The sequence below is a fragment of the Pholis gunnellus genome, assembly GCF_910591455.1.
Source record: "Pholis gunnellus genome assembly, chromosome: 23".
Classification (NCBI taxonomy): domain Eukaryota; kingdom Metazoa; phylum Chordata; class Actinopteri; order Perciformes; family Pholidae; genus Pholis; species Pholis gunnellus.
Window position 1 is genome coordinate 792528 of NC_136550.1, and position 72089 is coordinate 864616.

Below are 72089 nucleotides of genomic sequence, written 5' to 3' on the forward strand. Positions count from 1 at the left end.
ACATCATCAAACAACCAACAGAGACAAACAACAAGCCCCCAGAATTCCTTCAAGTTAGAAGAAAACCAGTTCTCACACTGCTCATTAATGAAGGCGTCGGCGGCAAAATGAGTCGTTAAAAACATCTACCAGAACAGAAACACACATTTTCATTCATACAATTAAACTTTTCAACTTAACAGCTGTTTTCAGGCATCACTTCCTCTCGCTAGCTGCCAGACTCTCAGTGAACCGTGTGCTTTTGTTCCTTCGATGTGGAATTGTGTCTGAATGACAGAACGTTACCAGACGAGACGAATCAACGTTTCATTTTTCAGTCACTACGAGTCTGAACGCGACCGTTTTTATGGACATTTAAACTCTCGTTTCTCTTCATGTGCTTTTCATTTTATTCACTACTTTAGTTTTAACGTCTCACTTATTTTCTCTCTTCTTTTTGGAAAACGTCTCTCAAGCTTGAAACCACAGATGATTCAGAATGTAAATTATTAGGAACTGTAACAAGCGGTGGAGACAAAATAACTCACTTCTGTTTTTAGTTATAGGAGTTAGATTTTTATGCTTAGATTTTTAAATCATCACTAAATGCCTTTAAAGAGTCGACTTTGTATGATTCTGTAGATAATCAACTGAAGAGATTAATTAAAGATATTTTTATGAGCAACCCTTCTGTTTCAAGTTAATGTTATTGTGTGTGTGTGTGTGTGTGTGTGTGTGTGTGTGTGTGTGTGTGTGTGTGTGTGTGGGTGTGTGTGTGTGTGTGTGTCTTGTTAACCAGTGAAATCACACAGGAAGCTGAGGAGCAAAAGGTGTTGACGACAATAAGACAGAAACCTCAGTGTGTGTGTGTGTGTGTGTGTTTTACCTGTCTTGTGGGGACATGAATTTGATTATAGTCACATTGTGGGGACTATATGTTTTGGGGGGACAAAATGCACGTCTATATATATATATATATATATATATAAACTGTTGCATACACAATTAAATATATGCAAATAATGCACATAACTACTACTTCTTCCTCCACTGTACACCAGCTGAATATTGCTATTTATACAATTAGTTGAGGTTTTCTGTGTTTGACCTCAAACTTTGCATTGTGGTCTTTACGGCTCTTGTTGTGTTTTGCATTCTTTCCTCTGCAGCTTCTCCAACTGTTTGTGGTCACTTCAGTCTGTATTCATGGTTATTTTATAAAGCATTTCAATGAAACCATCTCTATTATTTGTAGTTTAATGGAACAATTCTCAAGACATGGTTTAAAATCAGCTTGTATCAGTTTGTATGTTTGTTTGTTAGAATCTCTGAATCAGTGGATTTATTTCTAAAACAGAAAGTACAGAAAGCTGATGACAAAGCTGGGAGACGAAAAAAACTGAATTCAAACTAAATTTCAGTCATCTTTTGTTGTCTTTGTGTGGAGACGAATAAAAAAATAAATAATAATTTGAGTGAACTGATCCTTTAATGAAACACAAACTTTGTTTTTCCCACAAACACTGAACGGTTCGGCGTCAGACAGACAACAAGCTGAGGATGAAAGATTGTGATTAACATTCATCACATGCAGACAGCATGGGAACAAGTGTGTGTGTGTGTGTGTGTGTGTGTGTGTGTGTGTGTGTGTGTGTGTTCATTAATCAGTGTGAGAGCTGCAGGTCGGGCGCTGAACTGTTTGTCGTCTTTGTGCGACACGTTCAAACCCTTTTGTCTCTCTGTCACGGAGGATAAAGGGAGATAAATGACACCTCATCACTCATTATTCTTTATTCTTTATTCTTTTTATTCCTTCTTTCGGTGTCTCTCACACAAACGAGGACGACCCAAAAGTCGTTAGCGTCCCTCGTTAAGACAAACGATTAATTATCTCATCTTTAGATTTCTTGTGACTTTATGACTTTTTTCCACTTTGTTTATCCAGATAGATCAATAAAGATAAACTTTATTTACAGAGCTCTTTTCATACAAGAGATGTAGTTCTTGCTACTTAGCTAGCTTGCTAATTCCACCATGCTTCCATGCTAATGTAACACTGGTTACAGAAAACAAGCTATTTATAGCTATTCAACTAGCTTGCTCTGGAGATGGACCACCTACCTGCTAATTAGCTAAACTGGGCAATCCCCTTTGTTTATGTTGCTTTGAGTCGTGTTGAAACAGTTTAAATCTGACAACCTGTCGACACAAACTCAGAAGAACGATATTAGATCGTGTTTTGGTTCAAAAGATTGTTAGTTAATGTTTAACTGAAACCACAAACTTTTCCAAACCTCAACTAAAGTTCTTTTGTTGACTGAACACAACCAGACGCAGATGTGGTGCTTCAAAGAAAAACAACTTAGTAAAATAAATAAGTACTTTGTGTGGAGTTTGATGTGGTAAATACATTTATTACAGAATACAGGAACCTCCACAACATTTCTAGCGCTTCTTTTGTGTTTAATGTTTTAAATCCAGAGGATAGATTAGTTTATCGTGACATCATGTTCAGGAAATAACACATTAACTCTCCTCATGAACATTAACGATGACTAATCACTAATTTGAGACCAATCAGGCGACTTGTTTCTCTTTTTAGTTGCTGCAGAATCACCTGTGAGCAGGATGCTAATTTAGCTTTTCTTTGTAAGAAGCTGTGGGTTTTATTCACTAAATGTCTCCGCCCCAGGACTGCTGGAGAGCATTAACACACACACACACACACACACACACATGCACACACACACACACATGCACACACACACACACACACACACACACACACACACACACACACACACACACACACACACCTCGTCCTCTCACGCTGTCACTCAGCTTCCTTCTTCACTTCGGCTCAGTCGGGGTCACATCAACACACATCTCATCCTCCTAAAGTCATTCAACACCAGTCAGGCTGCCTCAGCAGGGGGGGGGGGGGGGGGGGGGCTCAGTGTGTGTGTGTGTGTGTGTGTGTTTCCATAATCCAAACCCTTAATCCCCCCAAATCCTCTTCTTCTGTTTAAAGGAAAAAGAAAGAGCAGCAGGAGAACGAATGAATGAATGAATGAATGGATGAGTGAGTGAGTGACAGAAAATCATTGAATTACCCATAATGCTCGGCGTGTGGCGTCCCTCCAGCAGCATTCAGATGCTTGGACGAGAGTTTTCAGTCATTGAGTTCTTTTAGTGATGAAGGACTTTAGTTTAACCATTTTTCCACCAACATTAACGTGAAGACGCGCTAAAATAAAAAAGTGATAAAACACCGGTTTCTCATCGTAATATATCGATCCGATGTCAATGTCGTGGTACTCGACGAGATATCGTCTCAGATTTTGGATATTGTAATATTGTAAATTGTTGTGCAGGTGAAGAAGATCCGAAATAAATCCTAAAGGCTGAAATCTAAAACTACGTTTTTACAGAAAACCAGAAAATCTGATTTGTATCTTTAAAAAAACAGCTCACAAATATATAGTTTATATTAATCCATGAAGATAAATCAGACTTTAGGCCTCTGACAGCCGGCGGGGAGCTCGTCTCTGTTTAACCAACAGGAGCTGAGTCTGCAGTTCACACACCGCTCTGTGTGTGTGTGTGTGTGTGTGTGTGTGTGTGTGTGTGTGTGTGTGTGTGTGTGTGTGTGTGTGTGTGTGTGTGTGTGTGTATGTGAGAAGCCATTTGGTGGTTCTAGGGAAGATAAACCGCTGTGACCTCAGCATTGCTCCGTTTGAGTGTCAACCACTCGCTGCAGAGTTCCCATGATGCTCCACACTCACGTGTGTGTGTGTGAGTGTGTGAGTGTGTGTGAGTGAGAGCAACATTTTGCTGTGGTGGAAATTCTGAGTGCATTTGGTTGGCTGTGGTTAGGTGAGTGTGTGTGTGTTCTTGTACTTCTAGCTTTGTGAGGACCAGGCTGAAGTTCTGCACAGTGAGGACTTGTTTTTCTGGTCCTTTCATCTCCTTCCTCTCCAGGTAAAACCTCGTATCTCCAGATGTGTTGATGTTGAATGTTTGTGATGAACTGAAGGATGAAGTGTTGAGAAAATCCTCTACTTCTTCAGATAAATAAACTCTTTAAAGCTGGAAAAGCATCGTCACAAAGCTGTTTGTTCTCTTCAGAGAGACGATGATGATCTTATAGAATATGATGCATTAAAGCAGATTAAACTATTATAAAAGATGCAACATACACATTACTTTCACTTTTATTTACTTTTACTTCAGTAACGTTTTGAATGAAGGACTTTTACTTGTAAAAGTATTTTCACAGTGTTTTTAGTACTTTTACTGCAGTAAATGATCGGAATACTTCTACAATATGTATTTAAACTCGTATCAAGGTGTTTTAATGCACCGCAGTGGACTGACTTTTTAAAAAGTCACATGAAATGGGCAGCGCTGCCGTAAAAGAGCAGAGGGAATCATCAGAGACTCACTCCACCCAGCTCAGTCTCTGCTCAGACACAAACACTGCACCTATAACTTGAGGCACAGCAGAGCGGACAGCATCATCACACACACAACACGTTTTTTCAACAGCTTCTTCCCTGCCACAGTCAGAATGATGGCAAAATAAAAAGGCTGAAACATGTGTAAAACAATAATCCACTTTACTTCACCTCACCTAACATGTGCAATATCATTATCCATGAAAAGGTGCAATATTCTTATTCTTATCTGTGCAATATCCCCACCATAACCTTCTTCCACCTCTCAAAATGTGCAATATTCCCATAAACAGGTACTCATTCTCCATATTATGTTATTTATTATAGTGTTTTTATACTTGTATATCCTTCTTCTATTTATAAAGTGTTTTTATCCTTACTTTTATCTTCACTATCTTCTAATGTTGACCCAGAGAGCTCTGCACAAATAATTCCAATGTACCTGGACTGTTGGTCCATGTACAAATGGCAAATAAAGAACCTTGAACCTTGAACCTTGAAAGAGAATCTTTTTTTTGTTCTTTTCCATTCGTTCTATTCGGTGCTCCTTGATGCTGATTGCTTTTATTGTAAAACAAATGGAGTTTACTCGTAGTAGAATGTGTTTTATTCACACAACAGAACCAACTCACTGAGAGTGTGGACGAGGAAGTGAAAGTACAAGACGTTACTGTAATATTTCACAATGAATTTAGTGTGAAATGAATCACAAGTCAAACTGACAACTTGATTTAATCTTTAACAGTTGCATCTATTTTGTGAGATGATGTTTGATGTAAAAATGTGAGTTGAGTCAAAGTGTCTTCAACAAATAACTTCAGTTCACGTCACAACATCCAGAAATACATGAAACTCCACAACTCGGTTCCTTTGTGTCCTTCCTCCTCCTCCTCCCCTCTCTCTCCTCATCTTCCAGTCTGTCGTGACGTCACGCGGTCCTCCTCCTGTCTCCGTCTCCAAATGTCCCTGAAGGAGCAGAGACCTCCTGAGAGGAGCGAGGGAGGACCGAGAGAAGACGGACCCGACATTCTTCTTCTTCTTCGCTCCTTCGTGCTGTCGTCGTCATGCTGGACACGCTCACCTTCCTCCTGGAGAAGCTCTTCCTCCTCGCGCACATCAAGCTGTCCAGCCTGCTGCCTCCTCTGCGCCGCCGAGAGCCGCCGCTCACCAGGCGCTGCGACCGGGACGAGGCTCCCGTGCAGCCCGCGGGAGCCCCGCACAAGTTCCGCCGGGGGGACCTGCTGGAGGTCCCGCGGACTCTCTTCACCCACTTCGGCATCTACCTGGGCGACGACCGGGTGGCGCACCTCATCCCGGACATCCTCCCAGCGCTGACCGCCGACAGCCGGCAGATCCAGGAGATGGTGACCAACGCGCGGCTGCTGCTCGGGGTGCTCTCCAAGCGCGCCACCGTCCGCGTGGACTCCGTGGAGGACTTCGCTTACGGAGGCGGAATCCTGCTCAACGCCATGGACCGGGCGGTGCTCCGGAGCCCGCTGTCCGAGGAGGAGGTGGCCCGGCGGGCGGAGCGGCTGGTGGGCTCCGTGTCCTACAGCCTGATGTGGAACAACTGCGAGCACTTCGTCACCTACTGCCGCTACGGCACCGCGCAGAGCCTGCAGACCGACAAGGTGAGAATCCGGCTCCGGGGTGGCGCTTTTGACGCGTGCGGTAACACGTTCCTTTGACTTCTACGCGCGTGATTGGAGGCGGGTGCTTTGATGTTTTTGTTGTTTCCGCTGCTTTTCACACCAGAGATCCAGTAGTTTGTTCAGAGATGGAGAAGTTTAAGAGTTCACACTGAAGCCTCACGAGCTGTTAGTGGAACATTCAGGAACATTCTGCTTTTAAACTCCCGGCAGATTCTTCTATGAAGCGGCTCTTTCAGGGGATCCATGTGCGCTCTTTACGCACAGAGGGGGGTCTCCGCAGAGAGCTTGTTCTGTTCTTTAGGTCGTAACTTCAGTGGGTTCACTGGCTGCTGGTCAGATCTATGAGTGTGTGTGTGTGTGTGTGTGTGTGTGTGTGTGTGTGTGTGTGTGTGGGGGGGGGGGGGGGGGGGGGGGGGGGGGGGGGCTGTTTGTGCAAAAAGAACACCAAAACATCAGATAATAAAGAAATAAAAACAGGCTAAACGAGTGCACGTCTGTAAAATGTGCAGAACAACATGAGACAAAGTGTCTCATGTCTGTCCTCCTCAGTCCTGTGAGGTACAAATATGATGAAATATCCCTAAAAGTCAACAGCTGTTTATGTGTTTTCACATGAAGATTGAAGTTCTCAGGTGTAGAAGCTAAACTTCCTCCGTCAGCTTGAAGGTGTTTCAGCTTGTGAGTCTGTTTTTTTCTTCTTTTTAAACGAGAGGAAAATGTGGGTCGCTCTTTGGAAAAAGTCCTGAGAACAAGAGCTGCATTCAGACCGGAGCCGCCTGGAGAAACCAGAGTCAGACTGATGATGATGATGATGAAGGAGGAGGCCTCATACATCCAGGTCTCTTTAGGCTGCTCTGGTTTATAGAATCCTCACTAAGAGGAAGAAATATTCTGTTGGCTGCACGATTAAAAAAGAAAAGAAAAGATTTTTAAACGGTTTTCCAATTCGCTGCCATCTTTGTTTTCATTTTGGAAAAACGTTAAAATATTTCTTATCGTTCAGAGAACAAAATCTATTTTCATGCAGATGATTAAAAGAGGGTTCGAGGATTCTGAAAATGATCAATAATATCAACTAAATCAGCTTAAACATCCCACTGATGGATACATTGTGTTTCCTGTGTGTTCCCTTCACAATAAAAGCCCACCCCATGTTTGTCCGGACCTTTTTTTATTGGACTTTATCTCTGATGTCTTGTTTAGGCCGGTAGGAGCGGGAGTGGCGGACTCCGCCACCTCCAGTTATACAGGAAGTAAATTCATCCTTTAATATGCTGAGTAATCAAGCAGTTCTTTGTCTTATTGACTGTGCTGCCGTGATGTTTTAAAAGCAGAACATGGCATTAAAACACTAACAGTTAGATGTTTGATTCAAGTCACGTTTGGTGTATTTTGGTGTAAAAACGTGTGTGTGTGTGTGGAGGGGGGGGGGCGTGGCCTGTTTGTCCATTCAGACTCTGCTCCACCGTCCTGCAGCAGAGAGAGTTTTCCCCGATCGAGTTTCACTTCCTGTAATTGCTAACCTAAACATCTCAACCTGCCTGCAGTCTGGCAGTCTGCTTCTTAATGGGGGGCCAACAGGAGCTCTACCGGGGGCCTCAGGGGGCCCCCACAGTAAAATAAACAACAGGTCATTTATATTCCTGTTTCTTTTACTGGAGAGAGAAGTGGCTGTTTGAGACTCTAAATACCGTCTTTAAACACAATGAATAGACATGAAAGAAACAACAGCAGCTCTGCAGCGTTCACATGTGAACTACAATCCAACTGTCAACGTTATCAATGAAGCTTCGTAGCTTTCCAATTATTCCTCACATCCCTACAAATATGTCCTTCATCACATTACGCCTGATGCCAAACAGCAGTTTTGTCCATAGTATCGATGATCAGAATAAGTGTTCAAGTTGTTTAAATGAGTCCGTCCACGTTTCTCTAATTTGAGGATTTGTTTTGTTTGACAGTGAACTGAATCTCATCTCTCGTTCTGCTTCTTCTGCTAAAGATTTCCTTCTATTCACACTTTAAAATATTGCTTTCTATATATTCATGTTATTCCCCCCTTCTTCCAGTTCTGTGAGTGGCTGAAGTCTCTGATCCGGGATCAGCGCAGCGTGGTCCTGACGGCGCTGCTGGGTCTCCTGTCCGTGGCGTGTTTGGGGATGTCGTTCAGCACCGCCCTGCCGACCCTCCTCGTCCCCTTCACCCTGTGGATGGCCAGCTAAGAGCTCCAGGAACCGCGTCCGTGTTTGAGCCGCCATGTTGGAACACTGACGGACAGGAAGTAGTCGTCTGCAAAGAAGTTGACCGTCACACTTTGTGCTCATAACGTTAACGAGGACTCTCGTAGGTGCTGCAACCAGAAGTGATGCATTTTTAAAATATTTTCTTGACAGAAGAAGAACATGGAAGTTAGCATTAGCAACATTAGCAAGCGATAAAGACATTTAAATGGCATGAAAGACTAAAACTGTTTGATTGACAGACGTTGTTTTGAGCAACAAAGAGACCAAAGATCATTTAAGAACTCATCTGTTTTACTGAAGCTGTAGCTTTTATTTTGAAGGTGTCATTGAGGAAATAACGTTTTATTGTCTTCCAATATGGCGCCGTGTCACAGCATCACAGAACATCACAGAGTTAGAGTGAACATATTGTTTCTCTATTTGAACACATGATGTCAGCAGTAAACTGTCCAATCAGGTCAGTTTAAATCATTTAACACCAATAATTAAGTTACAATTGGTTTAAATTAGACGAGCTGATGCTGTCAGTCAATTAGACGACAGTTCAAGCTCCATGCCCATTGGTTCCCACTGAAGATGTAAATATTATAAATATTTTAAAATAGCTTTGACAAAATAATATTTTTACTTGCGGGTATAATGAAGAACTTCATAGCAACATGTCATTTTCTGCCAGTTAGGAGTCTCTCAATCAAAAGAGTTTTGGTGACGTGGTGAAGCAGCCGGGGATCATGGGAGTTGTAGTCTTCATTGCTGTCAGCCTCTCCCGTAACAAGGTCTTAAAGGAGGTTACAAATCTGTGTTTCTCCGAACGTTACCTTGAAATAATAATCAAAATAATAAGATTTCTCTGGTTTGAAAATTGTTGGAAACATTTGGGATGATGTAAGTACACAACTGAACAACATATATCACATAAATCTAGTTGTTTTGGGACATTTTAATGTGGAAAAGGAGGAAAACTGGTTGTTTTTCCAGCTCGGCTACAAAATATTTTTGAGTTTAACTCAAAGTCAATTTACCAGCTTTGTAACTGCTTTTTGTTGTTTTTTGGACTACTTCCAAATCAGGAACGATCTCAAAACACTTGTTACACATTCACAGTGAAACTGTAACTCTGCGGCAGCCATCTTGACTGTAGTTCCATGTCGGCCATCTTGACTGTAGTTCCATGTCGGCCCCTCTGCTGAAGCTCTTCTTGTAAATATCTGTACATATTCTTCACAACCTGATTGTTTCTCTAACAGTCAAAATGTTTTGAACAGAATTTATTTTTTACGACGCTGTAACACTTTATATGTGTTTTCTATGTAAATAAAGTTTGTGGACTCTTTGAATTCTTCAAGTTTCTGGTGATTTATTTTCTGGTCGACTGAATTGAATTCGTCATCGGTGCATAAAAGCATCGGCATGAATATTATTAAACTGTGGAGCTTGTTTTGAATTTCTTCTTTTTTGTCTACTTTCATATTTTCTCTGGAAATCAAACTAATAATTCTTCAAAAATGTTCCTTCGTTTTGATGAAATTATGAGCTTGTTTGTGTTGAAAAGTGAAAATCTATTTGATCTACTCAGAGAAACGTTCAGGGCAGACGTCCAGTGATCTTTGACCTTTATCGCCCTCTGCTGGCCGACTGGAGGAACTACAACAACATCAACATCTCCAGTAGAAGTCAGTGACACTCAGTTTGGCCTCCTACGCCCTAGCTCCCTACTCCCTAGCTCCCTCCTCCCACTTCAATCCTCCAGCTACATCCTCCCCCCTCCCAGCTCTCAGCTCACGGCCCCCAGCTATTGCTTCAGAGTGGAACCAGTGTGTTTCCCTCTCTGTGTTGCTGCTGTTGGGAAACAATTGAGAAATGGTCACATAATGTTGCTTAATGACAATAATCCGAATGCTCAACCAGCTCTATTGTTCTGAGGGTTTATGTGATTTCACTGAAATTCTTTCAGTGAGAAAACGAGTCCAACGCGTTGTGACTGCTTCCTGTGTGTCTTCTGCTTCTTCCTGCTGTTAGAAAATAACACAGTTATTGTTTTATTACTGATTATTGATGAGCAGGATTAAAGTACAACAAGAAGCGTCGGAGGCATTTTATACATGTTCTTCCTTTTTCTTTGTGAAGCTTTTGATTGTTTGTGTTTCTTTTTTTAACAATACCTCATTTTTTTTACTTTGTCAAAACCTGACGCCTTTATTACCCACAATGCAACTCGACCGCTTCTGATTTTGATATAATACATTTTTATATTTCATAAATTGTGCATGAAAAGTGAAAGTAACTAAAGCAGTGAAGTAAAAACTACAATATTTTCCTTTTAAATGTAGTAGTATAAGAGAGAATACTGCAGTATAGTACATCTACTTCAAAATTATACTCAAGTACTGTACTTGACTAAATGTACTTAGTTACATTTCATTACACTCATAAAATTAACATCTTTATACTCCGTTTAAACTCTTTATAATAAAAAACTGAGTTAAATCACAAACAGCTGAGACCATGACATCATCAATAATCATCAATACGAGATATTAAGATTAAATATAAATACACATCTTCAGGTACATTGAATATAATAGAAACCTGAAAATAGAAAATACTGGATGAGCGACTCAAAGTCACTTTTATTCAGTCAAGAGAAACCAAACGAGTGTTTGAGACTCGATACGAGTATACATATATATACACTGGTACTTTACTGAAGTACAGTATTTAAGTACAATTTTGAGGTAGTTGTACTTCAGTATTTCCACTTTATACTTCTACTCCACATCTCAGAGGGAAATATTGTACTTTTTATTCCAACACATTTATTTAAACTTATATTCTGATATTTATTAGTAACACAAACTAGAATCTAGATTTTATTATTGATCCAACAGAATTCACAAGTAACACAGAAGTTTATAGTAAAACAATAAGCTCCGCCTCTACCAATAATTATCAATATTTATGATTCACTTGTATCATTTATTACCATTTATGACGTAGCGCTCACTAATCCCCCCCCCCCCCCCCCCCGCAGAACAGAACCACCTATAAGGAGTCGGCTTCCTTCTTCTTCTCCTTCGTCTTCCTCTCACCATGTTCCCTCTGCAGCTGCTCGCTCTGCTCTTCATCTCCACGCAGAGACCCGACCTGAGAGACGGGAAGAGGCCGAGGGAGGAGGAGGAGGAGGGACGGTCGAAGGAAAGGAAGGAAAGGAAGGAAAGGAAGTCGTCTCTCAGGAGGGGAGACCTGCTGCAGGTTCCCAGGACTCTGTTCACACACTTTGGGATTTACTTGGGGGGAGACAGGTGAGAGCTTTCCTGTTTCTTTTCCTTTCCTCTCCTCTTTCTTTGTCCTTTATTACCTCTTTCCTTTCCTCCCCTCTGCCGTGTGCTAATCACATATTTTCTTTTCGTCCTTCCTTTGTGACCTCTTTCCTTCCCTTTCCTTTTCTTTCCTTTCCTCCCCTCTCTCCTATGTCACCTCTTTCCTTCCTTTTCCTTTCCCTTCCCTTCTCCTATGTCTCCTTTTCTTTCCTTTCCTTTTCTATACTCTCGCCAATGTTCTTTCCTTTCCTTTCCTCTCTCCTTTCATTTCTTCTCCTTTCCTTTCCTTTCCTACTTTCTTTCTTTCCTTCACTGTCTCCTATGTCGTCTCCTTTCCTCTGCTCTCTCCAGAGTCGCTCACTTCATCCCAGACATCCTGCCCGTCGTCTCCAGTGATCAGTGCAGAATCGGTCGGATGGTGACCAACAGCAGGCTGCTGCTGGGAGTCCTGACCAAGGTACCAGAGTCCACCGAGTCTCACTGAGGCGTCAGAGTGAAGAAACATTCATTAATATTTACATAGAAACACTTACGTTAGCATAAAAGAGCAGAACAAATACCTTGTAAAGTTGCATCCTTGCCTCTCTGGGTTCAGCTCATTTATTCAAACTCCAGGTTTTAGGATGTTTTCTGCTTTAAAATAACAAACACAAGTACGTCAACAGTGCGGAGGAAGAACTCAGATCCTCTGAAGAAGACACATTAGAGGAGAAACGTTATCTTAAAGGAGTAAATCTGAAGGTGGTCATTGATAACAAAAATATATCTTTTCATTGTTTCAGATGTTTCATGAAGGAAATAAAAAAAGAAAGAAAGAAAGAAATAAGAATGTTTGTTAGAAATATGAAATGCTGTTTCCTGACCTGTTCACAACAGAACCACGAATGAACAAACTAATAAACTAAAAGAACGTGAATGAAGGAGTAGAATCAGGTCTAAGTGTGATCTCTGACTGGCTCTGTGGTCCTCAGAGGGGCTCTGTGAGGGTGGACTCGGTGGAGGACTTCGCTTTCGGAGCTCAGATCTTCGTGAACACTTTGGACGAGGTGAGAGAGGAAACGCTCGCTGCTCATGTCGGGTTTCACTCAAAGGTTATGGATGTAAAAAAGAAATCAAATCAAACAAACTAAGTGACTTATAAACTCACGAACTTACGTACTTAAGAACTTAAGAACTTACGTACTTACAAACTTACAAACTTAAGAACTTACAAACTTACGAACTTACGAACTTAAGAACTTAAGAACTTACGTACTTACAAACTTACAAACTTATGAACTTACAAACTTACGTACTTACGAACTTACGAACTTAAGAACTTACGAACTTACGAACTAATGAGCTAAACAAACTTAGGAACAAACAAATTAGCGGACTTATTAACTTACAAACTAACTAACTTACGAACTAACGAGCTTAACAAATTTACGAACCTTTGGACTAAGGTTCTAACGAACGTACAAACTTACAAACTTAAGAACTTACAAACTTACGAACTTACGAACTTAAGAACTTAAGAACTTACGTACTTACAAACTTACAAACTTATGAACTTACAAACTTACGTACTTACAAACTTACAAACTTATGAACTTACAAACTTACGTACTTACGAACTTACGAACTTAAGAACTTACGAACTTAAGAACTAATGAGCTAAACAAACTAAGGAACAAACAAATTAGCGGACTTATTAACTTACAAACTAACTAACTTACGAACTAACGAGCTTAACAAATTTACGAACCTTTGGACTAAGGTTCTAACGAACGTACAAACTTACGAACTAACGAATGTAAAAAGTGTCAAATAAATGTAGCGATGTAAAAAGTATAATATTTGTGCCTGAGATGTTATGAAGTAGAAGTATAGAGTGTCAGAAAGTGGACCAAAGTACTTTGTTCTCCGGTACAGTACTTGAGTATATATAGTAGTGCCAGCAGTAGTACTAGTGCTCGTACAGTAATCCAGTCACCTGTCCTCTGCAGGTGTGTAGCCGCCCGGCGCTGCAGGCGGAGGAGGTGGCGAGGAGGGCGGAGAAGCTTCAGGGTCACGTGACCTACAGCCTGCTGTGGTACAACTGTGAACACTACGTCATGTACTGTCGCTACGGCACCGCCGTGAGCTACCAGAGCTTTCAGGTAGAAAACATCTTCTATGGTCAGATCAGTGGGAGAGGTGTATATACAGTATATACTCTGTGTACTGTGTATACTCTGTGTACTGTGTGGTGTATACACTGTCCTTTAAATGCTCTATAAACTCTATACTGTACATAACATACTGTTTGTTGTACAGTATAGTATACCGTTTATAGTGTATTTACTGTATTATATGTACAGTATTTACAGTATTTCCAGTATATTGTGAGTCTCTAGCAGTGAGCTGCAGATTAAAGCTGATCTGTGATCTGTGATCAGCTTTAATCTTTAATTGGGTTAAACCTTCATGTTGCAACAGTGACGTTTAATAAAAGCTCTTTTGTTTTGTGGATTTTACAGCTTTCGATTAAAAGTGAGACGGAATAAAACTGTGAAAGGAGAGACTCTTATTGTGAAACTCTTTTTAAAGCTGAAACTGTCACTAAACACTAGAAAAGATCTAAAAACACAAAGAAATACTGTGACTACGGACAAAAGCAGCACATTAGTACATCAGTACGACAGAGAATATATGATATAAATATATGAGCTCCGTCCATGTACCCTGCAGACGGTAAACAATAATAATAATAATAAATAATAAGATGAGTACCGGCTCCATCTAGTGTTTATTAATAACCTTCAGTTATTGTTAGAAATACTAAAAGAAACATTTATCAATAAAGACGTTCAGACATTCATGTGACTCAAAAAGAAAATCAAACAAAAAGTATGTTTTTCTGCCTCTTATAAACCCTCTACATCTCTCCTCTTCTTCATCTTCTTCATCTTCTTCTTCAGTTCTGTAAGACGGCGAGGAAGCTGTTGCTGAGTCGGCGCGTTGCAAAGGTGACGGTGTTGTTGGGTCTGAGTCTGCTCCTCCACCTCGAGGCTCTGACCTCCTGCTCCGTCACCATCGCCGTCCTGCTGCCCTTCCTCATCTGGATGGCCGCATGAAGTACACATGAAGTACACATGAAGTACACATGAAGTACACATGAAGAACACATGAAGTACACATGAAGTACACATGAAGTACACATGAAGAACACATGAAGTACACATGAAGAACACATCAAGAACACATGAAGAACACATCAAGAACACATCAAGTACACATGAAGTACACATGAAGTACACATGAAGTACACATGAAGTACACATGAAGAACACATGAAGTACACATGAAGAACACATGAAGTACACATGAAGTACACATGAGAATAACCTGTAAAAAATGACATGATAATAAATATTAAAGATTGTATTTTTGTGGTATTTGCTGTGCTACTATCATCAAAAATAATTATGTATATTTGTGTTTTGCCTGAAATAATAAGGGCAACATATACGACCAAGAAGGGAAATTTATATTTATTAAAAATGTAATTTCTATTTTATTTTATCTAGGATTATTTACGATTTTGACTTTTTTTTAAATTATATTTTATTTTATATTTGCTGTGATTTATATTAATTGTATTTTTTATTTTATTACGTTATTTCCGTTCAGTTTTTTATTGTATTATTATTTATAATAACAACAATATTAATGTCTTTAAAAGACATAACTGCCATAAAGTCATGCTGTTACACCCTCCGGCCAGCAGGCGGCGGTATAACCCTTAAACGTTAGTTTGTAGTCCTTCAATAAATTGAAGAAGAAGAAATAACAACACAGAAACAACATGGCGGCCGAGGCTCCCTTCGATGTCAGCATCATGTCTAAAGCCGAGATTCTGAGAGGAATCGTGGCCGATAAACTGACAACAGCCGCGCAGGAGATCTTCGCGGTCGTCCAGAGAACCGTGGCCGGATACGAGGAGGAGGCGGCGGGTCTGAGGCAGGAGATCGACCGGCAGAAGAGGCTGCTGGAGCTCCTCGCGCAGCCGGAGATCAAGCTGGAGACGACAGGTCTGCATCTTCTTCGTTGGTTTTTATAAGACAACTAAAGCCCTCTACTACATGTACTGCACTGTATACTACTAACAGTAACAACATCCGGGTATTTCTGACATCCTGTGGATTTTAAGCTCGTCCGGAATGAGCCGGACATGCGCAGTAACGATCACTGGTGTAACGGGTTATCAAGCGACCGTGTTAACTGGTGTTACGGTTCATCAAGCGACCGTGTTAACTGGTGTTAATAACTCTGTAGTGGTTTATCTATTATATATATATATAATATATTTATATATTCTGTCTCTGATCCAGATGACCAGTTTCCTGTCTGCCAGCCGGCAGGAGGAGGAGGAGGAGGAGGAGGAGGAGAACCTCCTGAGGAGGAGGAGCAGTACACATATGAGTTCAGTACGTCTTTAAGTCCTCTTTATTATCATTAACGAGCGCCTCTTAGCTGTTTGTTAGAACAGTTTGTTTGTTATTTGTGAAGAGGTTTTTATTAATCTGCTCTTTTTATTTGACAGAATATGATTTTACAGACTAAGAATTGCCAGAAAAATTAAATAATTAATAATGAAAAATAAATAAAATAAGTGTTTAACGAGCCGGCAGTACGTTTTGTAAATTCAAGGTTTATATTTAATCGTAACAATTGTTCAAAATGACGTGAAATTGCTCCGTTTTATGTGAAAAACCTTCAGATTCTTCAGTCGCGCTGAACTTCTTTCTACTACCGTGCTCTCACTGAAGGAATACTTTCTGTGTGTTTTACAGTGTAGTATTAGATCTTCTACTTCAGTAAAGGATCTGAATACTGAACTCTCTCAACTCTCTAACACACAACGTGAACCACGTTTAGCTGTCGACTCGTTTAATTGATCTATGCTTCTGTTCAGATATGGACTCTGGAGACTTCTTCGGCCACGCTGAGGAAGAGGAGGAAGAGGAGGAGGAGGAGGAGGAGGATGAGGATGAGGAGCCAGGACAGAGCACCAGTCTGGATCAGGAGGATCTGAGGGACCCGGGTCATCAGAGACCGTCTGTGGAGAGGAAGGGGGCTCCTCTGAACCTCCGAGTCGTTCTGCTGCAGGACTCTCAGAGCGACTCGCTCACAGACGACGGTGAGAGTCCAACAGGAAGAGAAAATCCATTAATATGAATAATTAAAGCCACATGTACAATATATTCTTTAATGAGTCAATTCTGCAAAATCTCCCAAATTCTTGAGCTCAACTTTCTGTGGAAACGATGGAACTTCACCGACTCTTTTAAACTCCAGTCGTCCCGAATAAACCTGCAGCTGAGTCTGTAGTTTAGCAAACAAAGATAATAATATACGTTAAAGAAGTGACGGGAATCTAAAGAGAAGTAGAAATATTGCTCAATGTTTTGTCCATGAAGGAGGCGACGGCTTCTTCTGCGTTTGTTCTGGAAGTTTGGTTTAGATTTCTGCGTTCTTTATCAGAAGAAATAGTTGAATCTGTTTGTGGTTTAGAGTTGAAGGCCCCGGTGCAGGAGGTGAGGTGTCCCCGAGGCCTGCGGGAACCAGACTTCCTGGACCTGCTGAGGTCCACCTTCCCTCAGCTGACCGGAGCGTTCGACGCCTTCACGACCGACGCGGGCGAGAAACTGAGGCCACTGAACCTCCGGACGCTGACGCCAGAGGAGATCCAGAGGTCCATCGGATCCACGGGGAGAGGAGGAGGAGGAGGAGGAGGAGGAGGAGGAGGAGGAGGAGGAGGAGGAGGAGGAGCGCTGTACATCAGAGTGAAGGTACATTTATTCTGGCTCTGAGCTCACTGCTGCCAAAAGTCCAGAGGGAACCTTCAATGTAGTGAACTGTTGATCTTCTTCAGGCTCCTCCGCAGATAAAAGACGAAGACGTCGAAGACGCTGGAAGTGATGAAAACTGTCCGCGTGCGAGGTGAGTGGAAGCAATGATTTATTTATCCTTTAAAGACCTGCAGCTTTGCTATTTCTTTGCTTTTCAAGGGGATTTTGTTATTTAATTGAACCTACCATTTTTTATATATTTTTTCTTTTGTTATTATTTCAGATTTGTTTTGTTTTTTGTTTTTATTTTCAATTTTAGATTTCAGGGCGAAATCAGAGCGTTGAACAAACTAAGACATGTCAATAATGTATAAATAATATAAAAGGGTGAGACTGTGGCTTGATGATTCATTATTTATTAGCATGAGAATTCACGGGACCTCTACAGAAGAGACCAGGAGGAACCGGAGACCCAGAAGAACCTCCACGGCCTTGCGAAGGTCTCGGGCTTCTGTGGCCGCTTCTCTCACAAGCGCAGGAAACGTCCGAATCAAGAGCGACGGACTCTCCTCTCCAGAACCGGACGCAGTGCCGCCGCGCAAAAAAAGGCAGAACTCTCGCGTGCCTCCTGACGTGAGGAAGGACGGCGTTGATCACTTCCCAACGTGGGCAACCAGACAGAGATGCAAACACTGCACAGGAAACCACTTCTCCTACGTCTGCTGTGGGAAATGTAAAGTCCATCTTTGCCTGAACAAGGACAGAAACTGTTTCTTTGCCCACCACGAGGCGAAGCAATAAGAACCAACTGGAATCTTCCAAAAGATTATTGTTTCTAAAATAAACACTGTTGTGATCAATAATGGATAAATATGCCCGATGTATCAAATCTGATACAAAACTATTTCATATGTAAATAACAATATTTTTTGACTAAAGGTCCAATAAACACTTCAATATCAAATAATCTGAATTTTCTGAATATTATTGATCAAATAATTATTGATTATTGATCAAATATATTGATTGTCAGGCTTCACAGGGTTAAGTTATAGAAATATACCGAAATAGAAAACTAGCTTAATGATGTTCACAGATGTTCACAGATGTTCATTACACCTGAAGGAGGTAAAGCACATGTCAAAGGCACTCTTCCTGTTACTGGAGACATTCCAGCTAAACATAACATGTCAATTACAAACCTGAGTTTCCTGAAGTCTTGTATTCACAATTGGATCCGTCTCTGAAGCTTTTTTGGCTCCTCGGGAATGTAGAAGCTCAAAGAGTCGTCCAGGTTTTATGTTCTTAAGGCTGCTCAGAGTTTACTGGTCGGTTTCGTCTCACTTGATCAATGGATACAACTGAGTATCGTCTGCATAAGAATGAATGTGTTTCCTGATAATATTTCCTAAAGGAAGCACATATAACATGTATGAAATTGGTCCAAGCACAGAAACTTGTGGAACTCTGTTTTTTAAAACGGGGATTTTGTTTGACAGTTTTGTGCTTCGCCTTTTTTCCCGTAGTGACGATATTTCGGGGGAGTCTCTCGGTTCCATAGAAGACGCTCACTCTCTCTCTGCGACGGCTTCAACGTCGGCGGATCGCCACGAGAGAGAAGGTTTGGTGGTGCATTCAATGCCCAAGGTAAAGTATTCTGCTCTCTGATGATAATAATGATGATGTCGTCATTATCATAAATGAGAGTCTGTGCTCAAAGTCATCATTAAAGTTGATGCGCTCATTTGAAATATCTGTGAATTACTGTTTTAGCATTTTTGGAATATCCATAAAGATTACATAAAAGAAAAGAAGAAATTGGATTTTTGCCCTAAAATCTAGAATGTAAAAAAAACTCAATTTAAAAAATAGAAAATAAAATAACGAATTTGAATTAAAAACAAGGAAATAAATGTAATAAATCTTAAATTAAATAAAAAATAAATTCCCCCTTTTGTTCTAATACGTTTCCATATTTATATTTATTATTTTCTCTATTTAATGATCCATTTTATGATGAAAACAGGAAAAATGCATTGATTTTTCATCTTTAGAGAAACATGTACATTTCAGAAGAAATCATTTGTTGGTTGAAGTGCTAACATCACTCCTGAAATTACAGAAATTGTGAAGAAGACAATAAATTATCACTGTTTAGATTGAGTTTATTTTCTATCCAGCTTCATCAGAACCAATAGAAATACTGATCTTAAAACTATTCCAAGAAATTAAGAGAAATTGTGTAACAATACCCAATAATAATTTGTTCAGCTGAGGTGGAGACGACTTTCAACAACACTGGATCTTGCAATTCCCATATTGAATTATGAGCCCAAATCATGGGAAATGTGATATTAATCAAGTCTCAGTTTTAGGTTTGCTACGGAGTTGTTGTTGTGTACAGTGACTTTTTATTTCTTTTCATTACAAACAACTCGATAATGGAATGTCGATCTGTGGTGATCAGACAAATATCTACAAAGGCGAGTGTCGATGTTATTTATGGTTTCAGATAACTGTCTCTCTGTATGTCTCTCTGTTGCTATAGAAACTGAAAGGAGCGGTGGGACTCAAAAATCACAGCTGTGAGCACTGTGACAAGTCCTTCACAACATCGAGATATTTAAAGATCCACGAGAGAGGTCACTTTGAAGAGAAACCGTACGGTTGTGACCTGTGTACCAAAGCCTTCACCACTCCGTTTGACCTGAAGAGACACTATCGTGTTCACACTGGAGAGAAACTACACGGCTGTGATCAATGTGGGAAAACTTTTTTTCACGTTAGTAGCCTTAAAGCCCACCAGCGCACTCACACCGGAGAGAAACCATACGGGTGTGAACAATGTGGGAAAATGTTCACTCAGCTACCGCAATTAAAAGTCCATCAACGCAGCCACACGGGAGAGAAACCATACAGCTGTGACCAGTGTGAGAAAGTGTTCGCAACTCCAGGTGTTCGGAAAATCCACATGCGCGTTCACTCTGGAGAGAAACTGCATAGCTGTGAGTTTTGTGGGAAAACTTGCAAAACATCAAGTGACCTTAAGATCCACCGACGTATTCACACCGGAGAGAAACCGTACAGCTGTGATCTGTGTGATAGAACATTCACCACTCCGGGTCACCTGAAAATCCACAGACGTGTTCACACGGGAGAAAAACCGTACAGCTGTGATCAATGCGGGAAAGCTTTCGCTACTCCGAGTAATCTGAAATGCCACCGACGTAGTCACACCGGAGAGAGACCGTACAGCTGTGATCAATGCGAGAAGTCTTTCACCATTCCAGGTCACCTGAAAACCCACAGACTTATTCACACTGGAGAGAAACCGTACAGCTGTGATCAATGCGGGAAAGCCTTCGCCACTCAAGGTAATCTGAAAATCCACGGACGTGTTCACGCCGGGGAGGAACCATGCAGCGTCGATCAATGAGGAAAACCAGTTTTTTAAGGTAAAAACAACACCTGCGCATTTATGCTGGAGAGAAACCATACAGCTGTGATTAACGTTCTAGAACTTTCCCTACTTCAGTAGTGGTGCCCTTCTTCATCTGGACGACCGCATAAACACGTAAAAGACTGAGCAGAGTAAATCATTTAAAAAGGAAGTATCTTGGAGGTTTGCTGTGGAACATTGTGGAAATTTCAAGTACACGTGAAAATAATTGGACAAAAATAACAAAAGTGTAATAATTGTATTCTTAAGTTTGTGGTATTTGCTGTGCTACTAAAATCATAAATGTACTGCAATAGTGTATAGTTGTGTTTAAGTGATCAAAGAGAAACATTTTGACGACTCATTTAATATATCGTATGTTTTTAAGCTTCCCATTTATTTGGATCACGAAAACTACAGTTCTGAACTACATTTCCCATGAGCACAGGTCTGCTTGATGTATTTGTAAACTCTTTGCCATTTGAAGGCCCACAGACTGAGAGCTTGGCTTTATCAATAAAAATGTACACCTTTTACAATTTATTGATATATATTAGTGCTGGGCAACTAATTGTAATCGTGATTAATCGCATTGTTATGCGCACAATTCAACAATGAATTCAAAAGTATGGTATTACACACTTTTATTTTAAAGTACTGCTATATGAACAAAAGTGTAATAACGTTTGGTTTGCAAACACTTTAAAGAAATCAGGTTATTGTTAACAGCAGTATTCTCTTTACACAGTAGCAGTTATAATACAGTTATAATGATTCTGATAATAGATATTCAGCCGGTGTTCATAACTTTATCTTCATGTGTGTAGGAGATGCAATTTTAAATATACATCTTGAAACCTGCAAACCTATCTACGTCATGTTTTTATTTGTTGTAAAATGTATTATTTTACTTTATTGTATTTCCCCCTCAATGTAAATATTGCAGAGTTAGCTAGAGAGCTCATTTTAGTTTGTAGTCCCTGAGCAGGTTATTACAATTTATTGGCCTAATATTATTATTCAATAGAATTCTACTTTACGTCCATTCTGGTCCATTCTCGTCCATTCTGGTCCATTCACGTCCATTCTCGTCCATTTGCTTCCATTCTGGTCCATTCGCCATTCTGGTCCATTCTCGTCCATTTTCCATTCTGGTCCATTCTCGTCCGTCCATTCTTGTCCATTCTTGTCCATTCTCGTCCATTTGCGTCCATTTGCGTCCATTCTCGTCCATTTGCGAACACAGCTCAGGTCAGCCGGTCTGGTTTGAACCCAGTACGTCACCTGTAGACCAGGTAGAAGAGACATACTAACCTGTGAGTGAAGATGTGGTTTGTTACATAGAGGGTGATAAGAAGCTGTACATGGAGAGACTTAGGACCCAGGGGAATGTAGGTGAAGCATGGAACCTGTACTGTGGCAGTAACGTGTAGCATGAGGAAGTTAAGCTAATACAAAGAGCTGCAGTTAAGAGCAGTTTGTTCTCTCGTGCTTATATGTTTATTTAAAAACACGACACTATGTATTTTGATTTTGTCACGATCCTGTAACGAGACGATCGTGTGTGTGTGTGTGTGTGTGTGTGTGTGTGTGTGTGTGTGTGTGTGTGTGTGTGTGTGTGTGTGTGTGTGTGTGTGTGTGTGTGTGTGTGTGTGTGTGTGAGAGACAGGAGGGAACGATGCTTCCGGACCGGGCGTGTCACGATAGTCAGTGGGCCACACACACAGCTTCCATCCACTTAATAGTTATCCAATGAAGCACTCTATTGGTATCAGTATTTCTTTAAAGCTTCTAGGATTGATATTTTTTCACAAAAGCTTAAAGAAGTAGGTAACATAAGTCACGGTGTGAGACGGGAAGTGTGATAAATGCTTGTCGCATCCGTGAGGGTCGCAAGTGTCCGCAAAGTTGGTTGGTTCTCAAATATGGTTCTCATAGGAAAGCGTCGCTACAAACTGTGGTGTCTCTCCCCATCACTGTTGCCTAACCTCTAGCAGAGGGGGCCAGAGAACAGGGCGACGCCAGCTGGGAAGAGTTATCAATCAGCATCACTTCTTACACCGTCCGCAGTGGCTGAATTGATGCACCTCACTTAGGACTGTTTGGCCGAAGGCGCCACAACAACCGGAAGTGTTTAGAAACGCTAACGAAAGCCGGTAAGTTAGCTCGTAGTGTGGACGGACGGCTTCACTGATTCTTCACGCCACCGGAAGACAACAACCAACCACAGCCTTGATGATCGATCTACTTCCAGGTTGATTCAACGTGTGTAACGGACACCAGCCGTAGCTGACCTTGTTGTCTTTACTAGCAGCTGTTGTGCAGTTAAATTCAGCATTTTATAATTCTTTCCACCATTGGGTGATTTTGTGATTGAAAGTTTCCCACAAACAGACTGGAACTTGTGTTAGTCATTTATGGGCGTTGATCACTTATCATGAACGTGCACCTCCTCCTGAACAGGAGACCTTCATCAGGTTAAAACAATCCCTTTAAGACTAAAATGTTCCTGCATGAGTTGTGTGAAATGTGTGAAGTAACGAGATGTGTTTGATAAACCGCTGACAGGATGTTGTAAATGAAACCCTTGATGCCGATGAATGGGATGTCGTTCTGTTTGTTTTTTCCAGGCTGGAGATTCTGGAACAAACTGCTCAGAGGAGAAGAGCTTTGTGGTCGTCACCAGCTTCTTCTTAATCGGCGTCGACATCGACAGCTGATCAGCTGAGCTGCAGGTGGACCAGTCTGGTTCATGATGACCTGCAAACACCAGCTCTGACCGTTACTGCAGTAAACGCTTCAGCATTCGTGCTCCAGCGTCTCCTTTCATTTGTTCATAGGAGTGAAGTATTGTTCTGATATTGTTTTAAACATAACTGTGGGAAACAACAACAGCTGTTCTGCAACAGATTTCATGGTGACGGCGTTCTGTGTGCACTCGGTCTGATCAATATTCTCTTTTAATGAATAAATCCCATGAAAACAAAAGTTATTGAACAAGAAAGATCTTCATGAACGATTACAAAGACAAAAACAGAAGCTTTAAACCTGTTGAAGCTTTATATAGTTTTAGAGTATTTAAGCAACTAATGTCCAAGTCAATAATCAGCAATAGTAATAACAATAATCATAAAGTGACCAATAGTCACAAAATGCACCATATTTATAGTTATTCTATAGACAGAGAGCCGGACCAAACAGCTGGACTGTTTGTTCTTTGCTCCAGCGACACAAAGAAGAAAAGTAACAAAAAAACAGGAAGTCAGACCGTTTAAGTAAAATGATTGGATTCATATTAATCGTTTCGTGCAATTAATTCGTGCAATATAGATAACATGACGATGTCTGCTCCTCTACCTCCTTCATAGCTTTTTATATTTTATTTTATATATTTGGACCACTGGAACCACACGTATGAACTGAATTACTCACATGTACCTGCAAGACAAAGCAAAGATGTATTTTTAAACTTTTTTCCATTAAAAACCTTTAATTATGGTAACATATAAGAACAAGAAGAGGTATTCTTTACTTTTAATTTAATTCAGAATTTTTATTTATTTATTTTATTTTAATTTTTACATTTGTAATGTTTTATTATAAGTTTGATCTCATTTTAAATATATTTATTTTATGTTTTATTTTATTTTATTTGATCTACATGTAGCCCCGCCCTCCGTGCCTCACAACCACCCGCTGATTGGCTCACAGGGCCTGGCCTTCGTGTCAATCAAAACCTCCGCCAGTTTGTGTCCAGGTACGTTTTTTTTTTCCTCCGCTACAGTATTAATTGAAGTACGTCAGTGACGTCACGTTGTCGTTGAACTGTTAATACTTTATTCATATTTTAATTCTCTAAAAAAAAACGTGAGAAGAAATGGCGGCAGAAAAAAACCCCGGTGAGAGTTTATTTATTTTGTTATAACTTTAATTAACGTAAATTAAACAAGCTAACCGTTAGCTAGAAAAACGGCTGTTTAACATTAGCCGCTAGCATAAATGTTGCTAACTCAATGGCGGCCGGTGTGCTAGTTTTTTAGCTTGCGATGTTGTATTTGTGGACGTTTTTTACTACTTTCATGTACTTTTATGAGCTAACGTTATAAGCTAACGTGCTCTCTTCACTGTTGCTCAATGGATGGCACCGGGGAGCTTTCAGGGGTCGTTGAACCGGTTCATAGGGGTCCACAGGAAATGGAGTCAGCTAGCTAAGTCACCTAGCTGTTGAGTCAGCTAACTGTTAGCTATTAAGTCAGCTAACTGTTAGCTATTAAGTCAGCTAACTGTTAGCTATTAAGCCAGCTAACTGTTAGCTATTAAGCCAGCTAACTGTTAGCTATTAAGTCACCTAACGTTAACTGTTAGCTATTAAGTCATCTAGCTAGCTGACTTGAAGAGTATATATATATATATATATATATATATTATGTTATATTATATATTATATTTCCCAGCAGCAGTACCTGAAAAACAAACACCTGTTACAGTAAAAATAAATCTTCAACTGTCAGAAGGACTCTGAGGCACATTTTAAGTGTTTCTTTCTCGCAGCTCTTGTCATATGTTTGACGGTTAACTTGTTGTTTTTTGTTTTTCCTCGTTGGACAGACTGGGACTGTGACTCGGACGGAGACATGGACGGAGACTCCGGTAAAGTCAGCCCGCTGGTGGGCGAGGACGAGTTCAAGGCGTCCTGCGCCAAAGAGATGGCTCTGCTGGCTCTGATGGAGAAGACGGGATACAACATGGTGCAGGAGAACGGCCAGAGGAAGTACGGAGGACCGCCGCCAGGTGTGTGTCCTTGTGTCCGTGTGTGTGTGTCCATTGTCTGTTTGAATGAAGTTCGGTGCGGATAATTCCTGAATCCAGCTCTAAATATTCACTCAAACAGCATGGTTATCTCTGACAATTTGTTCAATCAATCAATATTTTAATAAATAACAATTCAGTACATTTATATCTATGTATTTATGTGTTGCATTCTGTTTTACAAAGATCACTCTTGCGTGTTTGACGCCCTGTGTTTTGCGCTGCAGGCTGGGAGGGCCCGGCTCCCCCCCGGGGCTGCGAGGTGTTTGTGGGGAAGATCCCCAGAGACCTGTACGAGGACGAGCTGGTCCCGCTGTTCGAGAGAGCCGGCCGGATCTACGAGTTCAGACTGATGATGGAGTTCAGCGGAGAGAACCGCGGCTACGCCTTCGTCATGTACACCAACAGGTAGCATAAAAGCTTAAGCTATATATATATATATATATATATATATATATGTAGTTTAATTTCTACAAGTGCTCCTGAACTCTTTATTCTGTAGTTGTGTGTTTATGTTGAGAAAGTGGAACTGAAAGAGAGGAGCTTTACACGTTTAATACCAAAGTGAAATCATCCTGATTGGTGGCGTGTTGGCGTTTTTCTCCGGTTTGCGCTCCAGAGAGGCGGCGCAGAGAGCCATCCAGACGCTGGACAACTACGAGATCCGTCCGGGGAAGTTTGTGGGCGTGTGCGTGAGTCTGGACAACTGCCGCCTCTTCATCGGCTCCATCCCCAAAGACAAGAGGAAGGAGGACATCATGGAGGAGATGACCAAGGTGTGCAACGATCACCACAGAAGAAGAAGCAGCTTCTCTTTCGTGTGACGGTTTAGAGTGGAAGGAGATCATCTTTGTGAACCCTCTGTGTCTCCCTCAGGTGACGGACGGCGTGGTGGACGTGATCGTGTATCCGAGCTCCACGGACAAGAGCAAGAACCGAGGCTTCGCCTTCGTGGAGTACGAGTCCCACAAAGCGGCGGCCATGGCCCGGAGGAAGCTCATACCAGGTAACGCACTGAGAGCAGCCTCTGAGGCTGAATCTGGGTCAGTTCCTGTCTGTGTCCAGCAGAGGACGGCAGAACACAGACCACTGCAGCAAAGAGTCTGAGGTCCAGTTTATCAGGTACAACCAGCTGAAACCACAACAGTGCTGCAGGAGGTTTGTGGGGTCAACGCTCATCGGTAGAAACGTGGGGAAGGAGATTATAGAAACCTTTAATGCATCGACAGAAAGTTCATCATCATTAAAGTAGAAATAAACAAACTTGTCTTCGCTACAGCGTCTTCATTTCCAAGGATTTGCTGTTTTTCTTTGACTTATGTGATAGCAAATCAAGAATTTGGGGGATTCAGACGCTGTTTTCTGACATTTTATCAGCCAAATATTGAATCCATTAATCTAGAAAACAGTGTGCGGTTGAATCGATAATTAAAATAACATCTCTGGACAAAAACAGCAGCATCAACCTCTACATCCTCCACAATGTCAACACAAACTGAACATCATCGACTGCAGGACACACATCGCAGCACCTTTCACCACTTCACCAGTCCAACGGCTCGATGAACTCCTCCGTTTGTACCTGTGGTCTACTAGTGGGCTGAACATATGATCACTGGCTCAATAATAATGTTTTATGATTATAACGTCTTCTTTTGAAACAGGAACCTTCCAGCTGTGGGGTCACTCCATCCAGGTGGACTGGGCCGAGCCGGAGAAAGACGTGGACCAGGAGGTGATGCAGCGCGTCAGAGTCCTTTACGTGAGTTTGATTTTACACTTTAAAACGTCAGAAACCTCAGAAATAATGAGAGTTTATTTATGGACTCACACCGAGCGGCTCGCCCTCCAGGGGATCAATTACTGAGGAGGGCTGAGACGTGATCTGAGGGCAGCACATAGAAACTCTGAAGCACTTTACAGAGGAGGGGGGGAGGGAGGGAGGGAGGGAGGGAGGGAGGGAGGGAGGGAGGGTTATGTTTAGGCCCAGAGGTAAACAAAGCCCTGTGTGTGTGTGTGTGCTACTGCTAACAGAATTCCTGTTCCTAAATGATTTTATAAACCGTTCTGTAGTGTTTCAGTCACTTCACTTCCTGTTAATTAAGGGAGACGGGGCGCCGTTCCTCCAATCAGAATAACACACACACACTGATGGAGGTCAGGTGAATGGAGTCTGGCGGCTCTCCTGTGTGTTTCTGCTGCAGGTGCGTAACCTGATGCTGACCACCGGCGAGGACACCCTCCGCCAGGAGTTCTCCCGCTTCAAGCCGGGCTGCGTGGAGCGCGTCAAGAAGCTCACCGACTACGCCTTCGTCCACTACCGCTACCGCGAGGACGCCGTGGCGGCGCTCGGCCTCATGAACGGGGCCCAGATCGACGGGGCCACCGTGGAGGTGACGCTGGCCAAACCGGCGGGGATCAAAGACGGGAGCGTGGCCGGAGGGAGGAGGTACAACAACCGGGGATACCTGGGGAACAACGTAGGAGGAGCAGGAGGAGGAGCAGGAGGAGGAGCAGCAGGAGGAGGAGCAGGAGGAGGAGCAGGAGGAGGAGCAGGAGGAGGAGCAGGAGGAGGGGGGGACGGGACGTTTGTCCTGCACAGGAGCGATGGAGGGATGATGGGAGGAGCTGGGAGAGGAGGGTCCCTGCAGCCGCGCCCGGGAAACCCCTTCTACACCGGAGCAGGTGAGGATGAATCATCGTTTATCAGCATGAACACCGTCTCAAATGTCCCGATTCTTCTTCTACTACACACATTCGGCTCAGAGTTCATTTAGACTTTGCTGAAACTTTGTTTTTGAGAGCGTGAGAAGAGGATTAATCTTCCTCATCTTCAGAATGAGGATTTCCATTTGAGATAGAACTGCTCAGCCTGAAGCCGTTCTCCTCATGAGGAACTTTTTAATACTTGTCCTCTTCTGACTGCTCAGCGTTTGGGACCTCATGTCTCCATAGAGTGGAGCTGACGTTCATCACGGATATAGAAGTTGATGTGGAATGAGTCTGATTATCGATTGAAGAGCGTTAAGCTGTGCTCACTCTACACTAACCTCCTGTTTCTACTGTGAAGCCTGAAGAAGAGCTTTGATGAAGTTAACTCCAGCTTGTTCTAGGATGCTTTTGTTGTGAAACTCTCGACACTGAAACAGGAAGTTGTTCCTGTTTTAAATCTAAACGTATTCAGCTGTTGCTCAGAGGATCTTTGTCTCCTTCAGTTGAACCATTGACCAGCGTTTGTTTCTCCTCTACTAAACTAAATAACATCTTATTAGTGAAGAGAATTACTACAAAATAAAAGCCTCCCATAGAGCCGTCTGTACTGGACACAATCGAGCTCTAATAATCTGGTGATGGAGCAAAAACTCTGGTTTCCTGTTGCCCGAGGACGTTTCTGAAAATGAGAAAAGTTTTTAACAGTTAACTCGTGTGGACCGTGAAAGAGAGCTGTCACAGCAGTAATCTGCTACTTATATATTTATATGAGATTTAAGATGGCGGAGGACTTTATCGATGGTTTAAAGGGAACGAGAGGGAGAGATGGAGGTGACTGAGAATGAGAATTTAAAGCTGCTTTATATTCACTCGTTCATAAATCATTCACCACGATGATAGCAGGAGATAAAGCGATTTAGAATCCTCCATCATAACGTCAGCTGCTGTGGTTGTTATGGATTCATCTTCCTGTTGTGTTCTTGATTCATTAATAATCATTTAGTCATCAATAACTTTAATCCGTGAGTTCTCTTTTCTTCTAACATAAACGCACAATCTTGAGACGGACCTCTCTGACTTTCTTATTTATGTTTATTTCTATAAATTGTGACTAAGATCCACACTAAGTGGAACATTTATATTGTTTTAAAGTGTCTCCGGTACATTTTATATGATAAAATGAATAAATAATAAAACTAAATGATAAATACAACATGTAACAGCTGTCGTATACACAAAGCTTATTACAGATATATTGGTAATATTACCGATGTATCAATCCAGCTCTACTTAAAACTGCTTGTGTTCTCCAAAACCCCCAAATATGAAGATTTAATGACTTCAAAAACAAAGAGAAGCAGCAAATGTGGACATTTGAGGAGCTGGAACCTTTGCTCTCAGAAGCGTGAGGAGCTAATTGATGAACGGACTCCTTGTTGGAGCTCATCAGCTGTTCATCAGCACAGGAAGTCATGTGGTGGAGAGGAACGGATAATAAACGCAGTCAGCTCTATTATTATACATCATTAAAAATAATAATCTTTAATTCTCTAATCATTTAAATTGTGTGTTTTTATTCTAGTAAATGAATAATACATATTTGATTATCTTTCGGCCTATTAGAAGTGAAGTGAGTGTAAACTTTGTGTTATTAGATAAAACGGATGTTTTCAAACTGAGTAAAGAGGTAATAAATCACAATGTTAGATTTGGTAACACACTAATAATATCTTACCGTGGGTGAGTCCCACCAGATTTATTATAGAACACAGTTAGCCTTCGTTGTCTTGTTGTCTTTCTGCGGAACATAAATGAACGTATTCATCGTCGTCAGAGTGCGAGTCGTCTCAGCTCGTTACTCATCATTAAAATGTGAATTATGAGAGTCTGACAGCTCCGCTGATGTTAAAAGTGCTTTCTCATGCAAACTAAAACAATAACGAGACGATAACTAAATGATTTTTATTCATTGAAGCAAATCAAAAATACGTTTTCATTTAATGACTGAAGCCAGAGTTAGTTGGAGCCACTTCAGGCTTTATTATCGTTCTGTGTTTAAGACGAGGAACCTGCTAATAAATGCATGACTCATGACACAATTAGCATTAATGGATGTTTCATATATCATGAAGATTGTTCTGTTTACTGACGGCTAATGTCTGAGGAGTTAGTACTTCTTTTAATGATAGTTATCCGTTAAATCAACTAAAGCTCGTGTTCACTGACGTGAATCTGAAGAAACTAAAAGAAGAGAAAGCCGTACATGTCACATTTAATACAGAGATATCTGGTGATAGTTTGTTCAATCTACTCAGTTTAATGAGCTGAGGAGCAATCACACATTCTGCTTATTAGACTCAATTACAGCAACGTCTTCACAGAACGTACAGAAGAATAAAAGTGACGCTCCACTAGAGAGCAGCCGTGAACTTTCCTTCACTTTACATTTATCCGCCGGAGAAGTTTGAAAATGCTAATGCTAATGCTTCGAGTGTGTTTGTTTGTCTGTGTATCCTCAGAGGACCCCGACCAGTGTGTGTTCCCCCTGTTTCCCGGCACCCCGCTGTCCCCCACCAACCTGCTGTCCCTGAAACAGGGTCAGATCTGCTCCGCCATCAGTCTGCTCGACTTCTACTGCTGCAAAAACTACTGGTCGCTGCCCGAGTACCACCTGTACTCCACACCCGGACAGGACGGAAAGCTGCTGCTCCTCTACAAGGTCTTTACCGTAATACACGATGACACTCGCTACACTTCGTCTCACTTTACTTTTTTGTAAGTTAGCGTCACATTGGTTCCCTCCACAAACAGCCAATCAGATTCTTCCATTTTATTTTTAATTATTACAGAAAATAATCTCTGTGGCAAACAAGCATTAATGATTCTTACACGTTTTCTTCATCAAGATAATCTTTACTAATGAACTCCACTTTAATGATCGTTTGAAGTGTGAAGTAAAAAGCTAACGTGAGGCTATAAAGGAACTCCACCACGGTCACATGACTTCACGTCTCCACCACTAAACTAAAGGAGGACGAGTGTTCTAGTGAGGACGTTTAGTCGTCTGATAGCTAATAACAACGGCAACGATTAACGATCGAATACGACAGCTAAAGACAGCGGACGATTAACGACAGCAACTGATAGCTAACGATTAATGACAGAATATGACAGCTAACGACAGCGAACGATTAACGACAGAATCTGACAGCTAACGACAGCGAACGATTAACGACGGAATATGACAGCTACTGATAGCTGACAATTAACGACAGCAAATGGTAGATAACGACATCTACTGATAGCTAACGATTAACGACAGCTAACGACAGCTAACGATTAACGACAGTATATGGTAGATAACGACAGCTACTGATAGCTAACGATAGTTGATGATTAACGACAGAATCTGACAGCTACTGATAACCAACAATTAACGACAGTATATGGTAGATAACGACAGCAACTGATAGCTAACGATTAACAACAGCCTACGGTAGCGAACGATAACCAATGAAAGCTAACGATAGCTAACGACAGCATTCAGCAAGTAAATGCACCGTCTGTTTGCCGGTGCTCATGGAAAACTGCCTTACTAATTAACTTAATAGTTAACATTAGAAATAAATAGCAGAAGTAAATAAATACATACATGTGTATTTGTATGAATATATATATATATATATATATATATATATATATATATGTATGTGTGTGTTTGCAGGTGGTGATCCCGTCAACACGGAGCACCTACATCCCAGACAAGCTGTGTGTGATGCTGGATGACGCCAAAGAGCTGGCTGCACAGACGACCCTGTGGAACCTGGGTACTGTCCAACACACACACACACACACACACACACACACACACACACACACACACACACACACACACACACACACACACACACACACACACACACACACACACACACACACCACCCTGTTTACACATTCCATATGAGTAAACAAGGCGGAGGTGAGGCAGTCTGTGCTGCCTGGCTTCACATGGACAGAGGAGCTTCAAGGGCAGCCCGCAGGTTAGATTCCCTCATGAATCAATGACCAAATGATCACTCTGGACCTTCATAAAAATATACATCAACTACACTGCAGGGGTATCTGAGAGGGGGGAGAGGGGGGAGACAGGGAGGCGACTCCTCTGGTTGTATAGAAGTCTATGAGAAAATGACTCTACTTCTCTCTTGATTTATTACCTCAGTAAACATTGTAAACATGAGTTTATGGTCTCAATCTCTAGTTTCAAGTCTTCTTCAATACAGCATGATGTTCATTTAGTAAATGATGGTCCATTTAGAGTCACACAGACCATAAAGCAGGGGATGCTTTAGGGGCGGGGCTACACAGTGATTGACAGGTCTCTACCAGAGACACGAGAGAGAGAGAGAGAGAGAGAGAGAGAGAGAGAGAGAGAGACCCGGTTCAGGGTCTGAACTGGATCCATGTGGAGTCTGGAAAGACATCAAGACCCCTTCATTACTACTGAAGTGGTTTAATTTGACTGAAGGATGAAAAGATGATCAGTTAAGATAATAAATAAAAACTTGTTTTGGTCATTTTGAGTTTGTAATTGATTCTTCATGTTGTTAATATAATAAAATAACTCATTTTAAATCATTATTTGAGTCATCACATCTCCCTCACTTCTCTCCCTTCTTTTCTTCTCTCCCTCTCTTGCCTCTCTCTCCCTCTCATCTCTCCCTCCCTCTCTCTCTCTCGTCTCTCCCTCCCTCTCTCGTCTCTCTCTCTCTCGTCTCTCCCTCCCTCTCTCTCTCTCGTCTCTCTCTCTCGTCTCTCTCTCTCTCGTCTCTCCCTCCCTCTCTCTCTCTCGTCTCTCTCTCTCGTCTCTCTCTCTCTCGTCTCTCCCTCCCTCTCTCTCTCTCGTCTCTCTCTCTCGTCTCTCCCTCTCTCTCTCGTCTCTCCCTCCCTCTCTCTCTCTCGTCTCTCCCTCCCTCTCTCTCTCTCTCGTCTCTCCCTCCCTCTCTCTCTCTCGTCTCTCCCTCTCTCTCTCGTCTCTCCCTCCCTCTCTCTCTCTCGTCTCTCCCTCCCTCTCTCTCTCTCGTCTCTCCCTCCCTCTCTCTCTCTCGTCTCTCCCTCCCTCTCTCTCTCTCGTCTCTCCCTCCCCCTCTCTCTTGTCTCCCCTCTCCTGCAGACTCGTCCTTCCTGAGCTCTGCGTCCTGTGACTCCCCCAGAAGCCCCTCTCCCCCTCTCTCCGGCCCCCCCTCCTCCACCAGTCCCGGCTTGCTGACCTGCGGAGGCAGACCCTTCGCCTCCTGCCTCCCCTCTCCCCCCCCTCCCCCTCCCCCCTCCCCCTTCACCCTCTCCTCCCTGTCCACGCTGTCCCCCCCCACCTCCCAAACACAGAGGCTGTACATCAGCTCCCAGTCTCCTTTCTACTGACGGTGAGACGCTCACACACGCTTTCATTCTGTTTATTGTTTCTACATGAGACAAACACATGAATACATTAATCACATCATGAATATTCATGTCACTTATTGATACGCCAACACATTTAGAAACACTGTCGAAACAACATTTATGCTACGCAATAGTTCACCCCAAAACAACACATATATATATATATATATATATATATATATATTCTATATTTAATACTCATAATCTCCCAGAAACACGTTTCTATCGACGGGCCTTAAAGGGACAGTCCCGTTCCCTTAAAGGGACAGTCCCGCTCTCCTTAAAGGGACAGTCGCGCTCCCTTAAAGGGACAGTCCCGCTCTCCTTAAAGGGACAGTCCCGCTCTCCTTAAAGGGACAGTCCCGTTCTCTTAAAGGGACAGTCGCGCTCCCTTAAAGGGACAGTCCCGTTCTCCTTAAAGGGACAGTCGCGCTCCCTTAAAGGGACAGTCTCCCTTTAAGGAGAGCGGATCCATCCGTGGATTTAACTATGTTGGCTGAACTAAGCTCTTTTCAGCCCGTTGAAGAATTTGTTGCACATGCATTTTATGTAGTTTATTTGTTAATAAATTCTACATTTGTTCAGGGAACTCTTCCTCCAACACAAACCTGCATGAAGTGATTGTTTTGGCCACTTGTGGGCGACAGAAACGAGCTGCAAAGACAGTTTAAATAGAGAAAACATGGTTTCTGTTTCCATACATGTGGAGTGAACGTTCTCATGTCGTCCGGTGAAGTAAAGACGTGAACGTGTCGTTGCAGGAGGCCGTGGGCTCGGCAGCGAGGACGAGACGGAGAGATGGAAGACAGGACGAGTGTTTACTGCAGGAACGTCCTCGCGGTGTTTATTTGAAATGTAATCTGAGACGAGGGAGAGACGGCTCCTTCTCGCCATCGCGTCTGGTTTAGAACAAACATGGCCGCCGTTTAGATTCCACATCAGACTGATAACATGTCTCTCCTCCACCTCCTGTTAAATGTCAGCCTCCTCTTCATCATCCTCCTCTCTGGTTTCATTTTCCTGCAGCCAAAGTTCACCTTAAAGTACCCATAATGCCTCAGCAGCTCACTTTTTATAGTTCTTTCTATTTGTTTTTCAGGTCAAAGATATTTACAATCTAACAGATCTTTAGTTCTTCTTCTTCTGTTTTTACTTCTTTTCCTTTTAGTTTTTCTTCTTGCTGGTCTCTCTTTCTTCTTTTAGTTCTTTTTTAATTTAATTTCCTTCTTTTTGTTGTTCTTCATGTTCTTCTTCATGTTCTTTGTCATGAACATTTTTTACTCTTCTTCTTCTTCTTGGTATTTGTCTTGTGTATCTTGTGTTTATGCTCTTTCTTTATCTTCTGGTTCTTCTTCATGTCCCTTTCCTGCTTATTGTCGTGCTTCTCTTTCTTCTTCTTGAGGAATGTCTTCTGCTCCCTTTCATGTTGGAGATAACCCGACTTATCTGAGGGGAGGAATCGAGCCCTCAAAGGCAGATTTAAAGCTTCTATCAATCCGTCTGATTCTAACAAACACACTCATCCTTCTTGTGATTGTGCTTTGTTGAAAGCCTCCCGGACACAAATCCTAAAGTCGTGAAAGAGAGAGTTTCTTCCGTGCGTCCTAATTTGGCCGACCCACTTTAGTAACTTCATCTGAAGGAGGAAGAAACGTGTGAGGATGAAGAGGGAAGATGTTTTTACTGCAGGCTTTTCTTCCTCGTTGGTGTTTTAGTCCAATTTAAACCACATTCACTGATGAAAGAGTTCCAAGGAGCCAGAGCACCATTAGAGCTTTTATTTAGAGTTTTACACTGTAAGAAATGACAACAAAGCGTCACAGCGGAGTTAATGAGAACATTAAAATCCTTTATTTGTTTCTGGGGAACTGAATATTTCTGATATTTATGTTCTACAATTAAAAATAATCAGGTGGTTATTTTTAAATGCTGATTAAATAAAGTATTTTTACCTGCCATTAATTCACATTTATATACTTTAACAAACAAAATAACGTGTAAAACAAATATTCATTTCTTTTTCTACATTAAATAAACTGCATTTAAAGCTTTTATTTTGAAAAACATCTCCAGGAAATGAAAATACTTTTTCCTTTTGGTCTGTGAGGAGGAGGAGGAGGAGGATGATGACTTCTTCATCAGAGGAACAGAAGAACGTGTTTTTATTGATCGGTTTCGTCGTGTTCGTGTCTTCGTGCTCATCGATTTGTTCGAGCAGCTGATTGGACGTTCAGGTTCAGGCTCGGTGGAGCTTTTGTGATTCAAATGTTCGTGTGTTTCTACACCGATACTGTGAATGTTTTCCTGTTTTAAAGTTTCTGAAGTTGTGTTCAGAGTGTTTTCAGGCGGATGGATTGAGTGTAGAAAGTTGTGACGTGACTTTAAAATGACGTCCAGGTTGTAATATCTGTCCCAACGCTAATCTGTTTTTAAACATTCAGAATTCTAATCAGTTTACTGATGCAAATTAACCCCAAAAGGGCCTATTTATTAACACAACCTAATCAAAAGCAACAGAAAATCAGGAGCTCTGTAACTGTGACTCTATTTATTCTAATTATAACATTTAAAATATGTCAAACCCGCTTTGAAACAATGAAGAGTTTGATTCCACCGTGAGATTAAATGGAAACGTGTTGAAGTCATTTAGGAAACACTGAGGGATGAAATGTTTGCTATTTAAGGACAAATACATTTATATTGTTCAGTCTTTGTTGTAATGCGTATCTCTTCCTACCTGATAAAGTCTTTGTTGTTAAAAACACGCCTGATGTTCTCTGTGTCCCAGAGGAAGAACCACAGGGTTCTACTGCAGAACAACGGAGCGTTTCTACTCTCTGATAACGTTACATCACAAACAACCAGTCAGTGTTTAAACCAACAGGAACTCAGAGACGTCTCATTCAGAGGGACGTGTGATTTAGGACGAGGCAGCGAGTCAGCGAGTCTACGTTCAGCGTCAAAGACCAGATTCACAAGATGTGTGAACGTCTCCTTCATCTTCAGTTACAGCATCAACATCCAATCATTCAAGTCAACACTTCAACTGTGAAATCAGTCTTTAACCCCGCCCTCTTTAATGAGCGAGAGAGAGAGAGAGAGAGAAGTGAGTGAATGAGTGAATGAGTGAAGGACAGTGAGTGAATGAACAAGTGAGCTAAGGAGTGAGGTGAGTCAGATAAAGAGCTGCTGCTTTGATTCAGTAACAGGTTTGTGTTTACTGAGATAGACAGAGTGTGTGTGTGTGTGTTTGTTAGTGTTTTAGTGTGTGTGTTAGCGTGTTTCTAGTGTGTGTGTGTGTGTGTGTGTGTGTGTGATCAGACTAATCTCTTCCTGTCTGAAGTGTTTCTGTATCAGTTGGGTTCAGATGAAGACTCTTCAACACGAGTAAGTGGAATCACTAAAACATCACGTCGTGTTTTCTTTCTCTCGTAAACGTCGTCCAATGAAAGTCGTTTCATGCTCAGAAACCTCTCAATGAGTTCAATGTGTTTTTATATCAACACCCAATATTGTACACAGAAGAAGAAGAAAGAAACGTTAGACTCCCCTCAGGTAAACGCCGTCATCTCTGTCGTTAGCGTCGTTAGCTGCTAGCCGTCGCCATGTTGAGAGCCGTTGAGAGACAACCTCACGATCTCACAATTAACACCTTTTAAAAGAATTCTCTGTATTTCTGTTGATTAAAAAAAGGATGATTATTGTTTATGAAACACTTTAATAACTAATAATCATCGTGAACATTTCCACCATTATGACGTCTCTCATGTCCTGTAACGGGATGTTGACTCTAATTAAAACTGTTCGGTTTCAAAGTCCGGCAGCGTAGAGCAGAATGTCCCAAAAATGTCCTAAAAGGGCCACCGTACATGTGATAAACTCTCTTTCATCGACTAGTCAGCCTTTTGGTGAAAGTATGTTCTTGTCTTTTCTCAGAAGGCCGTTACTGTTTCTGCTGTTTTGGATTCAAGTTTGTGTGAATTAAAAATGTAAACTTACTTTTTAAAATATAAATATGTATAAATATATAAATTTATAAATATACATGTATATATATATATATTTTGCTTCCTTCGATTAGTCTTTTTCTCTCTGACTCATTTCTATAATCCGTGTTCACCACCTTCTCCTGTCACCACTTTCTGACAGCAGTTAATTATTCACATGAAGAAGAAGCTGACCTGTTTATCGTGTCCTGAGTCTTTCTGTTGCATAAACACAATCGGACTCAGTTCTGAAGTCTTGAAGCTCAACAGACAACAGGAAGAACTGGAGGGAGGACAGCTTGACATAGGAGGAAATAGAAGAAGAGGAGGAAGAGGAGGGATGAGGAGGATTAAAAAGGCAAATAGGAGATGAGGAGGATAAAGAGGGATGGAGGAGGAGGGAAATAGAAGAAGAAGAGGAGGCGAACATATAGAGGAAGAACTTCAGAAAGGTGGAGGAAACAAATAAAAAGGAGGAGAGAGCTAAAAGATGAAGTGGATTAAATGCAGCGAGAGAGAAGAAGGAGTCTAGTGTGTGTGTGTGTGTGTGATAAGCCAGAGGTTTTCATGTTCTTCTTCTACTCAAACAAAAACACTCTGTACCTGGTTTTCCTCCTCTTTTTCTTCTTCTCCTGTTTCTGCCTCTTCTTCCTCTGTGGTATTTGTAGCGTCTCTCAGCTCTCTGGGAGTTCATCTTCCAGTCGGCCGTCTCCCCCGACGCCTCGCCGACCCACCAACCTTCTTCTTCTTCTTCTTCTTCTTCTTCTTCTTCTTCTTCGTCTTCTTCTTCGTCTTCTTCTTCTTCTTCTTCTTCTTCTTCTTCTTCTTCTTCTTCATCATCATTATTGCAGGCGGCGTTCTCGAGAAAAGCAGAAGATTTTATCTCTCAAACAAAATCAGATTCAGGTTTTTAAATTCAATTTTAAAGTCACATTGGTTTGTGATGAGAAACCTTTTAAACAATAGTTTTAATTGACTGATTTATTTCCTCATCTTCACCTCCTCCCCTCTTCTTCCTCCTCCCCCTCATTTCTTACCTTACTCCTCTCTCATCTTCCTCATGTTGAGTCTAATTTATTTAACATCCTCCCTCTTTCATCCTTTCTTTTAATTTCTTCCTCTTCAGGTGATCTTAATAAAGGTTCCTCATCAAAAGTGAGGTTTTTGAAGTGAAGTCTAGTCTTCATGTCCCTCTAAGACACATATACGTACACATGTGTCTCCTTATAGTGTGTTTGAGAGACTCCACTCTTTCACTGTGAGTCACAGTAAGCTGCAGGTTTGCTCTTGAATTAGTTTTTTTTGTTCCGTCATAAGAAACAAATGTTCTCATTATAAGAACCTTTTTTCCATTTCACAGTTGAGATTAGTTTTTCCTGCAGAGGCAAAGTAATGCAACACGTAATGCTCATAATTCATCTCCGGGAAAAGCTCTGCAGCTTTAGAGAAACAAAACTGGAGGCGGAATAGTGACGGATGTGACGACAGAAACTTCACTGACCTCCATTAAAGCTGGGGGGGGGGGGGGGGGCATTTTTCATCCCCAGTGTGTCCCTGTGGACTAACAGGAAGACATTTATTTCCCCCCAGAGGATGAATCTCAGTGACTTTGGTGACACCTTCTCTGCCAGCAGCAGTTTTTCTTATCTGGCCATCTTCAAATCCTCAAACTATGTTATATTTGTATTTTCTTGCAGTTTTCAGTATATTTCTCTAAATGAGTGCTGAAAACACGTAAATAATGCTACTATTGTTGATATTGTGGTAAAAAATGTGACGTTCCCGGATAAACCAGGACTCTGTGCTAACATTCTAAAATGCTAAACATCAATCGCAAACATTAGCATGCTAAAGTTAGCATTAAACAAAGCCCAGGCCGAGCTCAAGTACAACCTAAAATTTAATACAAATATTTTCAATTAGCATTCCAAGCTATATGTTAGCATGCTAAAGTTAGGCTCAGCTGTACTTTGAGTTTAATGCGATGCATGGGTGAGATTAATGACAGCATAGCATGCTAATTAAATCATATTGTAGCATTTTTACGCGCATTGTTCTTGTATATGATTCACGGAACAAAAAAAACATTGCAATGTGTTAGCATTTTAGCACGGTAAACTCAAACCAAGCACTAAACATGAGCGCAGCACGTTAAGCTAACATAAGCATGCTAATGTGTGACTCGACTGTTTTTTAGCTGAAATGCTAAATTAAGGTGAATATGCTAAATGCTATATTATAACCAACTAATATATTAAACTCACAGCACAGTTGAGTCTAAGAGAAGCTAAGATTAATCTGGACATAATTGTTGCAAGCTAAACATTAGCATGCTATTCGCAATTGTTAAATCCGACCAATCAAATCCCTCCCTCAGTTAATTCCCAGACTTTATTTTGAAGTCGCAGCTCTTTGTCTTTTCTCTAGAAGGTGAGAACAATAAATTCCCCCAAAAATACGAATGACTCTGCAAACAACCAAACCGTGGAGCAGTATTTCATGTTTTTTTTGGAGGCGAGATTGTTTCAGGTAGATGGATGAGAGCAGCGTGACCTCTTCTTGGGAGGGATGGTGGTCGACCGAGGCCTTCTGCCCGAATCATCTGCTCATCAGTGTGTGCAGATATGGAGGCAGGAAAGATTTATCATAACAGAGCAACCACACTGTTTGTTTTTTTATGCCGGTTCAGTTGTTTTCTTGGAGAGTGGGGGGGGGGGGAAATAAACTGCACGGCTGAAGATGAAGAGTGCCTTTAGGGTGCGAGGAAGGCTGTGACTTCAGGGATCATTTGATGAAGAAGAGGAGGCGGATGTGGAAAAAGAAGATTATTTTAGATCGATGCCACGCGGTTTTTAATTTTACTCTCTACGAGTTCTTTTTTAAACTTCCTTTCGAACGTTTTCAGTCAAACATTTATTTTTCCCCGTGTTTGGAAAGAGGTCTGAAGCTGCAGAGGGAGAACAAACTCAAGAGTATTTAATTAGACTGCAGGGAAGAAGCTCTTTAATTAACCAAATGCCAAGAGAGCAGACATTAAAATGCGGGTATGGATTATTTCTGACTGAGTTAAAACATGAATGAACATGATGGAGTTAATAAACAGACCGAGCTTATTATCCAGCGGGTGCCGTTAAAGAAACCACTGCAGAAGAAGAAGAGGAGGAGGTCGTATCAAGAGCTCAAAGCTAAATTTTGTTTTTGCATTTTAAACGTGCAAATTGTAAATGTTCACAGAGACACATAGAAATATACTTTGTGACTTCCTCTGCATCCCACGTTTAAATATAAGTAACATTAAAAAGTGAAAATGTCATTAAAATCGACACAGAATGTAGTTTATCTGACGAGTGTTCCGACCAATCAGAATGCAGCTTAACTTGACGTGACTAAAGCTGGTCTGCAGCATCTGGAAGTGGTGACGAGCTCCTTTTTTATTAAACGCAGCACATCCACCAATCAGCAGCCTCGGCACATTTGATTGACAGGCAGCGTTGTTGTCCTCCTCTGAGACGCCGCAGAAGCTTTTTCCCCCCGTTTGACAGTAATCATCTGCAGAGCGGGGCTTCTGTAGTGGGGTGACGGGGTGAATATGGCTGCTGATCGTTGTGGTGGGGGAGAGGGGGGCTGGGGGGGGGGGGGGGGGTGACAGGAATCTTGAATGAAATGAGGGCCCTCTGGCGTGTTGCCACAGAAACCCAAGGCCTCTGTGACACCCTGCCATGATGTTTTGAAGGCAGTCAGATACCCACAGGCGTCCATTTATAGTTTTACTTTCGTTTTTTTCGTTTTCGTTTTACTTTCACTTTTTTGGGGAAGTTTACTTCCAAAAACAGTTTTGACAAACGGGACACTTTAAGGTTTCCCTTTTATTCAATCACTTGATTTACATTTTTTTAAAGAAAAAGTCACCAAAATGTCATTTACTTTCTTGAATGGAGGTGTAATCAGAATTCAGATGCCGTTCTCCACAAACCAGCCATTTAATTCTCTTTGTACACTAAACTCAATACAAACTGCATTAATCATATAATCCAACAGTGATTGGGTTTTTCTTTTCTTTGTTTCTGTTCAGTCTTATTAGATTTATTCCATAAAAGATGTAAAATAAATGAAGAGACTTGAATCTTCAACCACAGTGAGAGTTAAGAATTCATTCATGCTGAAGTCTCATTCCTTTTTATTGTGTACTTTACACAAAGATGCACTCAAAAGGAACTACACACACACACACACACACACAGAGGCTGAATGAAACTATTCACTGACGCACACAAAGAGAAGCCTTTTACAATAATTGTCCGTCTTCAGGACCGACTGTAGAGGACAAAGACTCACTGATGGACTTCATGTTGCTACAAACAAACAACAAGCTTCTGTCTGTTGGACCGAGAAGGAGCAACACTTATAATACCTGAACTTCTTTAAAATGACTAAAGACGTCAGTCAGACCTCAACACAAACACCACATATTTTACACGATTATCAAAATTCTCAACATGACCGATACCTTCACAACACCCCAAACATTTCTACATTCACGAGATCAAAAGTGGACTTGACACAACACCAACAATTCCCTCCACACGAGAAATGTACGGCACCAAAATTCTACTTTTAGCTTTTGACATTGTGGAGATTTAGTAGCTTATCTGAGGAGGCTATCACCAAAATTCTACTCGATACCAAAAATGTACTTGTCACCCAAAATTTCACCAAAATCTACGATACTTATGATCCACTTTCCTCAACACCAGAACTAAAAGTCGATCAGGTGGGACTGAAAATAGGTATTTTATGTCTTTCACGTACTCCGCCAAGAATGGACTCAACATGAACAATGTAATCTACGTTCAAAATGTCCAAAACACGCCAACATGTTTCCAAAACTCTTCTACAACACCAACAAAACAAACTAAAAACAACAATGTATACCCGAAAAGTGGGTTTACCCGACTTTTAGTCGCAGCGAACAGACCTTTAGCTCTGTTGTTGTGGAGATTTTGGTGTCGAGTACAACTTTAGAGTAGTGCAAGTTGCTCGTTCTACACAAGATTACACATTTCTTCAGTCTCCACAACACTAAAATCTATTAACATCAAACACGTCATCAACACTAAGTGTATACATTTATTTTTTATAAATCCTAAATAAACTTTTTCCTCAGCATTAATGCAGGTTTCACGTGTAACATTTGTTCTGCAGAGACGTGACCTGGATACCTTTTCTCTCTCACTCTCTCCTCAAAGCAGACGGCATGAAATTAATCTTTAAAAAGACTTTGGCCCTGATGGAGTGAACCGTCCCCTCTCTCTCTCCGTCGTCTGTTTATTCCCTCGCTCCGCTCTGTTTACCGGCAGCGCTGGGAAGGCTGAGTCATTCTGATGCTCACTCTTTAACTTAAAGCAACATTCTGCAGATATTCAAGCCCCGTCCATCAATAGTCATTTATTGTTATTTATTTATTCATTAATGTGTCCCCCAAAAATGATGTGTCGTCTGTATTATTATTATTTTATGCCGTTCATATAAATATATATGTATGTGTGGTGCTTAAAATAAAACGCTTAATTCTTAATTGGAACCTTAAGTGTTATTTTTTTAATTAAAATTTCAAGTCGCACAAAAACGTTTGGGATGCTCGAAAGCAGACAGGTGAAAAATTGAATTAGACAGGTGATCAAATTAATTAGCTTTTTGGCGTTCGCTCATGAAAAAGGGAAATCAATTGTAATGAAATAATACATGAAGAGCCTTAATGATGGTCCAGCTGTCAGTCTCCACTGATTTTAATTGCTGATGCTCTTCTCGTTCTCAGACCACCAGCCGGTTGAAGCTGAAGGTCCAGCTGCTTCCTGGTTTGAATCGGGCAAGTTATTTTTCCATCCTCTTTACTTCTTGTGTCTGTTGCTGCAGTAGAAGGAAGTTTTTTTCGAACTTCTGCAAACCAGGAGGCAACATTACTCAGTGATAATCTTAGATGGATTCTGAGACAGTGGGCCCCAGGGCGCTGACTCATAAAAGGCCCCCCTCCTCCTACCTGCTGTAGCATCCTCCTGCTTGATTTGAGTCTCTTTCAGGGAGTTTTGAAGTGAAACCATAACTCTAAAGTTCTGCCGTTGGTTAAAAAAATAAAGCTGAACTTCCTCCCTTCATCATGCTGGAGATGAAGTGAGGCTCTCTAAATGTTGTCCACAGCTTCTTGCAGCCTCCTGCATGGTGACTTAATTATTCCCACAACTTCTACATTTTCTGCTATTCTGACTTCATCCGTCTGAGATTTTTTAAGATTTTTCCCTCAGTAGACATGAGTGTCTTCTTCAATACAGCATGATGTTCATTTAGTAAATGATGGTCCATTTAGAGTCAAACAGACTCCTCCTCAGTCCAGATATGATCACTTCTGTTCACTGGTTACAAAAAAACCATCATGGCGACAACCGTAATCCAAGATGGCGACAGCGAAATCGCCAAACGCAAATGGCGGTCCACAAACCAACAAGTGACGTCACGACGACTACGTTCACTTCTTATATTCAGTCTGTGATGTGGACGGAAATCATTTCTCAAACGGCACTAAAACGCTCGTTTTAGCAGTTTATCACTTGTGTAAGTTTTTGAGAGAGAGAGAGAGAGAGAGAGAGAGAGAGAGAGAGAGAGAGAGAGCTGAAGGCAAGGTGAGTGCAGATGGGAGGAGGGTGAGAATAATGTTCCCTTTGGGGGTGAGACGGGGGTCAAAAGAGGACGAACCCGTCGGAGACGTGTTGAATAGGATGCAGCCTTGAGAGGTGATGATGTTATTTCTGAACGACCCGACCTTGTCACCGTTTTGTCTCCCAAAATACTCAGTAATGATGAACTATTATATTCGGCACCATTCATTTGAACTGACGGCTATATTTTCTGTTATGCTGAAACTATTAAAAGATGCGACAACTTATTCTGATTCTGACATATTATTCCTACTAAGCTGTTTAATATTAATTAATATTAATATTCCTGTCATTTATACTGCGACTAACCTTTTAAATAACTTTGATTTCCCTCCTTTTGCAGCTGCAGTCACGTTGCTCTCGTGGTAGATTTGAGCTAAACTTTAAAAAACAAAAAGCCACGTAAACATTCTACTCGTTGGTTTTTTGTTCGTGTGTCGCTAACTGCAGTAAAAACCCAGATTGAGACCCATATTCTGAAAGCACTGTCTACGAATACAAAGAATGTTCCTAAAAACTGAATAACGTCAGCATCTCCACACGTCTTAACCGTAAAATGCTACATTTAGAAGATCCAAAGGGAACGTGCTGTTTACGTTGTAAATATTCTGAATAATAGTGGAATATTTGGTGCATGTAGATGAAGTCATTGAAGTCAAATTGTTCTTTTATGTTCTGTAACAATAACAACGGGCTCGGTCGTTCATTTAAACGAGCTCACACTCCTGCATGGTTGGTACATGTTGAGGAAGTGTCACCAAGTCTCTCGTAGCACGACAGACAAAAGCACATTCTCTCATCTGAACAGTTTTATTTCCCTTCCTGTCGGCAGCCGTGGTGATCGTGGTTTCCGTCACATTTGCTTCGCTCCAGCTTGACTTTTTAAAAACGCTTTCAACTTGAGCCAACGGGTCTGAAAAACAAGGATGCAGGGAAACCGTCGACTGAGTCTCCTGAGTCGCCCGTGACACTTGAGTTGATGAAGTTTCTGCAGCTCCCGGTGTGTTTACGGCCCTCACCTCCAGCCTCCGAATGTATAACACCGGCCGTGACTCTTGGCTGATTTGGAGATTTGAAGTGTTGTTTCCCTTCTCGCTCAGATATCAGCGGAGATGTTATTGTCACACCTGCTGCTGACGTTAAAGAGGCGTCTGACGTCTAAAGTGTTTTTAAAGGACTCAAATACAGAAATGTCTCTTTATATCGTTAAGGTTTCTTCAGGTTAAACAGTTTATTAAAAAGTAAACACGAGCTTCTCCTGCTCAGACATGAACGTGTCTGGAGTAATAATCCGATCATAAACATTCACTGTTAATACTTTAAGTAGACTTAGCTGTTTGACTTTCACACTGAGGCAATACTACTTATTTAAACCTCTAAATCATGCAGCACAGCGATAATATTTCAACCTGTTTTTTGATTGAAATGTTCCAGAAATGAGAATACAGCAGCTCGGCACCAGCATTGTGAAAAAGATTATAAGATATACTTTATTGTGCTGCAGAGAAATTTGTCTTCGTCTCCGAGATTATGTGTCGATTTGCATTGAAATCACTTTTTATTAGAAAACTAGAGGCGCATTCCTCCTCAATAAACTCTGGAATCCACGGCGGAATCACTCTACTTAATGGAAATGTGTCCGTCTCGGTAATCTCCGCCGCGAGCACCTGAACCTCCGGATCTCCTGGGGTTGAGCCAAACCCCCGCTGAGTCACAGCTCAGGAGGATGTCTCTCTGCTGCTCCGGTGTGTTTCTGAGGATTTACTGTCGGTCCTCACTGAGAATAAATATGCTCTGTTATCAGCTGGCATCCAGTCACAGTCCATTGGTTGATATTAACCCTTTAATATCAGGTGCTCCCTCTTTATTGTCCCCGTAAGGAGCTTAAAGGAGGTTAAACTCACTCATCCCTCTCGACCTCCTGCTTTACATATTGTCAGCCGATCAGGCCGGAGCAGAAGAGGTCAGGTGACGTAGTTTAAATAGTGATGAAGTCAGCGTTGGGAGGAGGATGGACTTTCTCATGTCCCGGGTTTATTATACTGTTAGAACTGGTTTGTTTAAAGAAAGCATTCTGACTGTTTTCTCACTTTCCTCTCTTTGTCAACAAGAGAGTCTCCAACACATGGCACTCTGAATATGATAATCCTTAAATGTCCAACCTTAAAACCATTATAATTCATATGAAATATGCGGCGCTAAGTAACCAAATCTGTTCTTTGTTCCTGCTGACGCTCCTCAGTGAGTCCACATACACTAAAGACTTTAACCTCTAAATTTAAGCAGCTTGTCTCTGAAGCAAGATTAAATTCAGAGATTTAAAGGATAATTACTTTCCCTGAAGCTGAATCCATCAATTAGATCATTTCTGTCTCAGACAAAAGACTGTTCAGTAAAATATCTTGTTTTTAAGATGAACAGTAATAAACCAAAACATCTAGCAAATCAAACTCAGGAAATAATATTTACAGCAGAAACACTTCAAACATATTTCAGTATTATTGTAATAATGGCAAATAAATCTTCCTGCAGCACCAAACAACCTTTAATGCTCGAGGACGATTCTGTTTTCAGTGATTTGACAAAAACCTCCACAAGCCGATCCCCAAACCTGAAGAACAAGACACGGCGGTGCAACATGAACATGTAGATATAAACGTTCTAAATATTCGTGCTAATAGATCCTACACATTGCTCCTCTAACGAGAGTTCAAGCCTCCTTTCTTCCTCTTTTTAAATAGCCCACTATTTAACCTGATCCAACCTCTCCTGCAGTCGCACGTTGCAGATTAACGGCCGTGGAAGTCTCTCATTTCACGCCGTGTTTGCTGCTCTGGTAATGATGTTTACATTTCCAGCCACCTAAATGCACAGAGAACTATAAAAACTCTTTTAATGACTTGGCTGCTCAGAGCAAACTCAACTCTTTCTCTCTGTGGCCTGAGAACAAAGCTGTTGCACCAAAATGCCGGAGTTTCTACTAAACGAACAGAAATCCCAGCGTGTGAACTAAACATTGAGTCTAATTGTTACCCTGCTCTGAGGGTTACTGCCTCCTGGATGTGTCGCCTTTAACAGCTCCTTCCACTAGGTTAGTGTTCCTTCAGCTGTTCTGTGCTTGGACGGGTTTAACATGTTCCAGCTGACTATATGGCCATATGGTGGACATTGACCCCCGTTATTCCACTCCTGGACCCCTTGTGCTTGGTGTACTGGACCTGGGTCGGGCTCTTGTTATTATCACAGCGAACTAGGTTGTGTGACGTGTAGTTCGACCACGTCTGAAGTCAGAAGTGTTCTCTCTCCTCTGGTTGTATAGAAGTCGATGAGAAAATGACTAACGATGGTCCATTTAGCCGTTAGCCCCGACCCTTCATGTGGGGCGATATGCAGGATTAAACTAGGACTCTTTAACTTATTCACTGAACTCTAACTGCACATAATAATGAAAACACAAGGACGCATTGCCCTGGCTATATGAGCTGGGAATCCTTTTTGAAGATACCGGAGAGGTGCCTGTGATTGAAGCAGCAATTACCAGCCTGAGTTCACACCGTAGCAGCAGAAGAAGAAACATGGTTGAGCTGAGCTTTTACAGCCAGGAAGACAGATTCCACCCGACCGCTCTTTATGTCACAAACACTTCACCGCCGCTGCTGGAGTTTGCCGAGCCACCGCTCCTCAGGGCGACTTTAACCCGCTCTGCCAACAAAACAAGACGGCCCCATCAATAAACACCAGCTCCCAGAGACAAAAAGCACAAATTCAGATGTTTTTCGGAGCCCCAGCTGACCGGACGAGGACGACTTTATCAGACACGGCTGACGGGAAGGAAAACTGTTTAGCTTCTAGCATCCGTTCATTGACCCAAATACCTCACACAGTGTTTAAAGACCCATACCTGAGTGTCGTTTCCCTGAAACACTGTCAAATGTTTCCAAACCAAACGACAATCTCATGGGAATGTTTGTCTTTCGTATCAATGCATCAAGCAGGTCTTTTTCTCCACATACCGGTTGTATCTGAGCTGCTAAAATAGATCTGCTTTGTGTACTCTATAATCCCGGTCACGCTCTCATCCCTTTATGTAATGTAAATATCTCTCAGACGGAGATAAAAGTAAGAGTTTGGTACATTTACAGGACTTGAGCGGTGGGATTACGTTCAGAAGCTCCTAGTCTCCCCGTTTACCTGTGACACCTCCCACTAGCGTCCTGCATGGGGCTACAACTGCCTCAAGAAACAAAATGGCCCCTAATTAGCAAATACCTCGCCGGTGCCCCAAAGCAGAGGGTCCATAACCTTTTTTTAAATCTTTGAAAAATGTGAAAACATCTTCACATAGTAAATACTTTATAAAAAGAGCAGGCTCCCTCATTTAATTCAAAGGATTATTCCATGTATAAATATCTCCTTCTTTGCAAAAAGAACTACAAACAAACCACCAGCACCAGCTGGTTTGTAGTTGTAGCTATTAAAGTCCTCGTTACGTCTACGTTAGCCGGCTTATTCCAATACATCCAACTCTGCATGTCCGGGTCATGAAGCCGACTCAACAGACTGGATTTAGAACAAAGGAACTACTTTTTAACAAAGAGTCCTAAAGACAACTGTTGACCACGAGGTCTGAGGATAATTCAGGAAAGACCTGTTGCTTTTGTCAAACAGCACTACGAATGAAATGTGTTTCACCTTCTATTGTATTTCTGTGGAGGCAGAGATGTCGAACCTCCAGTAGAAGTGAGAAAACATGTTTCTATGACCGCGGAAGTCGGGAAACAATGACTCTGATTTAAAAACCAATGGCTGTTGTCATTTTTGCCTGATTTTCCTGCAGATCTTCTTTGGGTCACGCAGGACTTAACATGTCGTTGAGCTTGATGACGCTAACGCAGTCTGCACATGCTCATCGATGCCTCTGACCCAACAGTGGGCCTGGGTTTGATCCCTGTGGAACACCAGAAGAATAAAGCTGGACGAGTGAAGAGCCTTTGGTCCAATCAGGTAACGTAAAACCAAGTTTGTTTAGATTCTTCAGAAGTCTTCTGCAGCACAAGCAGGCGTTTTAGCCTGACTACAGCTACAGTATAGTTAGAATTAGACTGGATGAATTGCTCCCTCGGTCATGGCCTCTGGAGGAAGACTCCTACAGAATCTGGTCTTATTTGTGAAATATCTGAAAAACTCCGTGATAGATTGCCATGAAATTGGTTCAACTTGTGCTCTTATCTGTTGACAAAGACATGTGGAGACGGGTTTTTTTGTATTTCAGTTTGGCTGTATCTGGTAAGTTTCTGTTTTTCTGGGATATAAAGGGAGTCAAAGAAGTTCCTCACACGACTGTCAGTGAAGGTGCCCTTGACAAAGTTAGATAAACAAGATTGGGCAGCTGTGTGCAGCTCCCAGGAGAGGATCTGTCCAATGGGGTTTTGTCACCCTTTTTCCTCCACAAACAAAGATAAACCGTGATGGAGTGCATTCCACTGCAGGTGATACACTTTCACCGTGTGTTAGAGGGTTTCAGCCTCTCTGAATCTTCTATTTGGCAAAAAATAGATCCAGCCAACTGCCGAATAAGGCGTCAGCAGGACATCAGCGACGACTATCTCTTGATTACTGACGCTATCTATTTGTAGATGCACACACACACACACACACACACACACACACACACACACACTCACTCACAACAGTGTCACAAACGTCTCAGAGTTTCCCGCTGCGACAAAACAGCTTCTCATTCAATCGTGGGATAGATATAAGCTCTTTATCTGCCTCATTTCCGTAGAGACACAAACAAACACATCCACAGCCATAAATAAACCCACACACCGAAACAAAAGCTACCCCCCCCCCCCCACCCCCCAGACTCAGCGTGGGGTTCAACACAGAAACAAATAACTGTGTGGAAGCTGCTGGTTGAAAACCAGGAGGTCTGACACTGAACTTAACTCATACTTCATACAAAATAATGACCGGACCTCCTGCTGGAGATGCTCAGAGACGTAGAATGACAGGAAGCTGTCAAAATAAAGGCATCAAATAAATCCTGCATGGGGCGATGCAGTGTGACGCTGAAAACACACCACAGCAGTGGCAAAGTGTGCGGCTGAAGTATGAACAAACCAAACGTTTTGAATAGTTTAACTAGTGCTGGGCTGTACACCGGTTTTAATTTCCTGTTTGATAAGAGTTTTTCACACACCGTCATACCGGTGCACAGCCGGAACAACTGCTGTCACTCAACAGGCAGCAGAATATATTGTTCGCTGCTCACAATGGTTTATTCTCTGATTAATCTCTCACTCATATGAAAGGACACTTCTCCTTTTGAACTCCAGACGTTTTAAGAATTCATGTCGCGGTGCACCGAAGCTTTATGTTTTTCCTTCCTTCTGTCACTTTAAACCCGCCGGAAGAAAGCCTCCTTCACCTCCTTCCTCCCCTTGTTGTCATGAGCTCCACAGAAAACCTTTGATTTGAGGTTTTTAGAGTGAAACCACAGAATTGATTTGAGGGAATGAGCTCTGCAGACCGATGAGCTTCACACAGTTCACTGAATAAGTCAGTTACTGTCACAGTTTATCACCATTTATTTTCTTTAAATACTCAAATATTGAGTTTTAAAACTTTGATGAAAGAAGATAGTGTTTCTTTCATTTTGACCGGCTGCTGATGCTTGATGCAAAATCTGAGGATCTCCAAAGTCGGTAAGATTCATACATTCAGATTCATGAATGTCTGGACAAAATCTCATGTCAATTCATGCGATAATAGTTGAGATATTTCAGTCTGGAGCAACCGAAGGCTGCCGTCCATAGAGCCGTGATTTATTTTAGACGCATGATGTTCTTTCAACAGCATTTAAATGGATATAATGTGGTATTTGCCAGCTGACACAATGTTATGCATAACCAAGATGTTTCATATCAGGCCTAAATGAGCTGGGGACCCCTATTAGCCCCCCATACGTCCATTTTGACCCAGAAACCAGAGTTTTCCTGCCTCAGATTTAATGTATTTCAGCCATGTTGTTTAAAGATTATGCACCACAGCATAATATCAACTGAAGTCTGAAGTAATTAAAAGGAGATGTTGACACAGGGCAGTCCTGATGTCTCCATCAGTTTAATGTTACATGATGCGTAACGTGTTACCGAATACATTCATAATTAATGACATGCAGCGTTCGCAGCCCCCCAAAGGGTCCGTGGCTGTTGTGCAAGATGTGATGGAAGGGAATAAAGGGATTATAGTGCACAGACACGCAGCAGGTGGCTGTTAACAGCAGGTAGCAGACTGGAAGCCCAGCAGCAGATAGTAAATCAATCATCAGGTTCAGGTAAGCTAATGAACAAGCTCTGAGTGTGTCTAATTAACAGCTCACATGATTAATCTCATTGTGTTCACACTGCGGCTCACACACAGCGTAGTGGCTGTCGATGGACGGTTTTATGTAAAGATCATGTTTAGATCTGTCAGAGTTTTCAGTTGTGATTTTTCCTGATTTAAAAGTAGCACGTCGGCCACATTTCACATTAGTTCAGCGGTTCTAATTCACGTTGGCTGTTTTTTCCCCAGATTCGAAACGCAAATGAGCCAATCAGAGCTTTCTGACATGCGATTATAATGTTGCAGCTGTAAAGGTTGTTATTCGTCTTACAGAAATAAACCTTCATCATCGTCGTATAAAACTTTAACTTGCATCTCCTGAACCGTGACGTTTGTGGCCGTGTTTAGCGTTGAGCTGGATATTGTCCACAAGAAAAAGTAGATCATTTCCTGAGTAATGTGATTACATATGTCGTTTTTTCATTTAAGGCACATTTTTTATTTTGTATTAAAACATTTTTTTAGATCACTTTGGCTGTTTTAATGCATATGGCGTACATTTTGGCGACCGTGTGAGGTTGTTGGAAGTTCACCCCCAGCTCCTATAATAATAATTATTAAGTCTATAATAAACTGTGGAGCCGAAATGCAGACCCAGAAGCCAAAATAGTCCCCATTGAAACCCATTAAAACCACAACAGTATAGTATAACACCATACATTCCATTATATCTTTCAAATAGGAGCCCTGGCTTTAACATTGTACATTTTAAAAATGATTTCCCACCAGATTGAGCTTTTTTCTCATGTTGTCCTGTCCTAATACATGCTATGCTCCTGGTGGCCACTGGGGGCAGTGCTGCTGTATTATGGAGCACTGCAGTGTTCTTTTCTGAAAATGAATGAATATTTAGTAGTAATGATCAGGACTGAAGTTGGTAAAAGTGACATCAGAACTTTTTAATTTAGGCACAAGAGTTAAAGTTGTAGAATTTGAAAAGAGGAAGCTTTTTCGAGGTTGTCCCTCTCGTGTTAGCACAAACTTCTCCAGGTCGAGTCACCTCGGATGTTATTCAAAGGTTTGATTCATGATGAATTGCCTCTAGAAGCCTTTACCTTTCAGTCTGTACGTGTTAATGAATAATTTAGACCTCAGTGTGCCTCTAACAAAGTCAGACCACCCAACAGCGTCTGAAACTCCGGTTTTTCAGGATTTTAGAAAGCTGCATTTATGGATGAAAATAATGTCTGTGAGAACGTCACAGTCTCTAATGCATTAATTAATGCATTAGAATACATTAACTGAGAGATTTCCCACCGGACAGATGCCCGAGTTTATCCTCAGCGCTTTTTTGTCCCGAGAGAATTAAGAGAATATTAGAAAATAGCAGCAGAAACTCTCACTCTGTAATTTTAAAGTTTTCTCTGCTTCTGTTGGTGTAATTTAAATATGAATAAAAAAAGCTGAATGAGGACAAAAAGACAGATCCTCTCTCCACCGGACACCTGACAGTCAAAACGTATCTAATGATTAATCATTATTTCATTTCTCATGTGTTCCTCTTTCACAGACGTATTTTATCCAGTCAAGCTGAACAACACATACCTCACTAAACATTATTTCAATTCCTTCAAATTTGGCACAAACGTCTTAACTTGGACTCGAAGAAGAACTGATTAGAATTACTTTTAAAAAAATCACCGCGACCTAAAACAACAACGTGTTTCTTGTCGTAACTCTCTTTCACTTTAAATGTCTAATAGGGTGAAATTATAAAGTGGTGACATGTTGGATGTAAACTTACGACCACGAGGCGGTAATTCTAGTTCTTTTGTGTTTTGCCTCGAAATTCAGAAATTTTAGAAACGATGGCATTGGACAAAAAAAGTGAAAGTTTGAACTTGTATTTTTGTAAAAGATTGCTGTTGAAGATTAATGCATTTTCAGTATTTTACACGATCTTTTAGGATCGTACCGACTGTTTGTTCGGATTTACTCTCCACAGTTAATGCTGACTTTTGAGCTCCCAACATGTTTGGGGTCTACCCAACTTATTAGAATGCCAGTGTGTTTTTTTGACATTTTATGATTAATCACAATTTTGGGGGGAATTCTTCCCGACGCTTCAGTTTTATTCTAGACATTTATTAACACCTTCTAGTTTCCAGATCTCACAGGATTCTTTCACACTTTCCAGCTTGTGTTGGACGCCTCTCGGCTAATAGAGACGAACTCTTTCTGGGGTTATTTCTGCCTTTTCAGTGTTGCAGGAAGCTCAAAGACTTTGTTATAAGGAGCTGATGCAGGAGAGGTTTTTAATGATTTATGTCTGTTTTGAAGCTTTTCTCCTTCTTTAAAAAAAACATGTATTTATTGTAACAGTTTGCTCGACAGCCTCTAAGCCGAGATAAGTGTTTGATTTTCACAAGAAGTAGTGACTCCTTTTGTGTGGCGAGGCGAAGAGTAAAGTTCTAGACGTCAAGATGGTTGATGGCATGTCGGACCATAGCTTATTAGCCGTAACCACAATCTTTCTTTATTAACCTTAACGATTCTGTCGATTCTTTGCCAAAAGTGAATCGACAGAAAGAGTTTTAGAAGCGTTGCCATCGTTTAAGACTTGCAGAGTCATCCGATATTGACGTTCCTGTCCAGCTCCGGAGGGCTCTGAATAGTCTTGTACTTTCTGAAATCGCAGCGTTTCAAACCTCCAGTGGAAAAAAGTGGAAAATGTGCAGTCATCTTCTTCTACATGTGACTTCTGTTTTTATCTGTTGTTCTGCATGGCCTCAGTTAAAATGACCAGTGATGCTGACGCATTCATTCCTGACGGGAACCGACGTCACGTCTCACGGAGGAGCTCAGTCACTGAACTGATGTCTCCAAGCTTTCTGTCCACAGCGACGTCGTCTCAATTATGACACAACTTATTATGTATTTTGCCTCGTCGTAGCTCAGAGGCTCCGCCAGAAGCTCCGTCATGAATCTACATTTGGATCCATTTTTAAGCCTGAATTTGACTATAAATAAATAGATCTGATATGTTTTTGTTTTGCTTTTAGGCCTGGTGGTCACTTTTATTGAAGAGTTTAGCTTTAACACTTTTACGGACTTTTATAGTTTTTGCTGGATCGCACTTTGACCACAAACATGGCTGCCAGTGTGTTTGGATCGCCATCCAACCTCTGAACAATTGGAGACAGACGTCACCGGACTGTGGGGTGAACTCACAGAGCTAATCCTGGATGTATCATGCAGGGCAATCTTATGACCCCCCCAGACCATCCAGCAATAGCTCAGGATAATGACATCACTATTCCACGTGATCCACATGTGGCTCAGCCTCAGAGCAAAGCCTAAGTCCCAGGTTACCTCAGCTCCATCCATCCCCAGAGCCTTGGGTCCAGGTTGGCAACACATTTCACGTTTTGGAGAATCTTCCCACGTTGCATCCTGATCCCAGGGGTCGCCCTCTGCTGCTCCCCCTCCACCTGCCAGCAAATGGAAAAGAAACCCCAGGGGGTGGTGTTCCTTTTAAAAGGAGAGCTTACTGCTGTCTGACACGCTCTGATGCTGAAACATGTCAGCGGCCTTTTGATTGTGAATAAGATTGACACACGAGGTGAGTCTTGTGCCGTCTACTTTCTTTTTATAACCACTTAAGTGGGTTTCTTTCTCACTATTGCAAAACCCAATTTGCAGTCCAGATTACATTTCTATGTTCTATTATCCAGATAACACACGATCACATTTTAACACCAGCTGCATCTCAGGAACACATCTGGTAGATTGTCCAGCTGAACTGAATTAAACGAGTGAAACTGGAAACACTTTCACTGTTCTCGGTTAAAGACGTGACGTTGATGTTTAACATGTAGAGCAAATGGAAACTAATTCATGCTCTTGATTTCATTAAAGCCTCGACGAGCACTGAATGAGTTCCTGTTACAGATCTGATGGAGATGCTTCCTGTGCTTTTTGGTGATTGTTTAATGAGCGAGGAGGAAGTGACACGCTGTGAATCAGGGCTAAAAGCTTTCTATTGGTTCAGTGACGCAGGGCATTCACTTTGAAGATCTGCTGTTTGATGTATAATGTACGGGCACTGAACACCTTTATTTAGGAGATGTGTTCATCCCGAGGGGGGAATAGCTGAGCAGCATCAGCAGGAAAAAGTAGGAAAGAGTGCAAATAGCAAGAAGAGTAAAACAATATAAATATATATAATTGTGAGAGAGTGTCTCAGGTCACAAAACTGTTCTTAAGTTGCACAATGATCCGTAAAAACACGTCATGTAAAACATTTAAAAAGCAAAACTCCTCCATTGCGACCCAGGAACCTTTTTATCTGACATTATCTTCGTGGCATTTCTCTGTAATTAGGCAGCGGATCAACAGGAAGCCCAGCCGGAGACGGATGAGGGACGACACGCCACACAAAGGTCGCGTGTTTCGGGAGTCGAACCTGTGACGTCGAGGCCACGGACGGTCCGTGCCACCGGTTGACCCCCCGTAACACACGTGAAGGAGAGTTGAACCATCCTTTACTTCTTCTTCATCTAACCTTTGTGGGAGTAAGTCTCCCTCTGATTGGCTGCGCAGACAGCGGGGAAAGGAAAATGTCACAGCTGTGTGTGTGTGTGTGTGATTCATCATGTCCTTGAGCATTGTTTGTTCAATAACCTGATCCTTCTGTTGTTTGTGCTCAAGGTCTTCTTCTGAATATCTGCTCAGCAGATCTTTTATTCAAACGTGTGTGTGTTCAGGAGAAAGCTCACACACTTCCTGTTACACCAAACACTGAATCCTCTGAGGTCTGCAGCATCCTGGAATACGTCTTTACTCCACAATGATCTTTCTTGTGTGTGTGTGTTATTATGCTGTGTGGTTTGCATCATAGATGTTCGTGTGTGTGTGTGTGTGTGTGTGTGTGTGTGTGTGTCAGGGTGTAAACAGCTCATCAACCGAAGGTCATCTGAAACCGAATGGCAATTAGCGACGGATCGTCGTCGGGGACGGCGCTCGGGTGCCGTGGCGACCACGTGTGTGATGAGCGGATTGTACAACACACACACACACACACACACACACACACACACACGTGCATCGGGATCAGGTCAGTGTTTCTTGTTCTGCATATGCATCCAACCGTGCTCATGAATATTCACGAGGGTGATTGTGTTTGTGCATATTAACGACGGTAGCTGTAGTCGTGTGATCCTGCTGTGTTACTAGACTCGTGTGTATTTAAACTTGTGTACATGTGGAGCCTTATAGGTGGTCTCCAGTGGGGTGGGCAAAATAATCAGAACACCTGGCGAGGTGATGAAACGCAGAGAAACGTCTCTGATGGAGGTTCTACCGGTCCGTCTGCATCGAGACCATTCAAATTCCGTGTTGGCTTCTTCTTTTGATTTAGTGTCTTTCTGACATCCTATTGTACAACATGGATTAAAGAAATGGGATGGGTTTTTGAGTTTATAGTCGTAGATTTACGCTTAAAATAATTTAAAAAATGTAATATTCTCTGAGATTATAAACTCATGAATTTGCAAGAACGAACCCTCTGTTTTGTAAAACCGAGGTAACGCAGCAGCCTGAAGTAGTGATCTTCTCAGCGAGATTAAAGGTCCTCGAAGATACATAAACATGTTTTCTTTGATGTTATTTCATGAATATACATGGTTACTAATAGAAAGAATATATTTAGCATGCGACGTGGTTCCTATTTTCCCCAGTTTTGATTTTCTTTGATTTTCTTTGTTTATGACTTGATGACCTCAGAGAATATCTGTTCTTAGAATATTACGCTGCTGCCAACAGAAGTATGGCAGTCATACTATTGACTTCTTGTTCAAAATAAATATAAAAAATACTTTATTTTTTAATTTATACTGTTGTCTTCTTGTTGAAAATACATTTAAAAAAAATACGTTTTCTCAATTTCTACCATTGTTTTCTTCCTGCTCAAAATGAAATACTTTGACTATAATGATAAAAACAGTGCTACGTCTTGTCTTGTTGGTGAGCAGCTGACTCACTCATCCTCCAGAACATGCGGAGGAAAGCTGCTTCCTCTATTAGCATATGCTAATGCTAATAGAGGAAAGCTGCTTCCTCTATTAGCATATGCTAATGCTAGGTGCCTTCGTTCCAAACAACACTTCACTCACATTGTGATTCCGTGCTGTTCACAGCTCTGTGATGCTGCACGTTGACATTACATCATTGCTTTCCCACCTGCTCTCATGCAATCTCACCGTCCAGTTAATATTATAATATAATATCAATTCAAGTAAAAGCTTCATTTTCTTTCTTTCTATATGTTCAAAGTGAAATTAAAAAAACACTTTGAACTGAAGACCAATCCTAGATATCCGTGTCTGTACTAATTGAATCCAGCGATACGGAGTTGTGTTGGATGTCTCTTTGTGTCGGGACAGACTTCTGTGCTCTCTCTCTCTCTCTCTCTCTCTCTCTCTCTCTCTCTCTCTCTCTCTCTCTCTCTCTCTCTCTCTCTCTGAAGCCGACAGCAGCTCTCATCATTTGAACATTTGCTGATTTAAGCTGCCGTCAATAGAACTCTGCACAAGTGCTTCCCAATAAAAGCCCTCCAGTGTCTCAAAGGACCTAAAAAGCCCGCGCAGGGAGGCACTGGGACTGAAATCTAGTCTGCACCTTTGACAAGGAGAGGCCTTGTATGTGAGCCCGTAACATGAATACAGTGTTTTTTGTGATGTAAAGAGAATTTGTTGATGTCGAAGACTTTGAAGACACTTTGAATGTCTCACCGACCGGACGAGCAGCTGTGAGCTGGAACAGTCGTCACAGTTCGTCACGTTCTGGAGAACAATTACTGAGCCGATCAGATTTCAACATAAAAAAACGAGGATCTGCCGGTTCGGCCTGGACCGGATCGTCTTGACGGCCAGTTTATCTCTGAGCCGATCAGGAACGACGGGGATCGAGTGTCATTGACCGGAGATAAACTCTGATCGACAAGTAGAAGCAACTGACTAATGGATGCACATTTGTATTAAAAGAGAGTTTGATCCAGATTACGGTTTTTAATACCCGTAAATCCCATCAGCTGATCATCACATTGGCGATGATCAATGACTCAGTGGAGCAGTAAAAGTGACGGGTTCGTTGATTTTACTGCCAATTACCATCCGTCAATTACAACGCCACCATTTCAGATGATAGGGGACTGAAATGTGAATGAGACTCTTTGGGTTTCTCAACCCCCCACATTTGCAGTGTTGATTGGTAGAAGCTCGGTAGAACCTCTGCTGTCGTTGACCGATGGGTTCTAAAGCCTCCGAACGCTCCAGTGGAGCAGCAGATTGCTGCGTCTGAACCCCAGATTACACAAGAAAACGCTTATTGATCATTGAAAATCACATTTCTGGAGCATAAGGCTACATTCTTAGATAAGGAAATCCTTAAATGGCTCAAAATAAACCCGTCAGGGTGGTTTTAAATCTTGTGTCTCGTGTTGGTCCTTCTGAAGTTCAAGCAATTCAAATGGTTGAAAAATAGAAAATGAGCTGAAATTGAGACTTAATCATAAGATTTTGTAATGTAATGAGCCAAAGTATTTAAGGATTTATGTTTTCTTTATGTAGGGACTCTCAGATATTAAACTACACCCTGCCCTGTAGATTTAAAAAATACCTTCCTATTCATGGAGGCGGTAGAGTGGAATAGACTTCCAGTAGAAATAAAATCCCCCAAAGACCGTAAAATACAGAAACTGTAGTTCCAAAACTAAGATGCACCGAGACAAAGAAGGCATTCTCATACATGCGTTTGACCGAAGGCTCCAGTCTACACTGTTCTTGTCCTCCTTGAATACTGGAGTGATTTAACCATCACACAAGTTCACACGCATGTCAACTGACTCTGCTGCTCCCGATGAGCCCTCTGAGTGTGAGAGAGGATGATGGGACTAAATATCTCGGCTCCTCTCTGAATGTTTGTGCCGCTGATGGGAAGTCATCACCACGAGCGGATTTATTGGCTTTTAACCTACAAATTGCCTCCTCTGTTTTCTCAGCAGTAATGGCTGATGGGAGGATTTCATTCAGTCTGTTGCCCGCTGATGGCATCTCTAATGAACTCAAATACTTCATTTCACCCACGAGCAGCAGGCGGATCTATGACTCTATAATGTTTCTAAAAGAAATAGCTCTCGTCCTGCTCCTCCGAGCGAGGGTTTCTAAAGTTAGTTTTGACATCGTTGTGCAGTCAGAAGTCTTGTTGCCTTGAAGCCTGAATCATTTCACGTCTGTCTGAAAGAAACATCTCTCCTTTCCACTTCATTATGCTCAAAGGCTGCATATCCTCCTGTTTGTCTGTTGTTACAGTATCTGTGTCAGCCGATGTTCTCATTCCTAATTATCTTCACATTTCTACTCTCGGTGACTTTTTGTTTTGGCAGGATGCTTCCCGGGCAGTTTCTGTACTTTTACTTTATAGATTTCTTTTGTTTTAGAAAACTAAATTCTATTTCCTGAAACATTACCTGAAAAGCTGTGGACATATTGTAGCCCATTGGCACAACACATTGTTAGTGTACTGTACAAACCTGGTGGTAATGGACTAAACTAACTGAGCTGTGTGGCAGCCATGTGATCTACTGACATCATGAAGCATCACTGAACAAGATTAGGAGTCTACGGCCATGCTAGCGGCTCTGTGAGGCTGTACTTACGTTCTATGCTAACGACAATGACTATTGATATGCTAAAGGTTCAGCAGACATGTATTTATTATTTAGAAATGAACACAAAGTACAGCTGAGGCTGATGGGGATGTCTTTAGTTCTGCAGTGTTTTGTTATTAACATATTAGACGTATTAGACATTAAAATGTTGACCTGGTGATGGTGGATAGATAACATTCTGTAATAATTCCTTTGTCTGGGCACATCAATTAAATAATACAATAAAACAAATCAAAGAGTAGAAGATGTAGAATCTTTCCACATTATTATGTTCGAGCCTGCTGACATCTTTCTGTTCTCTACAATAAAAGACTGTATCGTCTGCATACAAATGAATTCTGCGTTCAGTCATCTGCATCAAAATGTCATTCATAAAAAAGATATGCAGAACAAAAGTGGCCCAAGTTTCACATTTGATTGAAGGGGTTGAGGAGACCGTGGGGATTTTCTAAGAAAAGAACATAAACAGAAGCAGACCACTGGGCGACCTTGAACCACAGTAGAAACAGCTCCTCTGCATCGATGTGTAACTCAGGCGGGACTGACAAGAAGTGTCCACGCGTGGTCGACTTCTACCTCCTATAAATAAATCCAGCCTGCAGTGGACAGACGGATCAGTGTGCAGCTCTGATATCAGGTTCCAGCAGCAGATTCATTTCCCAGACTTTGTCCCTTGAGTAACAAAGGACAGCTTCTGACTGCAAATCACCTGGAAGGAGACGAGTTTGAGGAGACAGTGAGCGAGCAGAGGTGGCGTCTTATTTTAATTTTGATACCAACAGTCTCTCGTCTCTCCAGGCTTTGTTGACGTATCGATCTTACAAGTGATGGAGGTTCTCTTTGTACCGAGGATCAACATCACAAGTGAACGGCTCGGTTCAAACCTGGCATTAGGATGCGTCTCCACACGCCTCTCCAGTGACAAGTTGTGATCGGATCTCACTTCTACACTCTATATGCAAATAAAAACATCATTTCTGCATGCTAATACCTAATGCGTTGTTGAATTCACCGACCGAGTCTGCTGGAAATTCCTTGGCGTGTTCCAGGCAAAAACATATCTCCCATATATCTCGATGGGATTTAAAAAATGTTCGACTAGAAAAGGGCCAGCTTGCGCAATTTGAGGATCTTTGACGACGTGCTTTCCTGTTACGTTCTTGTTGGGGAAGCATCAGGACGCTTTAGCGTTTTCACTACAAAGATATGATATCAAATGCGTCCCAGACCACCCCGGCAAGTGGTTTGAGGACCTTTTTATTAGATCCGGAAGGTTGCCCCCGTGGTGCAGATGGACGTCTGGACACTGCCAATTCAATTTCACAAAATGTTCTTCCAAAGATTTTCGGTTTAACGGTCACTTTTTGTTTTCAAAGATCTTGACAAAGCAAAGGGACCAACATGTCTTCGGGTCCCAGCTGTGTGGAGCTTCCATATTTTCCTTTTGTGCATTGCATTGTGGGTCAGTTATCTCCAAGAAGTCAAGCAGATTTGGTCAACAAAACAGAGTGAAAACAGTCCTGGAGTCTGCATGTCCTCTGTCGTAGTGAAGCAGAGCAGCTGCAGGGTGAAGGCCTTCCACCACTGTACAAAGATCTGAAGCAGGATTTTAATAATCCAAACCCTTCAGCCTCAGACCTCCAGCCGTGTGGGACTCCCAGGCCTCCAGGAATCCTTGAAAATTTGGGAATCTAAAAAAAATAATAAGACCTTGAAGGAGGATTAAAGCCCCCTTTCAGCCTTTTTCCGTTTGAATTTATTTCCCCATCCCTCGGGCCGAGGAGCATGAAGAAGAACTAGAGCTGTTGTCGTGGGAACAGTGTGACTGGGACAGAGAGCCAAACCTCATCTGTAGAGAGATGAAGAGACGAGCTGAACTTTCAGATATCTGCACACAACAAAGTCTTTCCCAGAATATAGGGCACGTCTTAAGTTTCCTGTTGGAGCACTTCTTATTGTCATCACGACAAAGACTCCATGAGGTGACAGAACAGTCATTTTGTATCACGGACATCATTTTACATTAATTGAACAATCTTGCAGGCTGGTCCGATCCAGCATTCGTAGCAATACCTACGAAAAAGAACGCGCCGTAACTCATAAATATCCCACGAAAGTTTTCCGTTTGTGTGAAACGAAAAGTCAACGTCCAGTTATTTGTCACGTTACTTGCGTACTTCAGTAACATAACGTCTGTAGTTATTTTCACCCAAACCACCATCGTTTCCTCTAAAAACGGAGGTTTATTTAGAAAATACTGAATAATAATGATGTTAAATATTCATGTAACAAGCTGGAATTGGCAGGTGTTTTACATAACAAGATGTCACACAATAGTTTCAGTCTATTGTAAGAAAAGCTTGACATTGTATCACTGCTTCACGTTTATGACTTATTGTCTCATTTGTGCCTCAGAATAGGTCATAACTCTTTGTACACAAGATTATAGTGTATGTAACTTAAGTTTAGAGAAAGAATTTGTCTCGCAAGCTAAATTATAAATTGTTTGTCTAAATGTATGTAAATGAAAAACACTTCAGAAGAGTTTGATGTCGAAGTTTGATAAAAACTTTCTCTAAAACCCTGCTGGAGGAGATTTTCCCAGATGCTTAAGTCTAAATACTCACATAAAAGTGTAAGAGTTTCTTCTGATGTTAGCAGCGGCACCCCGACCATAAAACAGTGTGAAACACATCGAGCATCAAGAGGGCCTCTGCCTTTTATTTCACTAATTAGCAGAATATAAGATCAATGGAATAAAACCACGTCTGATCAGAGGAAACATGCTCGATCTGATCCAAAGGTCATTCTGTTTGATCGAATGACACGAGTCAGCAATCAGCCCGACGATCTGACGCGTCAACGCGCTTTCTTATACATATATGTGTATATATATATATATATATATATATATATATATATATATATATACACAGAGAAACAGGAAGTGACGCATTCACAGTCGGACGCCGTGTGGAGGATAATCATTAAATACACGGTGTGTGTGTGTGTGTGTGTGTGTGTGTGTGTGTGTGTGTGTGTGTGTGTGTGTGTGTGTGAGAGTGTGTGAGTGTGTGAGTGTGAGAGTGAGAGAGAGATAAAGAATGAAAGATGGAAAGATGACCTACAGTGTGGGGAGGTTAGATATGGATTAGAATCAGACTTGATTTAATAGGTTTTTAGTTTTCATCCCTACGCACACATTTGCACACACACACACACACACACACACACACACACACACACACACACACACACACACACACACACACACACACACACATATTTTCTCCATTAACCAACATTGTAAAAGACGTCTCTGCAAAACTTGATAATTAAAAACACTTTATTGGGGAATCGTGGTGAAGTCCAGAGTGGTTCAAGATAAATCTGGTGATATTCTATATTTATTCTTCTGTTCAACAAACCTTATGATAAAACCAAAAACATGTATTCAACATGGTGTCAAGTTCCTTCATCACCGTAAACACGCTGTAGTTTATTCTCACCGTCCGGCACTACAGCACCAAATAGGGATTCATCCGCCGCTGAAAATAGTCCCCAAAAAAGGCTCTATTTCCTCCTGTTGGTTTAAAACAGTGACCACACTTCAATGTTTTAGAATCTTTATAAAGTGTCGACACTTTTGGAAAGTGGGGACTTCTTTGTGAGCACATTCTTTAAAAGCGAGGACATATTTGCAAAGAGGGAGCATATTTGGGAAGTCAAGACATTTGTCCTCGCTTCCTTTTAAAGGTTTGTTTTGAGTGGTGTTCTTTCAGGGACAATGATATATTAGTTTCCAGTCGACGTTAGAAGTTATTGAGGTCCTGATAGCGGTTCGGGTCCCCACAAGAACACCAGAACAAACACAAGTGTGTGGCTGTCTGAGCCATTTTTCACCACCTGCAGGAGTTCCTGCCTGAATACATGATTTCTGCAAATAGGCCAAATACATTAATGTTAATGCAACTGACACACTATCTATCTGTGTGTGTGTGTGTGTGTGTGTGTGTGTGTGTGTGTGTGTGTGTGTGTGTGTGTGTGTGTGTGTGTGTGTGAGAGACGGGCTGGAAAGAGAAAGATAAACAAGCCTCAAATCTGACGGATGTTTCCAGACTGTTGAAATCCTTTCTGTTGGTTCTTCTTCTGTTTGCTCTGCTGCGTCGTGACTGAACGTTTTCTCTCTTACTATGTCATTTCCTGTCTCTAATGGCCGTCCTCCAGCTGTATCCCGTCCTCAGTCGTGTGTCCTCCAAACAGCTGACGACCGTCTGATGTCCACGTGTGAATACGCTGCGTCGCTGTGCGTCGTTTTCCCGTCTCATCCGTGACATCTGTCTCTGCTCGTCACTGAGCGTTACGTTCAGTCTGACGTCTGAACCTGCTGCTCGCTGTGTACTGATACACGTTGCTGTTGTTTCTGCTTGTTGACGTCCCTCTCTGTCTTTTCCAGCTGTTCACCTCGTCTGCATGAGGAACGCTTGACAAATGTGTTTTTATTCAGAACCAACGTGAAGATAATTGAGTTTGACAAGATGTTTCCAAGGACAAGACTAATGATCCATCGTCACTGAGACATTAAAAAAGAAATGATGGACATCGTAAGAATGTGACGACATTATTTTTAAAATGAGGACATTTTACATTACTGGGGACATCTTATATAAGAGGGGACATCTTCAGAAAGCTCCAGGACAAGAGACCAACATGGAGGACGAGTAGAGACTTTAGTCGACATTCATAACAGCAGTTCTTCTTCTTCTGTCTGTTAGGAGTGTGTGAGGACGCTGTCGGGACAACAATCTGTTTGATGTCTGTTTGAACATATTTCCTTCCAGGTGTCTCCTCCGTCTCTCATCATGTCTTCATGTTCATTCTGTTTCATCGCTGCTCCTCTTCTCTGTCTTCTCTTTATCTTTCAGCTCCGTCTCCATCAGCTCTGCTCTTCTCTTCACGTCTCTTTGTCCTTTTAATCAGCTGTTTATGGACGTTTTGTTCCTTCGTTTCTCATTTTTATTGAGTCGTGAAATAACTTTAGCTTTGCGTTAGCAAATAAAACTGGTTTTGAATCATAATGGTGATAACACCCACTCATGTTTATTTAGCTTCAGGTTGTAAAAGTGAAGCTGCAGAAAATGAACCTCTTCCTCTTCAGGGATGAGTTTATTCTCAGATTATTTTAATGCATCATTTTATCTCCTCCAGTTATTTCTTATATTTAAGTATTTGTTTTCTTTGTGTTTTGTTTCCTCCGAATTAAGATTGAACATATTAGACGGACCTCGTTTTTATACATAATTAGAGTCTTGATGCGTCGTCTTCTTGCTTTAGTGCACAGTTTGAGTTTAAAGGACAAACGTCTCACATTTAGTTGTGCATTAAGGAGTCGTTATGAAAAGTTATTAGAATAGTTATAGTTGTTTCCATCCAGTAACATTTGTTTTAACTTGAACTACTTTCTGCAAACGAAATGGCTCCAAACATTTACAGTTACAGAGACGTTGGTGTCTGAAAAGACACATAGATGTTGAATTTTATAAAACAAACGAGCCAAAACTATTTCCCACATGAGAAAGTCGTCCCGAGAACAACGAATGCCCCAAAAACATTTGTTTGCTTTCATCCGGAGCAAATAAGAAAGAAGTGTGACGACGTTTCAGAGCCACAAAGTGGACAGCGTGAGTCGGTGGACACCAGACGGACTTTGACACAGAAGATTGCTGCTCATGTTGAAGAAGGGAACCATCGTGGTCACGAGTAAAAGAACCAAAGTCCTCGTCATGTGTACAGGGACTCATGAGAAGCGATGCCATCAAGGTCGATAATGAAGTCAGAACAGAAATGTGTTGTGTTGGAGGGAAAGAGTTCCTTCTTCCAAAAATAGATCTCCACAACAAGCTAGTGGTGCAAGTTGTTTGTGAACATCGAGGAGGCCAACACAATGAGACATCGTCTCCTTGGATCCGTCATTTTGAAATGTGACGTGGGGCACAGCTGTCCATTGTGACGCCTCTTTTTATGCGTCATGGCCGGAAAAGACTTCCGCAAAGGAGACACCGGTGTATCCTCGCTCATAGCTCCTCCGGCGAGCACCCTTCTCTCCTCGAGATGCTTTGGAGGAACTGGCTCGTCCTTCAAGACGAAGCTCTGAGATGGAGCTTTGGGTCACAAGCCGGAGGATCGAGGAGATGATGAGGCGTAAAATCTAGAAACAAGAAGAGCCTGACGCCATATTTCCCTCATACCAAATCTGCGCTCTCATTGGCCGTCGGTTGTTACTGATGTCATTGCCGGTCATAACAATTTCCACAGTACAAGTCTTGTCAGAAGTCACGAGTCACTGGAGGCCGAGTCTTTTTGATGTCTTGAGGCATCAATGAGCCAGATGTTTAAGCTGCTGGATGTCTCTCAGGTCACGTCTTTGAAGATTCACACATCGTGATCGACGCTCTCAAGAGCCGACACGCCTCCAGAGAAAATCTGTTAAGAAAACCTTCAGAAGAGCAAGAACCGTTTAATGTAACACAGAATTGATTCTGTTGAAGGTCTTTAATGTGCACGTTGAGGAAAGAGCTCCACAGCACGAGCAGTAAAACCATCGACATGCCGTGAAACACACATTCCCTCCGTAGAAGCAGGTCGTCTCCAACATACTCTCCAGAGGAGTGATGGACGAGTGATGACCCGGGGTCAAATCCTGCTTTTCCCCTGTTGTTCTTTGTAGTACCTACACACACACACACACACACACACACACACACACACACACACACACACACACACACACACACACACACACACACACACACACACACTCTCTCTGCAGTGTTACAAATACATTTCATATTTAAGCTTACAAAATCTGTCTCTTAAAGATTACATTTTACAACCCTTTCATAAGACTTCCATCACATTAGTTGTCTGCTGGGTTCAAACCTCTGGCAGGATTAACACACACACACACACACACACACACACACACACACACACACACATAACATACACACTCGCACACACACACATATAACATACACACGCGCACACACACAGCATGTCTGTCTGAGTGCTATCATTAGTGAGACAGCGAGAGAGTGTCTCCGTTTATTGTGCAGACGTCCAACCAGCTGCTCTTTAACCGTCAAAAACTGAACAGTGCTGAGTCACACGCACACACACACACACACACACCCACACACACACACACACACACACACACACACTAGCATGCCGTGACGTCTATCTGTTGCAGAATTTGATTAATTTTCTTTTCACTATTATTGAAGCATCCAGACTGCAAAGTTAACGTTTTACTGAGCTGAAATAGAGAAGCGATATATATCACATTACATAATGATGAGTCAGGGGAAAGGAAACCAGACGGATGGGGAATTCTGTTCTCTAACTTATCACACTTCTCTCCGTCTATTATGCAGATATTCCGTGATTCATTTAAAGGATTCAGAGTAAACACAAGCGACCTTTGCAAATGTTCATTTGCTGTGAAAGCAGCAGATAAGGAGCATAAAGGTCGGACTGTGAAGCTCTCTGGAGGAAAGAAAAATCATTATTGTGATCAACAATTGTTGAGTTTATTTATATTCTACACCTACACTCCTCCAATGAGAGGTCTTTTGATGTTTCGGGTTCTAAAAAAGGACAATTGTATTTAAATAAACCCAATCAGAGACTTTGTTTCTATTTGAAGGAAGTGAAACACCACGTCAGGTGAAGTTAATGAGAAATAAACTAAATGACGTCATCACGATCGGGCGCTGGATATCGTAACTACGCCCTCGGTGCACGGTCGACGTAAATGTCGGAGGATTTTACAAAGACGGTCTTAAAAATGTTACAGGATCAGTTTCTTTACAACACATTTAATACCTGACTTCTTTATTTACATAAAGGTGATGAATTTGTCCATGATTATGAGTTTACAGATCATTAAAATCCCTCCGTAACATTACACACATTGGTTTATGTTGTTTTTGGGGTTTCACTGGTTGTCTTTGTTCTCTGGTGTTTCAGCTGTCGCTGCGATGTGTCAGCAGAGCTTTAGTGGGCGTGAAACTCTTTTTTCTGAGTCATCCGTACAACCATTCAGCACAAACTTCTTCATAGATCTCTCCTCTTAATTTCAGCTTATTCTCTTAATAAATCATCTCTGTGTGTTTGTTTACTGTTTTTAATCCATCCGTCATCTTTGTTGCTCCGTTTTTTTTTCCAGCTCTAAAAGCTGCGTCGCCGTGTTTCCACTCGTTCTCGTTTAGCCGGCGGCTCAGAGGCTTATTAAGTGTGTGTGCGTACGCTCGAGTGGGAGGCAGGGGGATTGCTTTTGCCATGAGGAAACGTATGTGTGTGTGTGTGCATATATGTATATATATACAGTGTATATATATATATGAATATATGTATTATATATATTTCAAAGCTCTCCATCCGCCCTGAAGGGAAAGGGTCACACGTCTTTAGAGTGAAGCCATAATCACACTCAGTGGGAGGCGTGACATTAAGACTGCCTTTACCCTCATGAATGCTAACTACTCTTAAGTGTGTGTGTGTGTGTGTGTGTGTGTGTGTGTGTGTGTGTGTGTGTGTGTTTATATTTCAGAGAAAATTAAATAAAAGCCAAATGGAATTGACTGTTTATGTGTCATGATTAAAATTAACATTTTGATTGTATTTGGTTTCTGTTTGTGTGTGTTTTAAAAGTTTGATGTTAAAATCTGCAGATGAGTTCCTGATTGGTGGAGAGACTACAGAGTAACATGGTCTTGATTGTGATTGGACGAGAGACTACAGAGTAACATGGTCTTGATTGTGATTGGACGAGAGACTACAGAGTAACATGGTCTTGATTGTGATTGGACGAGAGACTACAGAGTAACAGTCTTGATTCCAATGATGGTCCAGAGATGATGATAGACTGATATATAGATTATGATAATATTGATTCTGATTGATGAAAACCTGACCTTGTTTCTGATTGGTGGAGACTGGAGATTGATAGAATCTTGTTTCTGATTGGTTGGTCAGGTTTAATCTTCATGTGGATGATGTGTAAACAGCCTCCATGCAGCAGGAAGCATCCACACCAGAACAGACAACAGCTTCAGGCTCCTGATCTGAACAAATGTTTGGTTTCCTTGAAGAGGTTCGGTGCTTCTACCCAGGTGGTGTTTGGTTGGGGGTGTGTGGAGGGGGGGGGGGGGGGGGGGGGGGGGGTTTAAATGCCCCCTTGGCTGATGAAGTGGAGCACATGCTCATCATACAGTCGCTCGGCATCAAAGAGGATCTGATCTCTGCTCCTCGCTCCTCACCAGCCCGTCAATAATCGCGTTACGCAACGAGTAGAAATCACAATTCACACTCTGCTCTTCTTCGTCTCCGTCTCCTCCGCTGGCTTTTTCCTTTCATCTCTCCTCCCCAGTCCTCCTCACCTCCTTTACTTCACACAAAAAGGGATCAAACACCAAGAGGGGCAGGGATTCCTCCACTGCTTCCATGGAGCACATTGACTCCTTTACATTCACATCGTAACAGAAAAGGTGCTTCAGGCCTCAGACTACCTCAGTTTGTGCTGTTATTTATTGATTGTGTTCCTGTTGTGCGTCTCTCTTAAGGATGTCAGACACTTTTGTCTTATCTGTTGCACATATATTATTGTGATTCGACATATGAACGGTTTCTTTGTTTTAAATCCCTAAATGAAAAACATAAATATGCAAAAACAGGAGGACAGGATGTCGTTAATATTAGCTTTAGCTTCTGGATGATCTCATCGCTGCTTTTAATTGAATCTAATAAAGAATAAATCCTGTTTTCATTTGCCTGCTTTGTGTTGGATAACAAGCAACACGACCGTATTAGAGCACGATGCCATGAAAGAGCTGCATTCCATTAAAACTTCTAAAATGATAGTTTGAATGTTTTTAATCACGTCTGCAGGTCTGCACGGCGTCGGATGGCATTTCATGGTCCTTTTCTGCTCCATTAACATTTGAATTATTTATTAAAGTAACAGCTTTAAATTCCACAATCTCAGTTGGTAGATGAGCGCTAAATGCAACTCTTTAGAAATCTGCTTTATTCGACTTTCTGTCCAAGGATCTCAGTTCTGGTGAATGTAAGTGACACTAATTTAAACCAGGAAGTCAAATAGTTATTAAAGTTCTGTCACTCACAACAGCACTTATGATTAACATTTCCTCCAGTGATTGTCCCTTCAGAAGCTGACCGACAGCAGCCGATCATGTCTGAGACTTCAGACTCATGAGTCATGGGTTTACAGCCTGCAGGAACAACTTTATAAATGTGAACCCACTGAGACTCAGACAGCACGTCCACCTGGATGAGTCATCGTCTGATGCACAATCTAACGACTTCCCAAGTAAGCACTGACGGCCATTTGACTGTTTGTTTGTTCTTTGAATGTTTTCAGTCCAATTGATTCCAGTTTCAGCCTGAAGCCGTCGCAGTCTTTACAGTTTTTCAGACATCTGTTCTGGGTTTAGTTGGGGGACAATCTCAGCTGAGGGTAGTTCAGTTCAATTTGATGTAATGTTTAATTATGAGGTTAGCAGGAAGTGGTTTGTTTTTGGTGAGGAACTGTCGGTATAAGGTCACAAAAGGTTGCTGGCTCTACTGCACCTTCACTGATGACGAAACAGTTCTTGGAAATGATTGGCGTACTTTACTGAGAAGGTTCTTTAACAAAATAATGATTTCAGAAAAATACTTTAATACACCACGATGTTTATTCAGTAAATCATGGTCCTATATCGTGAAGTTGCCCGTGTTTCCATCTGGAAACTTTTACCGTGAAAAACCAAGATGGAGACGGACAAAAACCAAGATGGAGACGGACAAAAACCAAGATGGAGACGGACATAATGCCGTACTTGAGGCCTCGAAACCGGAGTCCGTGAATCAAAACTACGTGTTTCTTTGTTCACATTTCATTGAACTCTGTTCAGTATTTCTTTAGATTTTCTGCTGATTTGTTTATAAAGGTATAGATTTGTCCCACAAGGAATAACATTTGTTATTTAGTGATATTAATTTACAACTCAACACTGAAATGTCCACTCTTATGCTTATTGTTTACCATTACTTTACTTTAAAGACGTCAAACTTAAGACATGTTTACTGGAGCTCATACCATTGATGTCCCCTCGTCCCTGCTGTCATTCGAGATGTTTGATTCATCACAACATTAAAAATACTTTGGAATTTGGTTGCAGCTGTCAGATAAAACTCACTTTCAACATGTTGCTGAACAGCCTGAAACCACTAATTGGACTCTCGTACTACAACAGATTGTCTTCCATCAAAGCAGCCCAGCTTCCTGTTGACTGACAGTGAATGAGCGTGACACCAGAAGATCACAGGATAATGATTTATTTAAGTCCTTCTTTGATGTGATGAGAACAGGTTTACAGACTGAACCTTCGGGATTTCT

General features: G+C 41.6%; 5 protein-coding genes across 6 annotated transcripts in view; all 5 read left to right on the forward strand.

The window, feature by feature from the left end:
* Positions 1-593, forward strand: part of LOC306714787 (uncharacterized protein) — a 15567-nt gene extending 14974 nt beyond the window's left edge. For both annotated transcript variants that reach the window (XM_079184919.1, XM_079184920.1), the window contains one exon: positions 1-593. This exon is cut by the window's left edge and continues 2431 nt beyond it. The gene's annotated coding sequence lies outside the window, so the exon portion shown is untranslated.
* A 4672-nt stretch (positions 594-5265) lies between these two features.
* Positions 5266-9676, forward strand: LOC306714802 (lecithin retinol acyltransferase-like). Its single transcript, XM_079184937.1, has 2 exons — positions 5266-6067; positions 8158-9676. The coding sequence occupies exons 1-2, from the start codon at positions 5501-5503 to the stop codon at positions 8308-8310; spliced, it is 720 nt and encodes a 239-aa protein (XP_079041063.1). The 5' UTR covers positions 5266-5500; the 3' UTR covers positions 8311-9676.
* A 1745-nt stretch (positions 9677-11421) lies between these two features.
* On the forward strand, positions 11422-14749 carry lratb.2 (lecithin retinol acyltransferase b, tandem duplicate 2; the record flags this gene model as incomplete). Its single annotated transcript, XM_079184554.1, has 5 exons — positions 11422-11633; positions 12003-12108; positions 12623-12697; positions 13640-13792; positions 14594-14749. The coding sequence occupies 5 exons, from the start codon at positions 11422-11424 to the stop codon at positions 14747-14749; spliced, it is 702 nt and encodes a 233-aa protein (XP_079040680.1).
* A 2708-nt stretch (positions 14750-17457) lies between these two features.
* Positions 17458-21762, forward strand: LOC306714800 (uncharacterized protein). Its single transcript, XM_079184935.1, has 4 exons — positions 17458-17467; positions 17551-17618; positions 18994-19114; positions 20016-21762. The coding sequence occupies exons 3-4, from the start codon at positions 19106-19108 to the stop codon at positions 20901-20903; spliced, it is 897 nt and encodes a 298-aa protein (XP_079041061.1). The 5' UTR covers positions 17458-17467; positions 17551-17618; positions 18994-19105; the 3' UTR covers positions 20904-21762.
* Positions 21763-22584: 822 nt separating this feature from the next.
* On the forward strand, positions 22585-33848 carry rbm46 (RNA binding motif protein 46; the record flags this gene model as incomplete). Its single annotated transcript, XM_079184555.1, has 12 exons — positions 22585-22612; positions 24574-24663; positions 25515-25697; positions 25943-26123; positions 26335-26491; positions 26592-26721; positions 27380-27477; positions 27920-28195; positions 28256-28400; positions 30947-31146; positions 32152-32254; positions 33601-33848. The coding sequence occupies 12 exons, from the start codon at positions 22585-22587 to the stop codon at positions 33846-33848; spliced, it is 1839 nt and encodes a 612-aa protein (XP_079040681.1).
* Positions 33849-72089: the final 38241 nt, after the last annotated feature.

What these genes read in the sequence shown, in the direction of transcription:
- LOC306714802 (XM_079184937.1), top strand. Translation starts at nt 5,501, where the DNA reads ATGCTGGACACGCTCACCTTCCTCCTGGAGAAGCTCTTCCTCCTCGCG. An exon ending in AGAGCCTGCAGACCGACAAG is followed by an intron (nt 6,068 to 8,157) that starts GTGAGAATCCGG and finishes CCCTTCTTCCAG; the next exon opens with TTCTGTGAGTGGCTGAAGTC.